The 71,809-nt window shown below is 48.1% G+C and overlaps 2 protein-coding genes, 1 long non-coding RNA gene and 1 other non-coding gene across 4 annotated transcripts; 2 read left to right on the forward strand and 2 right to left on the reverse strand.

Moving 5' to 3' along the window:
• Positions 1-19,200: 19,200 nt before the first annotated feature.
• Positions 19,201-19,273, forward strand: TRNAK-UUU (transfer RNA lysine (anticodon UUU)). Its single transcript has one exon. It is a non-coding gene; the product is annotated as a tRNA-Lys (tRNA).
• A 277-nt stretch (positions 19,274-19,550) lies between these two features.
• P4HA3 (prolyl 4-hydroxylase subunit alpha 3) lies at positions 19,551-48,869 on the forward strand. The gene is made up of 13 exons (XM_078601005.1): positions 19,551-20,227; positions 23,735-23,904; positions 28,412-28,620; positions 30,386-30,538; positions 32,890-32,941; positions 34,016-34,179; positions 35,943-36,119; positions 38,792-38,856; positions 40,475-40,634; positions 41,374-41,436; positions 42,073-42,141; positions 43,254-43,350; positions 45,320-48,869. The coding sequence occupies exons 1-13, from the start codon at positions 20,016-20,018 to the stop codon at positions 45,388-45,390; spliced, it is 1,662 nt and encodes a 553-aa protein (XP_078457131.1). The 5' UTR covers positions 19,551-20,015; the 3' UTR covers positions 45,391-48,869.
• LOC144722692 (uncharacterized) lies at positions 45,525-51,783 on the reverse strand. Its single transcript, XR_013586079.1, has 2 exons — positions 51,456-51,783; positions 45,525-46,576 (listed from the first exon to the last, which is right to left on the reverse strand). It is a non-coding gene; the product is annotated as an uncharacterized LOC144722692 (long non-coding RNA).
• Positions 51,784-56,834: 5,051 nt separating this feature from the next.
• FGB (fibrinogen beta chain) lies at positions 56,835-66,293 on the reverse strand. The gene is made up of 9 exons (XM_078601004.1): positions 66,101-66,293; positions 65,320-65,361; positions 64,063-64,251; positions 62,813-62,996; positions 61,425-61,652; positions 60,546-60,659; positions 60,164-60,286; positions 59,074-59,359; positions 56,835-57,868 (listed from the first exon to the last, which is right to left on the reverse strand). The coding sequence occupies exons 1-9, from the start codon at positions 66,194-66,196 to the stop codon at positions 57,643-57,645; spliced, it is 1,488 nt and encodes a 495-aa protein (XP_078457130.1). The 5' UTR covers positions 66,197-66,293; the 3' UTR covers positions 56,835-57,642.
• Positions 66,294-71,809: the final 5,516 nt, after the last annotated feature.

The raw sequence follows: 71,809 nt of genomic DNA on the forward strand, positions 1-71,809 counted from the left end.
GTATATCGATCGTTCGTTTCTCACTCCGCTTGTCCTGGTGAGGGTCGCGGCAGCATGTTGAGTAGGGTGGTCCAGACCTCTCTTTCCCTGGCGACAGACTCTAGGTGTTCCAAGGCCAGCCGTGCGACATAGTCCTGCCCAGTGGGACGTACCCGGTGGAGTTCCAGGGGAAGTCTATCGGGGGGCATCCTTACCAGATGTCCGAACCACCTCAACTGGCTCCTATCGAACTGGAGGAGCAGCGACTCGACTCTGAGGCTCTCCCGGATTACCGAGCTCCTCGCCCAATCACGGAGAGTGATCCTGGGAACCCTGCAGAGGAACCTCATTTCGGCCCCTTATGCTTGCGACCTCATCCTTTCAGTCATTACCCAAAGTACATGACCATAGGTGAGGGTGGGAACATCGATCGACCTGTAAACCGAGAGCTTTATTCGAGAACTCATCTCCTGCTTCAATACCACGGAATGGTACAGCGCCCACATCACTGGATGCAACACCGATCCGCTGGCCGATTTTTCCCGCTCCCACTTACCATCACTCGCAATGGTAAATGTTCCCCTGCTCACCTGGAGAGCACACTCCACTGTCTCCCAGGAGTGAACTATGACCTCAGATTTGGAGGCGCTGATCCTCATCCCCAGCTGCTTCACACTCGGCATCAAACCGGTCAAGTGCACGCTGGAGATCACAGACTGACGAGGCAAAGAGGACAACATCATCTACAAAAAGCAGTGATGCCACCCACCTCCATGCCCCCGTACTGGATACTCTCCATACCTCGGCTGCGCCTTGACAGCCTGTCCATGAAAATCACAAATGGGAGTGGAGACAAGACGCACCCTTGGCAGAGTCCGACACCCACAATGAACCACTTTGATTTAATACCAAGAATACGGATGCAGCTCTCACTCTGGGAATAGAGGGACCGGATCACGCACAAAAGCGGGACCTGTACATCGTATTCCCGCAGCACCTCCCACAAGACATTATGGGGAACACGTTCATATGCTTTCTCCAAGTCTGCAATGCAGAGGTAGGCTGGAGAAGGATTTTTTGCACACTCGAAATGAAGGATGTGGGCAGGTGCTCCAAATCGAGGGCAAACACATTGTGATAATCTGTAAAATGCAACAGCACGTGCGTCACACACAGCAATTCTCAACTGAGTCGCCATTAACCACGTGACTCGTTTACAGGCCAGGTTACTCAATAACCCTGCCAGCCACCTACAGGCCCGACTCGGTATCGCATGCTGGCGTACACGCGTGCATTGATGTACTACTGCACAGCAAATAAGGACCTTCACAAAACCACACTTTACTCCATTGCTGCACGAGGAAATAATTCTAAGAGTGGTCCATTCCTAACGTGCCACACTTACTCCCACGACCCCTCAAATATATATGAGAGGGAAGAGAGCCGATCCATTGTTTCACGACTCTGATGGAATCCGCATGGTTCCTCATGAATCTGAGGCTCGACTATTTCCTTAGTTGAGTTCAATGTTACGCCACCCTTACTGAGAACAGCCTGGGCCACGTCCCGTCGACCTCTCCTAAGGTGCCGAATGGTTTACCATGGCCTCTCCAAACTCCACGCATGCCTGGGCTTTCGATTCAGCGACTGGTACTGCTGCCACCCTTCAGGCGACAGTTTTTCGCAGCTGCATCGAGAATCGAGGTTATGAACATTGTCCACTCAATGTCCATGACCTCCCCTGGAATGTAGGGTACATTTTCCCGGAGGTTGAGGTCGAAATCTTTCTGCACTGGGTCTTCCGCCAGAAGTTCCCAGAAACCTGCACTATTCGTTTGGGCCTTCCACGTCTATGTGGTCAGTGCCCCAAGCGTCGGATCCAACTTACCACCAGGTGGTGATCAGTTGACAGCTCTGCCCCTCTCTTCACCCGAGTGTCCAGAACATACAGCCTTAGGTTCGATGATAAGACTACAAAGTCAAACATTGACCTTCGGCTCAAGGTGCTTGTGTAACCAAGTACACTTATGAACATCCTTGTGTTCGAACACGGTGTTTGTTATTGACATTCCGTGACTAGCGCAGAATTCCAATAACATCTGACCATTCGGGTTCAGATCATGGGGGCCATTCTTCCCAATCGTGCCTCTCCAGGTATCTCTATCGTTTCACACGTGAGCATTGCAGTCGCCCAGTAAGACTATGGAGTCGCTAGGCGGCACTCTATCGAGCACTGCACCCACCATCTCCAAGAAGGCCGAATACTCTGAACTGATCTTTGGTGCATAAGCACAGACAACAGTCAGAGTTTTCCTTTATGAGGTGACCTTCTCATCCACTGGGACACACTCCAACTGAACACAGCACCCAGCCGAGGGCTTTTGAGTATCTCCACACCTGCCCGGGGCCTCTGACCAGGGGTTACTCCGGAATAGGAGAGAGACCACCACCCCCGATTGAGAAGCTTGGTTCCAGTGCCAATGCTGCGTGTGGAGGTGATACCGACTACATCAATAGCTAGCGTCCATCGCCAAGGCCCAGTCCATCTGAGACCATCCCTCTCCCTGCCATACTCCATTCGCACCGCCCCTCACCCTTCGTCCTGCGGATGGTGGGCCCACATGACGGCACCCCGTAGCCATTTTGGGCCGGGCCCATCCGGGTTATGTGGGTCACCCGGCTACCAGGCGCTTGCCGTTGAACACTGCTCCCAGGCTTGGCTCCAAGGTGGGTGTCTCGGTATACCTTGTCCGGGCGAGGTTCTTAAATTTTTTATATTTCAGAACCATTCACGAGGGGCTTTGTTTGGACCGTTATTTGTCTGGAACCTCCCCCCAGACCTGTTCGCCAAGAGAGACCCTACCAGGCGTACAAGACTCCAGGCGACATAGCTCTGATGCTCATTGGAACACACAAACCCCACCACCGCGATAAGGTCACGATTCTTGGTGTGTGTTCGTAAAATGCAATGTTTTTACGGATTCAAACGATCTACGTGAACATATGCACTGCATTTTGGATAGTTCTCCCTTTAAAAACAACCCCTACATATCCCTGCTCAAATGCACATGGGACATGTTCATTTTCTGTTCACAGTCCTGAGCCAGTGACAAATCCATCCAAAGAACAGAAAGTGCAACTCATTTTATGGACTCCAGTGGAATGATTTTTGTTTGTTGAGAACAAGCAACCCAAATCAGTTTTTTCGAGTAATCCTTGTTTCGTTGTATTCGCATAACATGCCTACATTTGTAAAATATTTGCCACTGTAAATGTATAATTTCTACCCAAGCCACGATTGCATTGCTTTGTTTTCTCCGTGGCTGCCCCCGTCAGCTCTCTTGGCAGCTGTCCTGTCTCCGCCGTTCACTTCGCCGGTTCTCACCACTCGGAGGAACCTTGCAAGAAGACAGCCGGAGTTATTTTCACCACTAGATCCTACGCGGTTTCTGAGAAAATGACAAATTAAATGTTTGCTGTTTGAAACTAAACGGAAGTTTATTCAGCAAAGAGACCCTCCACCCCCTGTTGAACGTGAATCTGGCGGGAGGTGGGGGTGAGGAGGAGGTGGGGGGGTGAGGAGGAGGTGGGGGGCGGGGCGTCACAAAAAATATCCCTCTTCGTGATGTGTTGCCGATCGCTATGAAACAGGCAGAAGGCGGCCGGGTCAGCTGCCTGAACTCGCTCTGAACCGCTGACTTATTTTTGAACCCGGCCATAAGGAATGAATTACTCGCCGATGTTGGCAACTACATCGGTGCTCAGGCGAACGTTTGACCGGGTCATTCTGCCAAACGACAGAGCCAGCGTAAACACACGCGCGCACACACACACACGCTTGGAAATATTTCGTACTCCGCGCGCACTGCGTGTGCAGCCCTCCCAACCACAGCGGGGGGCCACTTTGACATTGGCTTTGTTACATTTTAGTCATGAGCATTTGCGGCACGTTCGCTCGCGCGCGCGCGCGTGCACGTACGCTCACGTGCTTTATGGGTATCGAATAAAAAGTAAATATACTCCTTCCAAAACAATTATCGTGGCAGCTCGCCCGCACATAAGGAAAGCGTAATGGACTGGCGATGTTAAGTTGAGCGGAACATTTGTATTTCGATGATTACGACTTTGAAAAGTTTAGTTTTAAAACTGTTAACGCCTTTCGATTATTGACCAAGAAGAGACTCGGTTGACTCTCTATGCTTCGTTTTTGAATGAATAGTCCCGCGTGACGTGTTGAGTTCGGCTCTTATTGAGCAGATTTTTGCGTGTGTCGGAGGGGGAAACTCAAGTGGCGAAGAACAGGCAACACATGCAATGCAATAACGTTCAAGAATCAAATTGGCTAGCGTCCTGTTTGCTGTACTTGCTTCTGCAGAAAACCCGACTGAAAGCCCGACAGGTGGAAGAATAAAAAGAAGTGATTCCGGTTGAGCTATCCGTGTCGTGCCATGGGATGGAAATTTCCATAAAAACTTTCGCGGTTTGCAAATAATGTCCCCTGAAGAAGATGATGCAGAATTACATCTGAATGACGTTCAATAGAACATTTTTGCGCAAGTGGGGTGCACTTTTATATGCTCTGCAATGAACGTCCATCATGTTAGACGTACCTTAAAATTCTCACAGCTATAATAAGTTTCATTTTTTTTAATTACCGATGACCTGACCGAGACTGTTAACGTCACAACACTTGAGAACATGGCTTAATCATGGGTGTCGAAAACCCAGTTTCACACGCATCATCTCAGTGCTGTTGGCTCATTGCTCTGAACTCTGAATCGCTGTCACACCGTGCATTTATGAAGTACTTGAAAAAAGATAAATGCATACTAATGCATCTAAAACTTTTAACATGAACAATTCATCGGGCAGAAAATACTCACTTGAGAGTGTATTCATTTGTTTAGTTTGAGACCAGTGGATTTCTCTCTTGAGTAGATATGTGCTCGTTGGAGGAAACCCAAGTGTCCAGAGGAACAGAAACTCGCGATGAGATAACATTCAAGAATGCACACACACAGGCAGGTCCGCAACCTACTTGCTGTACTGGCTTCTTGAGGCCACATGTGAGTGTCAGGTCGCAGTTTAGCAGTGCACTACGTTATTTAATCATTATTGCAGAGCACAGGCCCAGAGCTTCATAACGCCCAGCAGTCGGCAACTAGCAGTATTTATTGAAGATGTCACAATTGACCCCAATTTCACTCGATCTTTGAAGCCACACAAGAGGCACATTTTAGTTTTTTGCGCTCCCAATGAGTTTCCATTTCACAATTAGTCATACCGACATGTTAAAGTCCCAGAGATGGAATAAGCCCACTGAATAAAAAAAAACTAAAATGTAATATGATGTTTCTGTGTTGCAGCCATTGGTGTGAGCTGGACGAGACCGTCAAATCGCTCCACTTTTGAACCCGTCTTGATAACAAGCGGCTCCAACCTGGGTGCGGCTCAAGCAACCTCCATGGTTGCTGGCTCAATGCTCTGACGGTGGTACCCTTACGACCCACCTGGCCTCCTTCAGAGTTCTGTTATCATTCACGAGTAAAAAAAAAATGTGAAGTACTCCAACGGACATGAGATGAGTGGAAATGAAAACACAAGTTTAGTTTGGATATTATAGTTAGAATGTCATTATGGCCCAAAAAAACAAATGGGTTATTTGTCGTTCCAGTCTAGTTGGGGGGGGGGGGCGGTAAGAAACTCAAGATTCATGGATAGGAGGTCACACCGACTGGATGGAATGTGGGGGCAGTGGCTTTTTCAGAGCTCCCTTGAACCAGAAGGGCACACAAAGTTATCTCGACTTCCTAGGATAAATGGTCCGATGCTCACACTGGTGAATCGTACGCAGTCTGAACATTCCATTTCGCAGTAAATCGCCTGAATGCATTTGCCAGGAAACTTGAGCGCTTGCAACCGCCGCAAAGTTTCTGTTTACTCGTGGCAGCAATAATTATTGTAGTGACGCCACCACCGCCACCTAATGGGTAGGCGCGGGAGTGAAGGAAATGTGGACGTTCATGGCGTACCAAATCCGGAATCGACGAGGCCTGTCTCGTGGCACATTTGAGGCCGAGTGAGAGCACGCACCAACAACGCAAACTCGCCACCAACAAACACAACTCATCGCCACGGCCGCGGAAGGTTTTCGTGGTCAGGGCAGCGAGGGCCGGGCCATATTGCTGTTGGTGGTGAACGAGGTGGTTGTGATCGGGAGACAAAGGAGTGGTGCTGGCCACCGCACCCCATCGTATGCCGTGCTGGCCTTCATAGGCGCTCGTTACCAGCACTTGCTGCTCCTACAGGCTGTTAAGACGATATAGGGAGGGATCTTTGGCGGTGGTTGTGACAGCGGCAACTGTGGAGGTGGTTGTGAGAGTGAATTGACATGTTGATGAAAGTGCGGGTCGTCGTGTTGGCCGTGGTGAATGATGTGGTTGACAGTGGTTGTGATGATGGTGATGAATAACGATTTTGGTTCATGGGTAGTGTTATTTTCTAATTGCTTAATCCTCAAAAGTATAGAAAATGGCTAGTATTCCCCACAAACTTAGCTTTTGTGACCAGGACTTTACGTGAAGGAATGACACAAATGCACACCACGTTTTCTCATTGAAAATAGGTACATTTAAAAATATCACTGTCCTGGCCACAAAATTAAAGTTTGTGGGAAATAATAGCCATTTTCTGTACTTTTGAGGCATAAGCAATTAGAATATAACACTACCCAGGAACAATTTTTGTTACACTAATTATAATTATCGTCGGCAGAGATAAGTTAATGCCTGGAGCTGTGGAGAAAATAGGGGGGTTATTCCGCCCCCTTGTGGTTAATTGAGGGGATGGCAAGTAGCACGTGGAACCCCACAACATGTATCTTATATTCTGGGGTCTTTCGGTAAAGTCACGTAGATAGGTTCAAAGAAAATAACAAAAAATAACGAAAAACCACCGTTATTTTCTTTTAACCTATCTACGTGACTTTACCGAAAGACCCAATAATATGAATTCCTGCAGTCACGAAAGCTTCAAGTCAAGATTGAACACGTACCTTAATCTGAATGTTTTATTTCGACTGGAGGAATCCGATGAGCTCTGACGCTTTTTTTTATTGATGTTTAGTAGGGGCGGGTCAGCAAGTGACAACAACACCAATGTTGCATTGTGAGTGACGTCAGTTTGTGGACATGGTGGGGGGTGGGGGGGGGTATAAGCCAATGTTATTTAATTTCAACAATAACAAGCGCACATTGATTTAATATGTACCCCGTTAAATCGACACGATATTTTAAACGCAATGTAATACAGATTGAGTTAATACATCGATACTCCACATTTAGAAACATGCGTTTGGATAATTTCGATTGTTTTGCTGATATACATGTCCACATAGTAAGCCACTTCGTTGAGCTATTATTTGTGTGCCAGGTCGCTTCTGAAAAATAAACTTAATAGCTCAGCGGGATTTACCTGGTAAGATTGCAATAGTTTCGTTTGTATATATTTTAAGTGATTGGCTTACCTTTTCTACAACTTTCACTCCTATCGTGTTTTTGTATTTTGTTGTTATAACGTTCTGACCTGCCCCTACTCGACATCTGTGAAAAAAGGCTTTATAGTTAATCGGAATTCTCCACTAAAACATTCCTGCGGAGGGAGCTGGTAGGAACGTTGGGTTGCTCGGTCAATGGCCAGGGTCAACGGCGGCGTGGTGTATTCCGCAAATATGGCCGACTGTGAGGGCGGGCACAAGCCGGCGTGAGTAGGTTAAACGTTGAGTTTTATAAGAGCACCACGGCTGACCAGCCCCTCCCCTCCCCACCCAGCTCCACCCCTCCCACCCCCCACCCAGCCCCACCCTCCCCACCCAGCCCAGCCCCACCCTCCCCACCCAGCCCTTCCCCACCCTCCCCACCCAGCCCCTCCCCACCCCACCCTCCCCACCTAGCCCCTCCCCACCCTCCCCTCTCCACCCAGTCCCACCCCTCACATTTTTGGATGCACGACGGACGGACACAATAATCCCCTGTGGGCTGGTGTAACCAGGAGGTACCTACCAGTATAAATGCATTCTGATTCTGAACTCGCTCCGGCGAGAGAGGCTGTAATACACGGGGCGAACCACGAGGGGCCCTTGCTTTAACACGCGACGACACGTTTTGATTTTTCTAACTGTAAAACAACTTCAATTGTCGAATTACTTCAACATTAATTCGCATGAATGAATAAATGTCGTTATTTATGGACAGCTCTCTAAAATGTCATTAATTTAGATGGTCGTGATAGAGTGATCTAAATTCGAATCGTGTTCTAGAAGGTGTTGGCTGAATGACTGAAATGGGACCTTTTTGTAGGTATCAAAGTATGAAAAAATAAGAATAGGTTTTAGTGCATCATATTTGTACGATTCGTCTTTTGGAGTTCTCTGGTCTGACACTGGTGGTGAGACTAGGCCCTAAAGAGGGCTGCCTCTGGTGTAGGCCAATCAGTTTTGGCCCAGGAAGGCCTCACTGAGTCTGAAGACTCTTTTTCAAGTTTTTTGCAGTCGGTGGGAGTAATTTGTCATCATTGGGAAGTTTTGGCCAATCCCAGTTAGTATGGAGTTTTTTCTGTTTAGCTATGGGAAGAAAAACGGAGAACTCGGAGGAAACTCATGGAGCTCAGCGGGGAGAGAAAGCACTGTGCATCCAAAAGTGGGAGGACTGGAAAAATGGGTTTATATACAAACATATAAAAAGCTGGTAAAGCAGCCGCTGCCATAATGGGACCTCCTTTGCCAGTACCAAAATATGAGAATAGGGTTTTCCCCTTTTGTCTGGCAACAAAAGAAAGCTGTCTCTGGTGTGGACCAATCAGTTTCAAAGACAATGCATATATGATCAGAGGATGTTTTTTTGTTTGCATTTTGACCACAAGTACTGTGGTTAATGCAGACATGATTCCTTGCAAAAATGTTTCAGTTTGGTGTTTAAACAACTTAACACCTGTTTCGTTGCCAGATTAAAGGGGAAGAAACCTATTCTCAGCCGCTGCCACTTCAACAGATGTCACGAATCGCCGACTTCACTCGGTGTAATCGTCAGTCGGTGGTCGCTTTTGAAGGGCGAATGTCAGAGATTAGCGCAGGGAATCGACTGGGCTAAAAATAGACTTTTGTGGTCTGCGCAATTCAAAGGGCCCATGAATAAGTGTGTTTTCCCGTAGGGCGACACAATGCCTGTTGTACCACTATAGTCCCACTGATACTGGTAGAACCTCCTGGTTACACCAGCCCACAGGGGATTATTGTGTGCGTCGTGCAGGGATGGGCTGGGTGGGGAAGGAGGGGCTGGGTGGGGAGGGGCTGGGTGGGGAGGGGCTGGGTAGGGAGGGTGGGGCTGGGTGGGGGTGGGAGGGGTGGGGCTGGGTGGGGAGGGGCTGGTCACCCCGTGGTGCCCTTATACAACTCAACGTTTAACCTACTCACGCCGGCTTGTGCCCGCCCTCACAGTCGGCCATATTTGCGGAATACACCACGCCGCCGTTGACCCTGGCCATTGACCGAGCAACCCAACGTTCCTACCAGCTCCCTCCGCAGGACAATGTGTTATCTACGTTACAGCGTTTTATCAATCCACTGCTGCATGACAGACTGCTCTCCACGCCGTGTCGGCCATGGCAGTTGTTTGACCATACCTCAATTTCACCACGCTGGGGATGGTAATGGGAAGGGCCTCACTGATGTTAGTCGTGGCCGGGAATTGAACGACTGTATTATACTGTTGTAGCCAGGTTCATAGCGAAGTGCGCTAACCACTGCATCACCGCTCTACCCCACACACATTAATTTAAACCGGCACAACGTCTGCTGTGTCTATTAGCAGCGAGAGAAACCCCACCACCACCATGGGATGTAAATCCGTTACCCCCTCCCAACCCCCGTCTATAATTACTTGATAGTGGGAGAGGGGGAGGGAGAACCCATGGCCGGGAATCGAACTCAGGTCGGCCGACTTTACCGTGTTTTCAAGTTTCATTTATTAGGTATATAGCCCTGTGAGCCATGCGGCTCTTGAGTCGGGTGCAACCGCAACAAACTAAATATGAACAGAGAACATCTTGACGCGACGACGCGCAACGGAAACGTCCTGGATAAACCAGCAAATGTAAAGTGCGCTTTAACAGGATATGATGAATCCGCGACAGAATGAATGATCAATTATGTTAATGTGCAGCGAGGGCCAATCAGCGTCGATGGGCAAAGCCACGACCGAATGACTCCATAGTTGGGCTTGAAAAAAAATGTAACACCATTTTTTTTGTATTCAGCCTGTCGCGGATTCATTATCGGCTGTTACAGCGCTACCTACAGCGCTATCGCCCCACCAAGTGATTGTCACGTTGCCGTGCGAGTTGACCAGGAGATGGAAATGCGTAGCGAGTTGTCTCCGGACACCTCGGTGCCCTCTCATACGTCTCACTGTAGCGGCCTCCTGAAGACTCGTTGAGGTTTACGTGGGTAATTGGAATTATAATTAGATGCCATTGAGTTCGTATTTGAGCTCGTGAATTTTAGCGCCGACAAGGAGAGGGTTATGCCCAGGCGAATATGTATGTTGAACTTCTTTCACACCGTACGTAGTCAACCATGCTAATCAGAGATGCAGGGGGAAGGATAACACATCATTAGACCTCATTTGCCAGTACCAAAATATAATAATAGGGGTTTTCCCCTTTTTTTTTCTGGCAACAAAACTGAAACCTTTTTTTACAAGGATTCATGCATTAACCACAATACTTGCAGTCAAAATGCAAACAAAAAACAGACTATGATAATATATGCATTGTCCTTGAAACTGATAGGTTCACACCAAGGGACGGCTTTCTATTGGGTCGAGGCTCAAAAGAAAGCCGTCCCTTGGTGTGGACTAATCAGTTTCAAGGACAATGCATATGTTATCATAGTGGGGTTTTGTTTGCATTTTGACTGCAAGTATTGTGGCTAATGCAGACGTGAATCCTTGCAAAAAGGTTTCAGTTTTATTGCCAGAAAAAAAGGGGAAAAACCCTATTAATCTATATTTAAAAGTGCATAGCTCCAGTTGCTTCCTAATATCGGAAGGAAGAGCGTTCCAGACGGCCACAGAAGCGCATCTGAAAGCGCGCGATGCAGTGACGGAATTTGTTCGATGGCCAGCAGCTAAAATTCGCTGCGAGGATGAGCGGAGTTCGCGTGATGCTTCTTGACGAGATCAACAAGGTATTGCGTTTCATTTGTGGCAATCGCTTTGTGTGTAATGAGTACGACCTAATAAAACACAAGGCATACATAATCCGTATTTTTACGATTAAAACTTGAACTTTGGCCACCGTTCATGAGCAGATTTGTTATAATAACACCCCATAGAATTCCTCAATGGTATTCAGAATGTACATATACCGCACACACGCCAAAGTAATTTCTCTAGACACGGGAATGCAAATATAACGCGAGCAGCAAGTGAAAGTGGGGCGAAAATAAAGAGTTTGGCCCAATGTTTTGGACGTCGGAGAATGGAGACAATGTTTTAACTTTTATTTAAGTAAAGCCACAGTCTGCCTTGGACAAATAGGTCACATGTTGCGCGTACGTGAAATATTTACCCTCGGGTATCACGCCCAACCGCCTGGGTCGCTCCCATGTGAAGCCACACAGGAGTGGAAAGAGTCACACGCCTGGCGATACGATTAGACAATCGATTTTGTTTGGTGGGGCAAAATGTCGGTGTGTACTTCCACCTTTATCCACGACGTGTGGCAAGCGTGAAAGAGCAGACGGCCTCGCTCGAGCTCGATCCACAGAAAGAGAGGCGCTGCTGCCGGCGGGGAGGCGTGGGCGAGACTGAAACAAAACCACAATTTGTATTTTTTACCAGGTAAGGTTCACTGAGATATGTAGCTGTGTTTACTGGTAGGAACCTGCTGGTTACACCAGCCCACAGGGGATTATTCTGTCCGTCGTGCATTCCAAATATGGGAGGGGTGGGTGGGGCTGGGTGGAGAGGGGAGGGTGGGGAGGGAGGGGTTGGGTGGGGAGGGGAGGGGCTGGGTGGGGAAGGTGGGGAGGGGCTGGGTGAGGAGGGTGGGGATGGGCTAGTCACCCCGTGGTGCCCTTATACAACTCAACGTTTAACCTACTCACGCCGGCTTGTGCCCGCCCTCACAGTCGGCCATATTTGCGGAATACACCACGCCGCCGTTGACCCTGGCCATTGACCGAGCAACCCAACGTTGCTACCACCTCCCTCCGCAGGAATGTGTTTTCAGAAGCGACCTGGCCACGCGTGATAGCTCAACGAAGTGGCTTATCGTGTGGACATTTATTTCGGACAAATACTCGAAACGCGCGTTTCTAAATGTGGAGGGAAAAACCAGAGGATCGGGAGAAAAATCCACACAACCACAGGGAGAGAGAGAGACAGAGAGAGACACGCAAACTCCAAATATAAAGCTGGCGACAAGGTCGGGGTTGAACCCACGACCTCCTGCATAGCAGGCGAGGTAGCTAACATCTCGCCACCGCGGCGCACCTTTACCTTTTTAATTCTTTAAACCTTTAAGACTTCAGAACTCGACCCCTCTCTTTGTTCCACGAGCTCCAATGTGTCTGCAGCCAAGAACGCCCGGGGGTGAGAGCGTGCAAGCCCGTCTGCATTCCCCACGCGGAAAGTCTTGCGTACATAAAACATCACAAAAGTGTCCACTCGTCGACCGCATGTAATAACCCTCGCAGATGTGGCTTGCGGGAGCAGATTGCAGCGCTTTCGGGAACAAAAAACAACAACTCAATAATGAGAAGCAGGGGTACGTGCCGCTGTGTGTGAACGTTAAGGGTTGGCAATCGGCGTACAGCAAGGGTTAATTTCTCATGAAATGTATATGTTTTAGCGGAGCACCGTAGCCGCCTCCAATCTCCCGTACCTTCGGGCGGGCGTGAGTGAGGAGGAGAGGGGGGATAGGAAAATATTTTCCGGAGCTCATCACCCGGACAGCTTTGGATAAACCCTTAGGCCCTATCTGTATAGAGTACCACCTGCTGTGATGTATTAATCGGAAACGTGGACGTTGATATATAAAACGTGAGAAAAACTGTAAAGTGCACACATAGGTGTGCAGAGGTGCGTGCTTCGAGCTACAATGAGATACCACATTGGGGCACAGGGATTGGAGTACAGTTTCGAGACATTACATAGATCAGTGGTTCTTAACCTGGGAAGCATGCACCCACTGGGGTTCGAGATGTTATTTCCGCGGGTGCGAGACATGCCAGGTTCTTTTAGAAGGTACAGCTACTCCGTTTCATCACACTTATGTTTTAATGAACATACATTTTTTTAACGATTGAAAACCAAAAGGGGTGCAGGGGCTGCAGTAAAGGTGAAGAGCCACTGGCATAGATGATGAAAGTGGTCTTGCGTGGGACACGTCGCTACGAGCGATGATGGCCGCTGGTCGAGACCAACGATGGAGTGGCAGCCAAAACAGGGAACATATCCCGAGAGGACGCCACCGCGGATGGAGATGGAGTGATGAAATCAGCTCATGTATGTGTGTGTAGTGTCAACGATTCGTAGACAGATTTTCTAGGAGGCACTTTCTTTATTAACAACTTTCACGGTCTCGTCCGCACACTCTCCACAGTAGCTCAGCCTAGGGCCTGTACACAACACTGGCCGTCTAGCACTGAAGGCGCTGACTGAGATAGCCAATTACTCTCCTTCGTATCGCGATATCTAGCGGAGACGTTGAGCGACGACGGCAACGAGACGACAGCGACGACGAGACGAGTCCATTCCCAGAACGGGCAGCCCCGAGCCCCCCGCTCTCGGCTCCTTTTATGCTCCGAGCGCGGCCTGGCTCCGCCCTGACCGCACCTCCCCTCTCGAACTCACGAGCAGCTTCCAGGGGCTTCCAGCTGGGGTCCTTGACCCTTGCCCTAGTTTCTCCCTCTGCCCACACCCCGTGCACGCGCTCACCGGCACGTGCGCTGTCTGTCCACCACAGTGGCCGCTGCTGTCCACCAGCCGGCGCTATGACACTACATCTGTGTTGAACGTCTTTCGCACTGTACGTAACCAGCCGTGCTAATTGGAGGTGTGGGAGAAGGATGACAAACTAAACACAAAAAGCAGTTCTAAAGTAATTAGTTTTTTAATCTAGATTGAAAAGTGCATAGTTGCAGTGGATCATGTGATTTTTTGTTGTTGTCCGGGACTGAGCCCTGGACAATATTTTCCCAACCCAACCCAACCCCCCGCTGTAATTATTTTGTATTTACTTGGTTATTTTGTCTTTATTGATTCTGTGAGCAGTGATTACGCTGTTATTATATGCGAGTGCTTGGTCTTGCCAAATGATCAACTCAACAACGCGGTGATTTTTAATTGGCACGGCGATTGTTACATCAGTGAAGTCACCCGCAAATCGGATTATCTCGTCCAACCTCGGAAGCTAAGCGGACGTGAGCCTGGATAGTGCTTGGATGGGCGACCACCACGCATACAGCAGCTGTTGTGGGCTGATGTGACCCGCATTCAGCAAACCCACACTTACCAGCGTGGTGAAGTATGGTCAAATAATCCCCATGGTCTGGGGAGGCCCTCATCCAGCAGTGGATGACGAAAGGGCTGTACATCGTGCAGTTCGCACCACTGCTGATGCCAATTATTTACCCAGGAAAGCCTCAATGAATCTCAACAAATATTTCCAGGCGGCTACGACAAATTTGAATATTTAGCCAATCCCATAAACGTTTAGTATTTCGTGGGAGGAAAACCAGAGAAGCTGAAGAATACCGACCACGAGTAGCGAGGTGGTGACACTCAGCAACTGCCCATTTCCTGGCCACACCTCGCAGCCCCATGCCTGCAGCGCCTGGCAAGAATCAGTGGCGGATTATCCTCATCGCAAAAGTAGCTACATATGTAGCTAGGGGCCCCGCACTTTCACACAAGTAGCTACACGTGTAGTAGCTACGGGCCCCGCACTTTCAAGGGCCCCGCGCTAAATGCTTTCAAGCTATCAATTCCGGTCCAGTGATTCTGCACTTGCTCTATTACTATAGTACTATACCGCCTTCAACTTTTATGAACGACTGGGTGTTTAAGGTTAGCGATGTGAATTATCTGGCTGTATCGCAAATAAAAAAAATACAATAACTTTCCTATGCAAGACAAAGTTTGTGTTTTAATATTTGTGTATTTAGGGCCCCTTTATAACATATGCTACAGGCCCCGCACTAGCTTAATCCGGCACTGGCAAGAATTGTAATCATTGGTCACCCATCCAAGCTTTCACCAGACTTAAAAACATGCGTAGCTTTGCGTGATCGGACGAGCTCATCGCATGTCGGGCGATTTGGTCGCAGGCCAATTTGGCACCAGGAAAAGCTCCACGTTCTTTTTCTGAGTTTGTTTATCCCGTTGCCGTCTTTGTCTCTCTCGGCCGCGCCACATGAGGTCGCCCATGTTTGTGTTTCTTCAGCACATGGGCTCACAGGATGTGCGTGGGGGATGCCACATGGCTGACTCCTCTGTCATTTGAAACGGCGTGCCAACGTTCACGCACACGTCAGACCACTGCCGGATGAGAGCCTCTCCACAAGCCGCGTAAAGATCGTCGGGGTTATTTGGCCTTACTTCACCTCGCCGGTCATCAACGTAACAAAAAAACAATACATCAACACGCAAAGACAAATACATGTCTATAGTCGTACAGACTGTTGGTGGATGTGCTATTAAGGGGCCGTCTATAAATGACGTCACGCGATTTTGGACGATTTTTGACCTCCCCCCCTTCGTCACACGGCGTCACAAAAAGTCAGACCCCCCCCTCAAATATAACGTCACAAAGCTCTGCTCCCCCCCCCCCCAAATAAAACATGCTTCAAATCGCTTTAAACTATTGTTATTGTAGTGTGTATTTAATGCGGCGCTGCACTCTGATGTTGTAGGAGAAAACATTTGTTAAAAAGTCTATTTCATTTAGTAGAACGTGTTGTCTATATTTATTTAAAGTTGCGCATTTTGATGTGACGTCACATCTCTCCCCCCCCCCTCGTCACACATCGTCACAAATGTCGGACTCCCCCCCCCCCCCCTAGGTGCGTGACGTCATTTATGGACGGCCCCTAACGAGCACATATTAATACCGATACCGCAAACAAAGGGGTAGTGTGGCCAGCACCACGGCTGGTCGCCTTTGTCTCCCACGTGTTGATATTCTTTTTTGTTACACACCGTACCAGACACTAACTTAAGGCTGAGCAGACCTAGGAGAGACATGTGCCCGGCTCACATATTCCTCACAGATGTCAATGAGCCTTGTGCCGGGAATCGCACTCAGCCCCTAGGGCTCACAGCGCAGTGCGCACGCAACCACCACCACCACATGGCACGCCGGGCGATCACTCATCCAAGTTCCAACTCGGCTGAAGGCCTGCTTATCTTCCCACTTCAGACGCGATGGGGCACATTCGGGGTGGGGGGCGGAGTGATGTGGTGGTTACTCCCAGCACACAAGTTGCATTCAAAGGCCGCGTTGAAGTTATCGACTTCACGTTGAGCCACAAAAATAGAGACGCCGTTCGTAAATTCCTCATGCGCGGCACATCGCTGGCTCGGGCTCAGCCGGGGAGGAACCGATAATTGATCGTCTGTGGCTTGAAACCATCGTGACTGCAGGAATTCATATTCTTGTTTTTTTTTCGGTAAAGTCACGTAGATATAATTTTTGTAAAAATATTTCTTGAAAATAAAATGTAAGTAATAAAAATAATAATACATAAATAAAATTAAATAATAAAAGCAAAAAACCCACAATAAAATAATAAAATACATTGAAAATAATAAAAGCAAAAAACCCACTGCTTTTATTATTTTCAATGTATTTTTTTTTTATTAAAATGTTTTTAATTGTATTTTATTCTTTTCATTTTATTTAAATTGTTGGGGGTTTTTACGTGACTTTACCGAAAGAACCAAGAATATAATCGTCTGTGGGTCACGCGCTTCTTCATGGACTCGTTCCATCACCATCACGATGATGGCGATCCCTCACGGACTCGTTCCATCATCGTCACCTCACGACCGTGCTGATGCACCGTCGGTACTATCCGCGTGGGTCCAGCGCACGAGCTGATCTCGATCGAGCTTCTTCGCAGCGTTGGGGCGTCCTCTCTGTCGCCTTCCTCTCTCGTTTGGCTGCCACGAACAACGCCGTCGTTCTCCACCACCGCCCAGTACCTCTTCCATTCGGAGTTAAATCCATCCTCCTCGACGCATATCGCAGACACCACCACCATCATCATCATAACCTCCTCCTGCAGCCCCGACCCCCATGGATTGTGGAAACACAGAGTGGTGGGGGGGGGGGGTACGGATGCTGTGCCCGTCCCCGCTTTTTTTCACTGTAAGGATGAACAAGATTGCCTTTATATCCCCCCCCGTGCCGCCACTAAATATACAGCAATACCCCGGTTTACGTTGGGGATGCGTTCCCGAAAGGCGCAACGCATATCGATATCGAAGCAATTGACAGGGTAGATGGAGACGAAGGCTGAGAGGCGACGGATAACGAGAAAGGACGGACGATGTTGTCAGCGACGTAAGTGTGGGGGTCGAGGCGACGCAAACCAGGCAGCGGTGTTAATGAAGTGACGACGTATTTGCGAAACGACGTGAAAGGGGGAGACGTCAATCGGGGTATCGCTGTGCATCAATGCATACTTGTTATTTCACTATTAAATGAAAACGAATTGGACATTCATATGAACTACATTCCAGATTACTTTAACAGTGGCGAGATGTTAACTACCTCGCCTGGTGTACAGGAGGTTCGATCTCGACCCAGACGCCTGCTGTATATTTGGAGTTTGCGGTGTCTCTCTCTCCCCGTGGTCGCGTGGATTTTTCTCCGGTTTTCCCCTCCACATTTAGAATCGACATCACGCGTTTAGAGTATTTGGCTGCGATACATTTCCACGCGATAGGCCACTATAGCTCAGTGGGCCTTACCTGGTGAAATAAAATAAAAATTGTTTAAGTTCAGTAAAACAATGAGCGTTGCACTTTGGAGGGAGAGGCTATAGGTGAGGGCCCTGCTGGCGTGAAACAAAAAAATTGCCCCGAATGATTTGCGTCGGCGTTTCGATCTCAAAGTCTGGTCGCTCCCCGTTGGTGTAGACTCGGCTTGTGGAGGCGGTGGTCGAGGCCAACCAGAGTGGCAGCCAACGGAGGGAAGGAGCTCAAGGCGACGTCCGCCGTAGATAAGTTAAATTAAACTAAAACGATGTTTAAAAAAAAAATGACTAGGTAAGGTCCACTGAGCATTGTGGCTATTTTTAAATCCTTTATATTAAGTTCACTTGCTTGCTTGCTTGTGCGCTTACGACCATGCAAATCTTTTGGTCGTTTTTTAACCCACTTCCCGTGATCCAATCTAGCTGACATTTTGCTCACAGACTCGTTGTGCGTGACAATTACTTTTCGTGAATTTTTTTTTCCAAATTTGTACACTTTTTAGGAACAAAAAATATTATATTTAATTACCAATTGCTTAATGGTGGGAGGAAATCATCTGACCCATAGGTGGCAGCCATCTCAAGCCAGAGGACGAGAGGACTCTAGCCGCCACGCATATAAAGGATTTATAGTGAAAAACTTTGTTTTTACGGGTTAATTTTTCAGTAGTGACCTGGCCACAAATGATAGCTCATCGAAGTGGCTTATCGCGTGGACATTGAGAGCAGTCGAATACTCTAAACGCGTGATTATAAATGTGGCGATAAAAACCTGAGAACCCGGAAAAAAATCCTCGCGACTACGGGGATAGAGAGAGACATGCAAGCTTCAAATATACAGGCTCAAGGTTGGGATCGAACCCACGACCTGCTGTAGACCAGGCGAGATAGTTAACATATCGCCACCGTGGGGCTATAGATGAATTGTTGCATCTAGCAGTTGATAGACCATGGCTGAGAATGAACGTGGTTAAGAATCGTGATTAACGGATATTTAGTGGATATAATTTATTCATGTTATGGATACGTCACTTGTTATGCAAAGACACGCACGTGTTATTTGTGATGTTGTTTTGCATGGATGCACTGTAGTTTACACACAACAAACGCACGTGTTCATCATCACAACGCTTCATTTGAGATGAAGGTTAAAAGATCACAACAAGGCGCTGGAGTTAAGAGCCCGGATAGCTCAGTCGGTAGAGCATCAGACTTTTAATCTGAGGGTCCAGGGTTCAAGTCCCTGTTCGGGCGCTAGTATTTTTTTTTTATATCATCGTGAGAGACGCAACTGTGAGAGACGCACTAGGAATTGGGAAGACATGCATCTAGCAGTGAACAGACCACAGCCCACTGACGATAATAATGACGACGATGATCATCGAGTAAGGCGCCACGCCCTCATCCTCCTCCTCCTCCTCGTGTCACCCCACCCCCCTCCTCCCCCTCCGGCCACGGAGTCATTTATCCAACCCCCACTCTCCCACCCATCCCCCCTGCCACTTGCACCACCGCTGCACGTGCATCAGAAGAGGCTCTGCCGCACAACTGCTGCGCGTGAAACTTTAGGAGAGGTAGTCGGCACGCAGCGCCAGCAAATGCACTGAGCAGCAAGCGGATCGAGGCTAACTCCCACTCCCCTTTGCGAACAGTCGTCCAAGTCCACCGGGAGACTCGAAGATTCTCATCGTCCTCCTCCTTCACCTCTTTCTCCCCGGGATTTCACCTCTTCCGTGCGCTCATCCTCTTTGCGTTCCTTTGCGTCTCGGCTTCATCTTCAGCCACACCAGCGCCCTTCCTTCTGCTCCTCTTTTCTCCCACCTCTCATCCCTCCTTTCTACTAATCCTCCTCCTCCTCGCGACTCTGTGCTCCCACGCTTCATCTCCAGCCACTCCCCCTGCTCCTTTCGGCGAGGCGCGTCCGCAGCTCCCTGCGCCTCCGACCCTGCTGACTGCTGCCTCGACCACCGTCGACTGTGGTGGTGGTGGTGATGATATGGCGGTGGTTGTGACGACGACGATGGCGATGTTGGGGGCGATGGTGATGTGCGGCGCTAGCGTCCGATCGGTTGGGTCATCTGCGCAGGGATCGGATATGTTCACCGCGCTGTCTGACCTCCAAGCGGCCGTGTCCAGCGAGAAGAGACTGGTGCAGAAACTGGGGGAGTACCTGTCCCTGGAGGAGACTCGGCTCGAGCACCTGCGCAGGTGAGTCGCCTCGTCGGGTTCCCCTCGCCCCATCTCGTCAAACCGACTCCCCTCCACCGTCTGCTCTGAATAATTGTTACTACCGAATGCGCGTTCTTTACTCGGGATGCGCGTGTCTCGCTGTTGTCCGCCGGGGATGATGTTACGTTGAGACGCCGTATTATAATATATCCACATTGTACGTGCGGTGTCAATCCACTGCTGAATGAAGGCCCCCTCATTCCACGCCCCTCCCCCCCCCCCGGTGTCCTGTCAGCCAAATCGATTGTTTGACCATACTTCACCACGCTGGTCGGTGACCAAACCGTATATGAATGGCGTAAGACGATAGATTGCCTTCATGTAGTTATGTATTGCTCACGGCTGCTGCTGCTGATGATGATTCTGGTGATGAACTCTAACGCAGAGGTGCATGCTTCTTCCGGATGTGGTGACCGGGCGGTGTGGTGTTGGCCGGTGCCACTGGGAAACGGAGTTCGATTCCCAATCATGGCGAACATCGGCAGAGATTGAGTTAGACCTCAGCCGCTTAACCAACCCGCATTGACCAGCGGGGTGAAGTATATTCGTTGGTTCTTTCGGCAAAGTCACGTAGATAGAAGGAAATAATAAAAATAAAGTGAATAAAAATAATAAAAATAATACTGTAGCCTGGTTCTTAATCGGAGTGAGTGTACTGGCAGTTTATAACGTAGACTGTAGCCTGAAAAAAAAACAAATAAAACAAAAACGCCACCTGTTTCACACAGCCTCTGTGGCCGTCATGGCTTCGGGAATGCCTTCATCCAGCAGTTGATTCACAAATGTCCGTTTCGTTTTGTTCCTCTTTTTCTTCAAATTAATGTGAATTTCAGCGCTCGCAAAGGTCAGGTTAAAAACAATACCGTATATACGAATGATGAATTGTTTTAAGAACTTACCCAGGCAGTGGGAGCAAGGGAGAGAGTGTGTGATTAGAGACGGGCGGGTTGGTACGGGGGTAATGGATTTACACCCCGTGGTAGCAGGGGGCAGAGGATCTCTGGCTGTTAATAGACACAGCAGACGTCGTGCAGGTTTAAATGCATGTGTGGGGGCAGAGCGGTGGTCCAGTGGTTAGCGCACTGCGCTATGAACCCGGCCATATGAGCACCGTACGGTCGTTCAATTCCCGGCCACGACTAACATCAGCGATATGTGAACGGGTCCCGAGGCCCGTCCCTTCTCCAACCCCGCATGGGCCGGCGTGGGGAAGAATGGTCAAACAACCCCCAGCAACGAGGGGGGGGGGGGGGGGTTGCCTTCATCCAGCAGTGGATTGACAAAGGGGTGTAATGCTGTTTACCAGAAAAAATGAAGATGCAATTCAGTGCTCGCAAAGGTCAGGCTGAAGGCAAAAATAAAGTAAATCCAAAATCGATTTTATGAAATTAACGTGGGCCTTAAAAATCGCTACCAGTCCACGAACTGATGCATTGATAATTAGCGTCTGAGAAATTGCCGGGCGACTCAATGAGTCGGAGCACCAAGTGGGCACCACTGCTGAGATCATGAATTCGAATCTGGGTTTCGGCCGGATTCTCAAGATGCGGCGAGTTGATGGGGCTGGTCACGAATGGTTTGTCACGAAGCTCGCGACGACAAGAGAATTGCGTGCTGATATCTAACGAACGCTCTTTGAAAGGCATTTACATAACAGAGGCGAGCTTGTGTATAAAGTGAGCTACTAAATCTTTATTTGAAGCTTTCGTTACTTCAGTAGCCTATACTCTTTGGTTCTTTCGGTTAAGTCACGTGGATAGAAAATTAATAGATCACGACGATTTGATCGCAACGCAAGCAACCGTCATCAGGTGAAGCAAACACTGCTGACGTAGCACCTATTAGTTTTCTATATACGTGACTTCACCGAAAGAACCAAAGCGTTTGGGCGACTGAAGTAACACTCCTCGACACAGGTCGATTCACAGCCGGCTGTGAATTATAAACGGAAACGCAACTGTCTCGTGATGACGTCTGTGGCACCACTTGCATATAATGTGATACACTTTAGCATTTGAGAGACCTGCACGCCTTGATTATGTTGAACAAAAGTTTGTGTCTAAGTTGTTCATGCTTTCTTTACACTTGAGCCACGGTCAAGATATAGCTTTTGGAAATTCCACACTGCCATGGCAGGGGCCAGTCCTGACCTCTCTTGACTTTACGTGCGGTTAAGTGCCCTATTCTGGTCCATATATTGTTAAATACTCACAAAGGAGTAGCAGCCTTTGCGCATAAGCATGTGGCAATCCATCGACAGAAAATTTGATTTATTAACGAACACCTAGATGGAGGTGGCCGGGTTACTTAGAGGTCAGCTTTGAGATGGCACTGCTGATAATTTTGCTTCAAATCCAAGTGACTTGATGGTCAGGCCAGGAGCTTAATGGTGCTAAATTTGAATGGAAAACATTACCCTCCCTGGCTGAGTGAGAGGGACATTGCTGCAGCCTACTGTGTGGACCAGAGTTCACTCGAATTAATTTCAGAGTTTAGCTCGGCGGAATCTGATTCCGTCCGCCATTCTCTCTAACGCGAAGAGCTGCACTGTTCTGTGAGCGATATGGATGGATTCTCTGTCTCATTACGTGATGCATATTTGCAAAATCGGGATAAAATTGTTGAAAAATAAAATAATAAATAGAAAAAGGTGGACCTGGGAAACATGCCATCCATTTCCCGCTGGATTAACATGCCACTTTGGCGAATTTAGTGGTAGCTGCTCGACTTGATGTCAGCAATTTTTTTGTTGTCGTTGTGTGGAAACACTGGGCTGGCTCTACCATATACACATGCACTTTCCTGCCCACCATTGCCCTCGGGTTCGGAGGTCCACGAGTGTGCGAGTCCGGCCACAGTTGCCCAGAGAGCGTGAGAAACGCGTTAAGTGCTTGATACTTAATTATGTCTCTGCAACCACAGGCTGAAAAAGAGGAGTGATCGATGAGCCCCGTGATAAGTGTCCCCAGGAGCCATGAGCACATTCTCCACTCGAGTCGAAGCAAGAGCCACAGCTTCAATTGTAGCCCCAGGCAGGCCTCTGTGCAGCAAGTCAATGGTCTCAGACCTGGTCACTGTACAACCCGCACCCCCACCACCCCCCCCCCCCATAACATCCAATTTGAGTTTTCACTTCATGCCATCAACAGCACATTAGCGGAGTTCCACACTGAGAGTCCGGAAGGTAGGAAAGTCCACGATTGAACGTTGAAAAAAACAACCACACGGGCAATTTCTTCGCGAGAAAAGGGACGATGGCTGGTGGTTGAAACTAACAGCAGAGTGGCAGACAATGGAGGACACCTGCTCGAGAGGACGCCCACCGTGGAGATGGAGGTACGAAATTGGATCGCGTGCTGTAACCTGGACGGATCCTCCAGTTGCGGGACTGGTGGGGGAGGCGGGGAGGGGGGAATGGCGACGGCTTGGGGGGGGGGGGCGGCCTTCATCTAGCAGTGGATCAATGATGGCTTCCTCCTCTCCCAGGTTCCTGAACAAAGTGCAGCGGGCGCACGAGCGGGCTTACAACGCGCGGGTCGCGGGCACGGAGGGCGCGGTGCCCACCAACCCACTCGACGCCTTCGGCCTCATCAAGCGCCTGCACCTGGAGTGGGCACGGGTGGCGCACAGCCCGGCAGCGGACGACAACATGCGCGGTGCGCGCGCGTGCGTGTTCGTGTGCGCATCACAACGGCGTGTGCGCGCGTGTATGTGCGCGTCTGCCTAAGTGGCACAGTAGGGGGGCACAGCTGGTGCATCTGCCAGTCATCTCGGTCAGCCAACCCATGGCATCTGGCTCTGTCCCGAGAGCTCCTGCCAGCGAGCCTTCGACACTTCACGTGGCCTCAAAGTGCACCTGGCCTGGCACAGGCGTCGTGGTGGCGTCACCATCACTTAGTGGCGAATGGTGGGTGTTGGTATTGGCCTAAGTGGTGGGGAGCGGCAGTGTAGCAGTTAGTTCCTTGCGCTATGAACCCACTCATGGCCAATATCAGTTACGATGATCAGAACCGGTCCTGGGCCTCCCCTAGGTTGACTCGGCCTCAAATGAGTACCTGGTGCCGTGTGTAAACATCGCCAGTGGGGAGACAAAGGCGGCCGGGCGTGGTGCTGGCCACCCACCCCCTCGTGCGTCGTGCCTGCCCTCATAGGTCCTCGCTAACAGAACTTGCCCCAACAGTCTGTTACAAGCTTAATGGGGGATCTTTGTCTTTTTTTGTGTGCGCGCGTCTGCATAAGTGGTGCAAGCGCATGGTTACGATTTCGCACGGTGCGAAAGAAGTTCAACATACATATATAAATATCATTGGTAGCTGCACCTGATCTGGGAGGACCAGTGGGTCATGTTTCAATGTTACGCAGCCCTTTGTCAATCCACGGCTTGATGATGGCTTTCCTACACCATGATGGTCATGCCGGTAGTTTGACCATACTTTACCACGGTGGTCTATGTGGGTTGAAGGGGGTTTAGTTCGGGACCAATGCAGATACCACTCCGCCACTGTTAGCCAAAGGCCAGGATTCGAACTGGGACGACAGCATTCAACGTGCGGTGTGATAACCACTGCACCGCCACAGTAAATACAACCTTTTCATTAACACCCGATGCAGTGGTGTGGTGAACATCAGCACGTGGAGAGACAGAGGTGGCTCGGGTGTGTGTGTGATGATAGAAATGGCTCAGAAGGAGCTCCTTGAGTGTCGTGGTCACTTTCATCGCTGCTCGCTAGCTACAGCACATTTGTCACACACGCCTTGTATGGCTCCATGCGGGATCCGCGTTAATTTATTTTGAGACACCTAAACCAGCCAACACATATTCTCGTGTCCCCATATACCGCTCATGCCCATGGGCAGATGAGATTTACCTGTTGTTAACCATAATAATGATGCATTTGATTTATATCGCGCTCTTCCCACGCTCAAAACACTGAACGGTAAAAAGTATTCAAGGTTATATATACTAGAATAGAACTATTACATGACAAAAAAAACACAATGACTTTTGTATAAAACATAACCACATCCAGTCTTGACAACTCAAAGGGCACGCAATCATTGATATAAACCGTATGCAGGTTATAGAATTCTGCTGTTGTGCTCTGAATGTTCGCCATCATTTTAGTTTGAAGAAAACTATAAAACGATATTTATTTATTTTAACAAGGTAAGGCCTCACTTAGCTATACAGACTTTTTATCAGAAGCGACCTGGCTATCACAAATGATCGCTCGACGAAGTTTCTTATCATGCGGAAATGTATAGCAGCCAAATACTCTAAACGCGTGTTTGTAAATGTGGAGGGTCAAACCGGAAGACCTGGAGAAAAATCCGCGCGACCACGGGGAGAGAGAGACACGCAAACTCCAAATATACAGCAGCAGGCGTTAGGGTTCGGATCGAACCCACGACCTCCTGTATACCAAACGAGGTAGTTAATATCTCACCACCGTAACGCCCCTTGTGTTATTACCGTCAACATCTGGGAACCCAGCGGCATTTGTTTAGTGCTCCGAACGCTGAGAAAGCCTGAAGTGATGATGCCTCTTCTCACCCTAATCAAAAGCTGCTGGAAAACACATGCTTATGGACTTGGGGAAGTAGATTATATATATTGTTTTACGTGGACAAACGTTCGTACTATTATGTGCAAATGTGTGGATCTAGTATGCAACGTATCATTGCCGTTTACTAACCGTGCAGAGCATGCGGTGCTTTGTACTTAAACGCGTGCGTGTAAGGTGAGCACGTGTATTCCATGCCGCAATTCCGTTGAAGCGAGCGAAACGCCTCGAGCAGTCAAAATGCGCTCGCGCACATCTCTCAGAGGCGTTTCCAGCTGCGTGCCCACGCGTTTGTTTCGGCGGCGATGTCCGACCTTTTGCTTCGCATGCTTAAGAAGCTACGGGCGCGAAACGTCGGATGCCGTGCCGAACAAAACCCGGTGGCGCACCTGCAAAACGCAACCCGGAGATCCTGTGCGGCACAATCGCGAAATCCCAGTGCGGTAGTATCACACCTATATTTAGAACGCATTTTTTCAGTGACAGTTCAGAATAACGCCCTAAATCAGACGGAGTGCTCGGGAAATGTGAGGGGGTGGGGGGGTCTAATCCACCGGGGGCATTTCGCGGTGCGTGCCATAACCCCCAGTCAAGAAACCCTTAGCGTTCACTGCTTTAGTAAGAAAATAAGCGGCACGTTTGCACTCGCTTCCACAGCACGAGCAAAGCGCCTTCCTTTGACTTGCATTGGCGAGGGAAACGGCCGCCGTTATTTAAAGGCAAATCCGTGAGAAGGGGGAAAAACGCCTCCACCTCGGCCACGGAGCGACGCGATCGGCCCGCACGTGTTGCAGGTGCCAGGTGGATTGACGCCTCGTGGGGCTCTTGAAGGATGGAAATGGCCCTGGGGTGGGGGTGGGGGGAGGGGGGGCTGAGACCTTCACGCAGCAGTGGATTGACTTTCGATGGTAGTGTCAGAAAAACACGTTTAACAAGAAGAACTAAAAGTGTAAATCCTAGCATGGCCATATAAGGCACTTTCCCCCTCTTAACGCAATTCTGGCAGCTTCCCGCGACGCACACGTTTTTTTGATTCTCGGTTGGCCTCCGACGACTTTCCTCTGTGCGCGGGCATTCGGCATCGACCGGGCGGCCCGCTTGGGCACGGCTTGCACAGCCTGGCAGGCGCAGAGCTGTCGCATCCCGAGTTCGGAATTCCACCCACCTGCGTCGTGTTATATCTACATACTGATAGGATATCGAGATAAATCAAGCGGTCTCGCATACGGAACAATCCTGGGCGCAGCTGCTTGCGAGCTTCGAATCGGACGTGGTTTTTGTCCCACGCACTCGAGTTCACGCGAAGCGGTGTGCCTGTTCTCCCACACATCACACATACCTATTCCACACGCGCCTGGATGCCTTCGTTTCCCCAGTGACCACGCAGCATCGGGGACTCATTTTGAGGTTTTAGTTAACCTATGGGGAGCCCAGATCAAGGCCCCAATGCCATTTGGCACTGCCACTCTTTGCCTCGTCCAGAAATCAACCCGGGTCACTGGAATAATAGTGCCGTGTGGAAACCACTACATCATTCGCCTGCGCGCACACACACACACGTATCACACGAAGCATGCACGCACACGCTGGTGTTGTACACCCAGGGCCACATACCAAGTGCGTACAAAAGTCTTTCGGTCGTTCCATTCTACATACAGTGCTAATACAAAAAAATCAACCATTAGATGTTGCCATAGACACCGCGATATACACAGATTGCACGCAGGCGCCCGTCTTTAGTTACACGCACTCACACTTTCACGGCTCGCAGCGGCGGTTAAGCGGCAATGCGGGACCCTTTTTTCAACAGCCCTGTGTAATATCAGGCATGGCCATAACATAATAAACCAACTCCAAATGTGCGTTTCAATTTTAAACACTGGCCCGCGGTTCCCCCATTGCGCTCCACTCCTCGAGTCTTCCCGGGTCTGGCTTCCCCTCGGCTGACCCTACCCCACCGGCTTCTCGGAGATAGAGAACCCCGTGGGGTGGAGGAGGGAGGAGGAAGCCGAGGGGGCGACACACGGGCCTTGCGGCTGCGTCAGATCGACCGTTGCTGTCAAGACTTGGGGGATAGGGAGTGCGCGGGGGAGGAGGGGGGGGGGGAGTGGGGGGTCAGGGGGGGGGTGCATGGAAGACCCCTAGGAGGTGAACTCGTTTGAGGGCTTTGCCCGCAGGGACCTCGAGGGTTGGCGCCGTAGGGAAGATGCTTGCTGCCCGCTGCGCTGGCGACTTAAATCGCCCCTGAGACAACTCTGCAGCGTGGCCCTGCTTAAACGATGGGAGGCATACGAAACCTCATTTTCAAATAAACTTTCATCGAATGTTCAACGCTTAAACAGTGTGATGCATGCATTATGCTCTAGCTCTCACCCCCTATGTATAACAGGAAAATATGCGACACCCAACGCTTAATTGTTCATGAGCAGGGGGTTTGTGCAATCAGCAGGTGAGGAGGCTAAAGCCAACTCAACACAGCAGGGGCTGCATTTTTTCAGTGAACCTTACCCGGTAAAATAAAAATGATTAAGTTTATAATTGAATGGTCCTCTCCCTGGTGCCACCCCCCCCCGACCCACCACGCATCCCGTCTCTCCAGTGCTGGAGGAGGCCTACGCGGAGGGCCCCATGCCAGGCGCGGTGGACCTGGAGGGCGCTGCGCGGGCCCTGATGCGCGCCCAGGACGTGTACGCGCTGGACACGCGGGCCCTCGCCGCCGGGCGCTTCCGCAGCCAGGCTGCGAGCCTGGCGCTCGGGGCCACGGTGGCCGCCAGACTCTCCGCCGACGACTGCTTTCACCTTGGCAAGGTGCGCCGCGAGAGGTCCGCGATGGATCACGGCGGCTGTTAGCCCGCCCGTTGAAGACCTATGGGCTGCCCCCTGAACATTAACAATAATTTGTCATTCATTCTGGTGCAGATTCATTCTTACACGTTGAAACGAATTTTTTTGTTTTTTACCAGGTCAGATCCACTTGAGCTGTGTAGCTCTTTTTCAGAAGCGACCTGGCCACAAATGAGAGCTCAACGAAGTGGCTTATCACGTGGAAATTTACAGCAGCCAAATACTGTCTAAACGCACGTTTTTAAATGTGGAGGGAAAAACCGGAGGACCCGGAGAAAAATCCACGCGACCGCGGGGAGAACATGCACACTCCACATATACAGTCAGGATCATGATCGAACTCACGACCTCCTGTATGCCAGGCGAGGCAGTTAACATCTCGTCACTGCTTTAATAATATGTTCGGATGCAAGGTCAAGTGATTTCCTTTCTCAAATGAGCATTGCAGCAGTGATATTCGCCCGTTTGCAGACCCTGACCCAGTGGTCAAAATTCCACATTCCTATGGCTGGGGAGAGCCTATCCCACAAAAAAACACTATTCTATGGGTCTTTCGGTAAAGCCACGTAGATATAAAAATAATAAAAATATCACGACGTTTCGATCGCAACACAAGCAGTCGTCTTCAGGTGATGACGATTGCCGAAACGTCGTCATAATTTTATTATTTTTCTATCTACGTGGCTTTACCGAAAGACCCAAAGAATATGAAAACCTGCAGTCACGAAAGCTTTAAGTCAAGATTTAACCACCGTTGACTTATCCACAAAGTGGGTATGTACTTATTTTATTGACCCCGGGGGGATGATGTGTCTGAGTCGACCCTCAACCAGGATTTGAACTCTCAACCTTTCGATTGCGAGCCGCTTGCTCAACCGCTGAGCCATTTGGCCCGCGTCACCCCAGCGTGGAAAAACTCACCTGCTCCTCTATCAGAGTGGAGTGAGAAGCCACTGATTTACACATTTATCTGCACAATCCACTGCTGGACGAGTGGCCACTGCTGTATGTATAAGAATTTGATAAATATCACTCGAGTGGGGCTCTCTGGAGCTCCCTCTAGTGGAGGCCTTTCCGCCAGCAGTGCCGTGAGCACGCAATTGCACGACCGCACCTTTAGCTCCACCTTTTATTGCTTTGCATCGCCATTGTGACCCAGGTCTCCCTTTTACTAGAGACTCTTATTCTCATTGTAGCTCTTGGATGCTTTTGAATAATGAACATCTATCTGTCTTTTCACCATTGGAACCTCATTTGCCAGTAAAAAATTATGATAATTGATTTTTTACCCTTCTATCTGGCAACAAAACTGACACATTTTTTTACAAGGAGTCATGTTTGCATAGACCACAATACCTGCAGCCATAATGCAAACAAAAAACAACTCTGATAATATATGCACTGTCCTTGAAGTTGACGTCATCTGGTCCAACCCATGTGAAACTAGGCTCTAAGGAAAGCTGTCTCGGGTGTGGACCAATCAACTTCAAGGACAGTGCATATATTATCAGAGTTATGTTTTTTGTTTGCATTATGGCTGCAGGTATTGTGGTCTATGCAAACATGACTCCTCGTAAAAAAGGTGTTAGTTTTGTTGCCAGATAGAACGGTAAAAAAACAATTATCATCTATCTGTCTTACATGCAACATCGGTTGAAGCGATTCACTTACAGCGATTGTTGAGCCGGTGTTGCCACTCGCCCGCCCGTCTGCCCACGCTCCTTCCCAGGTGGCGTACGAGGAGGGCGACTGGTACCACTCGCTGCCCTGGCTAGAGCTGTCGGCGCTGGGTTTCAGGGCGCGACGCGGCTCGCCCCGGCGCCTGGAGGACCACGCCAGCATGGTGGACGCGCTGGACCACCTGGCGTTCACGCACTTCAAGGCACGCACTTACCCCCCCCCCCCAGCGCCCCCACCCCCCCCGCCCACCACCTCCCGCCCACTACCTCCCCCAACACCCTCCGCCACTCATTTATAAAAAAAAAAATTTACAATTTTTTTTTACCATATCAATCCCATGGCTCTTTGCCTTGCCCGTTGAAAACCTATTGGCTGCCTTGAACATTAGCGTAATTCATCATTCATTATGATTCTAACAATTTTTACAAATTTCGATTTAAAGCTTTCGTGACTGCAGGGATTCATCTTCTTGGTTCTTTTGGTAAAGTCACGTAGAAGGGAAGTAATAAAATAAAAAAAATAAAACATAATAAAAGGTTATTTTATTATTTTATTATTTTATTATGTTTTATTTTTATTATTTTATTACTTCCCTTCTACGTGACTTTACCGAAAGAACCAAGAAGATGAATTTTTACAAATTTTATTTTATCAGGTAAGGGGCCCACTGAGCTAGAAGTGACCTGGCCACAAATGACAGCTCCACAAAGTGGCTCATCACGTGGAAATTTAAAGCAGCCAAATACTCTAAACGCATGATTCTAAATGTGGAGGGAGAAACCGGAGGAACTGCAGAGAAAAATTTATGCGACCACGGGGAGAGAGACATACAAACTCCAGATATAGAGCACCAGGGTCAGGATGGAACTGACGACCTCCTGCATACCTGTGGTGAACATGCAAACGAAAACATGCTCTGGTAATGTATGCATTGTCTTTATGGCCGAGTGTTAGAACGCCAAAGGGCGAACGGCACAAAGACAATGCAGTATCAGGGCATTTATAGCTCGGAGTGAGCACCTACAATATAGTGAAAATTTAATTTATTATTTTATCTTTAGACGTGACTTAACCGAAAGAACCAAATAATAATTCCTGCAGTCACGAAAGTTCTAAAATTAAGATTGAACTATGATAATTGGTTCTTTACCCTTCTATCTGGCAACAAAACTGACACCTTTTGTTGCCAGATAGAAGGGTAAAGAACCAATTATCATATTTTTACTGGCAAATGAGGTTCCCATAGTGAAGATTGAACCACTTCTACGGGGAAGTTTTAAGCGTATCTTTTTTCTCTCTCTCTCTCTGGCGACTTGTTTTCTCTGCCTGTGTCCTCTTTAGAATGTTCACACTCAAATTCTAACTTAGCAATCTTTGAAATACGTAATCAACCAGGCTATGCGTTAATTGTGTGTTGACCGACCCTCTGTGTTGTATTACATTACATTTCGATATTTTGCTAGGTTATTTAATTTTAGTGTGTCTTTCTCCTGATTTTCAGGCTTGCTTGCCGTGTAATCGTTCTTGCAGCACCAATTGATATGCTAATTTTTTCTCTAACCCCCCTCCCTCTCTCTGCCTCCGCCCCCCCCTCTGTCTATTTAAGGCCACCCCACAGAGACGATCACCCCTCTCTGTTACCTGTGTTGCTCTCGCTATGTATCTTGGTAATATCTGTCTGCTAATATGTCTGTCTATAGTTTTCTGGTTATATTTTATGTCGCTATTTCATTATACCTTATGATGATTGCTTGTGTTGCAATCGAAACGTCGTATTCTATTATTTAATTTAATTTATTATTTTATCTTTAGACGTGACTTAACCGAAAGAACCAAATAATTATTCCTGCAGTCACGAAAGTTCTAAAATTAAGATAGTGAAACCTATTATATTATATTTTGATACTGGAAAGAAAGTGCCATGTTGACAGTTTCCTGTTTTCAAAGTGGAGGACTGTTCTATGAAATTATGCAGGCGCCTAACATTGTGACAAAGAGCTTCATCGCTCATCGGATTCGTCCAGTACAAATATTCGGATTCTGGATTTGAAGTTTTCGTGACTGCAAGGATTCATACTCTTTGTTTTTTTCCGGTAAAGTCACGTAGGTAATTTTTTCAATAAATAAAATAAAATAGAATGCTAACGACTAAAATAAAATTAAATCACGACGTTTCGGGCGCAACACAAGCGTCCTTCTTCAGGTGGGGACAACGAAGCGTAAGCACAACAGCTTAAGTGTTGTTTTCATTCTATTTTATGTTATTTATTGAAAATTTTACCTACGTGACTTTACCGAAAAAAAAGTGCTGCGGGATGAAAGCGTGTATTAAATTTGTTTTACCATGAGCGAGCAAAATGCAGCCATACTGAGGTGTTGAAGGACAATTTCCGTACTCCCTGGTTGACCCTAAATGATACGGGTAATATTAAAATGAACACGAGTTTGTGCCTGTGCATTTTACTTAATTCAAGCTCAATTCAAACTCCAATTCCAGTTGGGATTCGCTGTAAACTTTATTTCGCTAACACGGTGATATATATTTTTATGCAGATTGGAAATATCCAGAAAGCCATGAACCTTTCAGCAGAGCTGCTTTCATATGGTAAGCAACTTAGATTCATTTGTACTTAAGTTAACGTTTATTCCATGAATGTATTCCACAAACAAGTATTAAACTAAAATATTACTAAACGAATTAACACAAGATAATGAATTTTCAAATCGAGAAAGTGTCCTGTTCGTAGCCAGCGATTCTTAGCACACCCCCTGCTCTGCTCCTTCATCCTGACCGACGTCAGGGTTTGTGGATCCGTAGTGGATGGGAACTGGGAGCCATGATGTAGGTTATCGTATATGGTGGGGGGAGGGGGTTTGACCATACTTCACCATGCCGGTCAGCGTGGGTTGACGATGGGAGCACATTTTGCCTCGCTTCTCGCCGAGTACCTGACTGGTTTGGGTGCCCCTATCCAGTGATGTTAACTACCTCGCCTGGTATACAGGATGGTCGTGGGTTCGATCCTGACCCTGACGCCTGCTGTATATTTAGAGTTTGCGTGTTCTCCCCGTGGTCACGTGGATTTTTCTCCGGGTCCTCCGGTATTTCCCTTCGCATTTAGAAACACGCGTTTAGAGTATTTGGCTGCTAGAAATGTCCACATGATAAGCCACTTCATTGAGCTGTCATTTATTGGCCAGGTCGCTTCTGAAATAAACTCCGTAAAAAAAAGTTTTTAAAAAACAACGGTTTTATTAACAACTTCGTTTAACTCGCGGTCGAGCAGTAAGTCAATGGCGCCTGAGACACGCGGCGCCTGCTTTTTGCGCGAAACGATTCCACAGTTTAAGGACCACGGCGTTTTTGACCTACACAAATATATATAAATAATACGGTGTCCATACAAAATGTAAATTGCTTAAAAGTAGCGAATCAATTGTTTAATTGATACAGGCATGCAATGTCACCGGATCTGAGTACGTGTGCAAAATGTGGAATTGATTGGACAACGGGAAGTGGACGAAATTTTGATTACAAGATTTGACCCGGACAAACAGAGGAATCAAGTTCAGTAAAATCTATGAAAAAAAACGCTTAAAAAAAGAGTCATTTTGCTCAGTGGGTGCCTTACCTGCTAAATAAAAAACTTGTTTATTTTTTGTGTTCGCTCACCCACAGAGCCGGCACACCAGAGGGTTCTGAAGAACTTGCAGAAGTACGTGAAGATGCTGGGCAGTGCGGGCGAGCAGGAGGTCGCCCCCTCGCCGGTCGGCCGTCCGCGCAGCACTCACCCTCGCACGCGGGATGCCTACGAGTACCTGTGCCGCACGCACGGCAACCAGGTGACAGAGACACACGTGCAGCCAACCTTCGCTCACGCGGGAGGTCGCCCGCTCGCCTCGACTGCCGCCCACACTCTGGAACTCTCTTCCCATAGCCGTCTGCGCTGTAGACCTCCCTGGGCCCTCGTCAAGTCTAGGCCGAAGGCCTTCCTTCCCATGATTTGCTGTCTCCCTTGCCCTATGGATAAACTCTCTCCATAAAATCAATATGCCCCCACCCCACTGGTTTCTATAGATTGTCTTGAGATGCGGTCACATTTAGGTGCTACAGAAATCCGTGTTGTATTTCTCCGTGTGGATTGTCGAGGCAAGTGCTGGGAGTGAGCACTTATGAAGGCCACCACCACCACGACCACCAGCACTCGGCCCCATTTTTTTTTGTTCTCCCCAGTGCTGGCTAGTGTTGGCACCAGGTGCCGATGCAAGGCTGAGTCGACTTGAAGAACTCGTTCAGATTTCACTCGGGCCGCCTGACGTTGGCAGCCGTGGCGTGGAAATCACAACAATGACGTTAGCCGTGGCAGGGCGTGAAATCCACGTGGCCGGCATTGCGGCACAGTGTCGCTAACCGCCGCGCCACTGCGCCCCCTCAATCACACGAGCACACACTCGCACACGGAGGACCCCCTAATTTAGTCTCACAGAGCGTAGGGTCAAGTGGTGTTGAGGAGCACCGATTAAAGCTGGCATATGGCACACAAGTGTGTGGTATAACCAGGACTGCGTCTGGCTGTCTTAACCCCCCCCCCCTCCCCATTGCTTTTCAAATGTCACACTAGGAATTGAGTGAAGAATGGTTTTACCTGGGGGAGGTCCAGGACAGACACTCACACGTCCGTTCACACACACGAGGCAACGACCCCCCCCCCCTGTATGGCCGTACAGCTGCTGGGGCAAGTGCCGTTAACGAGCACCTATTGAAGCTGGAACTGTGCAGGAGGAGGTTATACTCTTAGGTTTTTTCGGTAAAGTCACGTAGGTAAAAAATAAAAATTAATAAAAGTAATAATATAAATAAAATAATAAATCACGACGTTTCGGAGGCAACACAAGTCTCCGTCATCAGGTGGGACCGTCACAGCTAGATTTACTGTATCAAGTGATTATTTTATTTCTATTATTACTTTTATTAATTTTAATTTTATTTTTTACCTACGTGACTTTACCGAAAAAAACCTAAGAGTATGAAAGCTTCTAGAATCAGGAGGAGGTTGTATGGAGAGCAGCACGCTCGTATGCCTCTGTCTGCCACTTGCTCACGCTCATGTTTACACAAAGAACTGGCTATTTGTCGTGCAGTAAACTAACCACTACACCGCCAGTCCCCCTCACACAACAAAGACACAGACACTCTGTGCAGCCATAACAGACTGTTGGGGCAAGTGCTGTTTGGGAAAACCTATGAAGGCCGGCACGGCACACAAAGGGGTGGGTGACGAACACCACGCTAGGCCACCTTTGACCCCCGAGTGGTGATATTTACACATCGCGCTAGGTGCTCGTTTGAGGCTGAGTCGACCTAGGGGAGGCCCAGGACGGGTTCATATACTCGTCACTGGTGTTGGCCATGAGCAGGAATCGAACCCGGGCCACCGGGTTCGTAGCCCAGCGAGCTAACCGCTACACCGCACACAACATACACGCCACCAAAACACAATGGCAAGGGTTCCTTCGTTAGTCTTTTTGTTGTTGTCATATAACACCGCCAGCGGCGTACAATAGGCGCTCGCAAACCGTGCGTTTCTTTTTCCCTCCGCACGCAGCGCTACGCGTACCGCGACCCGCGGCTCGGCTGCTCCTACGAGGACAACGGGAGCCCCCTGCTGCGCCTGCAGCCGGTGAAGCAGGAGCTGCTGAGCCTGCGGCCCCGCGTCCTCCTGTTCCACGACTTCGTGCACGACCACGAGACGGAGCGCATCAAGCAGCTCGCCGCTCCCATGGTGAGCCGCGTCCACCCCACGATGCCCGGGGGTTGGGGGGGCGGGGCGGGTGGCGACAGAGCGGTCGGGGTTCTGCGAGTGCCTCGAGTGTTCCCCGCGTGAAAGTCTGATTAGATGTTTTTATTTTACGGTTTAATCCATCAGCCAATTGGGCCTAAGTGTAATCACGCAGATTACATGGTCACGCCCGTCTTGTGCACGGAGACAGACGTCTGCCCCTTTTTGCTTTAAACTTAAAGTAAACACACACACACGCGCGCGCACTTGAGTTGGCAGTGCAGTAAAGTCCACTGTTCTCACCATGTGTTTTGGGATAGTGCAGTGCGTAGGTTCGCGCAGGATGCCTTGCCAAGCAACACGTGCGCGCAACCCCATAACGCGCCGCAGAGCTAAACACGGCACAGCAACGAAAGCCAACGCAGTAGTCAAAGCCATTGTTTTACTGTACTTCTATGCTTCCATGGCTATGTCCCCGCCTTAATCTAAGTTGTCTTGTGGTTGTTGTTGTTGTTTGACTTGCATCTCACTGGGATTTTTGCACACAGCGTTGGTGTACGGTGTTTTTTCTGCAATATTTTGTTGTCTTTTCTTGGATTTTCTGTTTGCACTTAGTCACATATTCACTTTAAGATGTTTTTTGTTCATATTTTATTTTTTTGTTTGTTACGGTTGCACCCGATTCAAGAGCCGAATGGCTCACAGGGCTATACCTAATAAATGAACTTGAATCAGCAATAGCAAAGTATGGTCAAATATCTCCCATGACCAGCGCAGGCATAGGAAGTGGCCCTTATCCAGCGGTGGATTGAAAACAGGGCCTCTCAATTATTATTATTGTAGTAATAATAATATCTTCTGGCAACTTGCTATGTGCTCACGTCTACATAAGTTTGCCACTCCAGGCTTTTTCAGCTGCCAAATGTTTTTAAAGACAGGAACAGCGAAGAACACGCAGGCCCAAATTTCGATTTAAAGCTTTCGTGACTGCAGGGATTCATCTTCTTGGTTCTTTCGGTAAAGTCACGTAGAAGCGAAATAATAAAATAATAAAATAAACATAATAAAATAATTCTCACGACGTTTCGGCCACAACGCAAGCAGCCATCCTGCTTGCGTTGTGGCCGAAACGTCGTGAGAATTATTTTATTAGCAGCCATCCTGCTAGCGTTGTGGCCGAAACGTCGTGAGAATTATTTTATTATGTTTATTTTATTATTTTATTATTTCCCTTCTACGTGACTTTACCGAAAGAACCAAGAAGATGAACACGCAGGCCCCTTGAGAATGATGGCGATTACGATAAAACTGAGCATTGATATGATTGTTTGTCTCTGGGCTGTGAAATATGGCACCCGATAGCTGTAGCCACGAAGCTTTAGTATCTCGGTGGGCTCTTCATTTGTTTGCATCATAAACTTTGCCTATTGGGAGGATGCGCTCCAGTTGGAAACGCGGATTATTAACGCCGGATTTTATTGCACCGAGAAGCACGGCAATTCGATTTTAAATGTTTTCACCCGAATTACCAACGCTGACTGAGCAATAAAAGAAATGCTAATGTGGAAAAACAGATGCCCAAAGCCAGAGCTGGGACTAACAAAGATGAGCTTTGTTGTCTCTCGTTACTTACAGTTTACGATTTAGAAAATATAATTTCCCATCCCGTCGGGGTGTGTTTGCAAGTGTGGGTGGGTGAGTGGAGAAGTGTCGAGGATTCGACAGTTGGGATGCGTGATAAACAGGGCGTTGTAATTATCCGTGTGTTGTTGGGCATGATGTCCCACGTTTTTCTCCACGTGCTTGAAGAATGTCACAGCACTTGGAGCAAAACGTCGGACTTGGCACCAAACACCGCGCGGTAAAACCCGGAAATGCATCGGGGAGTTGTGCGGCACAACCGTGAAAACTTACGCAGTCAAATTTCAAAATTCTAGATTTGAAGCTTTCGTGACTGCAAGGATTCATATTCTTGGGTTTTTTCGGTAAAGTCACGTAGGTAAAAAGTTAAAACTAAAATTAATAAAAGTAAAATAAAAATCACGACGTTTCGGAGGCAGCACAAGCTCCCGTCTTCAGGTGGAACCGTCACAAGTAATGATACAGCTATCGTGCTGTGACGGTTCCACCTGAAGACGGAAGCTTGTGTTGACTCCGAAACGTCGTGATTTTTATTTTACTTTCATTAATTTGAGTTTTAATTTTTTACCTACGTGACTTGACCGAAAAAACCCAAGAATATACATTTCAAAATATCTCCACTCCAGGTGTGGCCAAATAAGTGTAACTTAAGACGGATTGGCCACGTCTCTAATTGACCACAAATTGAAAAAGCAAGCCTTCTCTCTCCAATTACCCCCCACTGCCTCCACCTGCTTGACACATGGGGCTCACAAACCCCATTAGCAGATAATTCCACTGCAAACCACCGCAGCCATCCCCCACCCATCCCTCCTCGCACCGGACACCAGAAATGCCACTGCCGACACCACATCCGCCCCCTAATTGCTTCATTGTTTCTCCATTTCCTCCTGGAGCGTTTTGAGGTTTGAGTGCAATTACGGAGGCATGGGAACGGCGTGTAACCCAGCGACTTGATGGAACATTTTAAGAGGTGCCGGTAGCCCGTGACGATGCAGGCTTAACGACGTGTTCCCCTAATTAACCTTGTGCAGTTGCAGAGGTCAGTCGTCGCATCCAGCGGACAGCAGACGACAGTGTCGTACAGAATCAGCAAGAGGTAAGGACGTACGAGCAGTGCATTGTGACGAAGATCGGTGCGGCCCCGCTTTGGAAGCCGGAGGTGTCCTCCGAGCGAATGGTTCTGGCCGATTGCTGGTTACGTTTTGGAAAGCATCCTTGAAGTTCACCCTCCACTTCATCGCGGATGTGTATGCACGTATGGGTGTTGAACTTCTTTCGCACCGTACGTAGGCAACCGCGCTAATCGGAGATGCGGGGGAAGGACAACAAACTAAACACAACAAGCGGTTCTAAAGAACGTGCCTAGCTCCGGTGGCTTTATAATATTCGAAGGAAGGAACACTCCAGACGGCCGCAGAAGCGCATCTGAAAGCGGGCGATGCAGTGACTGTCTTTGTTTGATGGATAATGGAGTTCTGCTGCCATATAATTCTGTTAATTCTACACAACTACTGGCTACTGACTCAAGTTTTTGAGCTGCCTGTTTGCGCACTACTCTGCAATTAAAGGTCATCGTAACAGTCAGCATCTTTGTCACCTTGTTAAAGTGGACTCATAAATATTATGAATATTGTGCCAGTCTCTTAGCCGTATCTAAACATGTTAGGGGTGTCCTGATACCCGCGGAACCCACAGCAGTGTGAGTTAGGGAAAATAATGTGGTTTTTATTTTAGGTTCCCATGAAAACTAATTTGAAGAAGTTTGCTTTATTCGTGAGCAGCTGAGTTTGTAAACAAGTGTGATAATAAGTTTGTTTCCAAAGTAACTTTTAAATGAATAAAATCAACACGCCAAGAAAACATTGGACCAAACGTCTTCTTTGCATGCCAGATGGGAAAAAAACATGGCTTCATGAAATTGATTATCAGTCTCAGCTGTGCTGTGAGATGTTTTTTAAAATCTAAAATAGAAATTCACCACGGTATCATTCTTACGAGAAAACTTCATATAAACAATCGTGCATCGTCATCACCAGCAAAACAAAAACAACAAAACCCATGAAATCTGTTTTATCTGCAAAGAAAATCTAACCACATTGAAAGTTAAATGAATGAAACGGCTATGGCCAGCAAAGCAAGTTGGTTTGGCAGTTTTGGTAGAAACGTTTCCCCTGTCCTTGAACATTGCGATGCTCCCTCAAGTCAGCCGCAGATTTCCGCGGTCAACGTGCTCAGCCACTCGGCCATTTTGCCTCGAGTTCAGAGGTCAGTTCCCCTCCCGTAGCCGCCGAGCCATTTCCGCAGGGAATTGCAGGGTATGGCGCCCGCTTCCAGCTGGGTATTAAAGACGAAACATACGTCGATTATGCGTGGCATTGTTGTAAACGTAGATTGAAAACTCGTTTCTTTGGAGTTGCTTTTTGTGTTTAGTTTGTTGTCCTTGCCCCCGCACCTCCGATTAGCACGGTTGTTTACATACGGTGCGAAAGAAGTTCCACATACATGCACGTACACGTACGTATGTATGGCCATCGACTTAACGTCGGACACGAAGCCCGAACAAAACGTGGCGCAAACCCAAAATAACATCGGAGAGCTATTGGGAGAAAAAAAAAGCTAACAAAATAAAAACAAAAATCAACGCCCCGAATCGATGAGACGGTGCATCCAATTCACGCGTGCCGGTTCTCGCGGTGCCGCGCGGCTCGACGCAGCGCGTGGCTCAAGCAGGAGCAAGACGCCGTCATCTGGCATCTCGACCGGAGGGTGGCGGCCATCACGGGGCTGGACACGGGCCCCATGCACGCGGAGCAGCTGCAGGTGTCCAACTACGGCATCGCCGGGCACTACGAGCCGCACTACGACCACGCCACCGTGAGCCAGACCACCGTCCACATTCGTCCACCGGCACGGCTAGCATTGCCCCAACAGGCGCGACCGGAATCGCCGCCGTTCAGCTTTGCTCGCTTGCAAAGTGACTGCAGTAAAAAAAAAACCGTGGCTCACTGTGGGGGGGATTTTAGGGTAATCGCTGCAGTAAATTGTCTACGGCAACGCATTGATTGTGAGCGGCTATGGCAACTTGGTGCAGCAATGGCAAAGGGTTGGGACCGAGTCCTGGCTAGGCACCGTGCAGTGCGCTTACCACGCTACGTTTGCTCACCCCTTTGCTTTAAATGGACAGTACCTGAATGGAGGAGACACTTTATGATGATCTCCTTTGATGGGCCCAGGGCTGGCAGCTTTGCAGATTTTCACTGCCTTGCAACACCCATACACGAGGAGCCTTCCTGTCTACAAATGCTGATGAATATGGATGGACTCCATCTGCGGTTTCGTTTACTGTGCCAACTCCCGCAATGGCTCGCTGCATGAAACAAATTAACGACGAGTCTTAAAAGTTTCTTAACAAAAAATTAACGCACACTTGTGTTGGTCGCCTTGAGCACTTGACATTTTTGTTGAATTCTTGAGATTTTTTTCGCTCAAGATTTTTTTGTCTGGACCAGTTGCGCTGTGAATGACTAGCTGGCACTTTGAAATAATTGACACGTAAAAGCGAGCGCGTGTTCCTTTTTATTCCATTCTCCACGAATGCATTTCTTTTACGCAGTCTGAAAACAGCTCCTTGTATCGCATGCCAGCTGGGAATCGAGTGGCCTCCATCTTAATTTACGTGAGTTACACAACCTTTGTTTCATACTTTAACTTCTCAAGATCACAGGGTTGGCCCTGGTATTTCGTAAAACTCTTTTCACGTAAAAACCATCGTAAAACTAAAAGAGAGAGGCATGCACTTGCATTTTTACGTGGATTATTCGGACTTTTATGAGCAAAGATATTTGGCCAGATTCACTTCGGGAAGGAATTGCCCCAAAAAGCACATTGCATCGTCGGATTTTACGCCGATTTTTGGTGGCAGAGGTGCCTGAGCATTTTCAGCAAAAAAAAAATGCTTACAGAAAGGAACGCAGGGACAACGTCACGAATCCGACTCGCCGGGGACTGACACGCAGGTGGATTATGTGAAAAATGTCTCGGAGTGAACATCGATGGAAAAGTGACGGTTACGTCATTTCCAAAATACCGCACCTGGGCTTAGCCGCTTAATTTGTTCTGGCGGACATGACGTGACGTTCAAATATATACGGAGATGTGACGCTGTGCTGTATTCGCCAGCGCTTGAATCTGACCCATTGTATCGCACAGGAATGACACAATCTGTCGTTTCGGGCACTTCACCATGTTCATGAATCCTCTGTACAATCGATGACAGATCGTTCTACGTCTCCGTTTGCTTCTCGCCACGCAGCTCAGCTCCGTGGAGGTGGGTGGCTCCACTGCATTCATTTACAAAAACTTCAGCGTTCCAGTCATTAAGGTAACATTAAGTGTTATGGAAGGCACGGCACATGAATTCATATATTTTTTTCCCCCCGCTTCTGATGTTCGTTAAAAGTACGACAAGTAATGATTAAACAGCACAGAGAGATGGTAAAGGTGCAGCCCTGCAACTGCTTTCTCACGCCACTCTGGCGAAAGGGGCCCCACGAGAATGGGTTCTATGGAGAGTCGCTCCTGAGGGCATTTTGGTCTACTCTTCCATGCTGATGTCTTGGAATAGTCTTCTTGGTTCTTTCGGTAAAGTCACGTAGAAGGGAAATAATAAAATAATAAAAATTAAACATAATAAACAGCTGTCTTTCCGACAGCCCTGTTCTTCACCTGAGGACGGCTGCTTGCGTTGTGGCCGAAACGTCGTGAGAATTGTATTTAATTATGTTTTATTATTTTATTATTTCCCTTCTACGTGACTTTACCGAAAGAACCAAGAAGATGAATCCCTGCAGTCACGAAAGCTTTAAATCGAAATAAAAAGTCTTGGAATAGGTCGAGGGTACCCACACTTTACCCCACCGCATGATGATTGACTCCTGGGGTGACAGATGCTGGGAGGATTTAAGGCGCCTGCCCCGATTGTTTCATCTGTCGCCGCAGCAGCATAAATATCTTGTCAAAATATACCAACCTACGTATCTAATAATAATAATAAAATGTGTACAAACTGATCCAGCCAACTTCCTCCGAGGCATGCAATGACACATCAATTAAATTCCTCAAGATATCAATAATCAATAATTGGATCGAATCATGACGCTGCATCAATTCATTGAATTGTAAAGAGGACAAATCAATACATGCCCACGATCCCTTTTATTGTCTAACAACGTCCCAACTCTCACGTCGTTTTTTTGTACTTCACACAGACGCTTAGAAGCGGCAGGTGGCAAACCATTGTTTTTCCCGTGCAGTATTTTGATAAGTACCCTTGTGTGAGCGGTCAAATGTAAAACAGCAAGGGCTCCCATTCCGTTTGCCGCATTACTTCTACCCACCCCTTACCCCACCCCCTCCACCCCCACCCCCCTTACCCCCACCCCACCCCCCCAACGGATTCTCCGCATCCATTTCCCCCGGACGTGCTTGGAGCAGAATGCCGCCGTGTTTTGGTGGAACCTGAAGCGCAGCGGGGAGGCAGACGGGGACACGCTGCACGCCGGCTGCCCCGTGCTGGTCGGCAACAAGTGGGGTACGTGCTGGAGGTTGCATTCTCACCAAGCTGCACAGAGCTGCAAATGAAGGGGGGGCACGGCTGCCCCGTGCCATGTGAAGCTCCCGTCGCAGGGAAGTTTAACAGCGCTGAGAGGCGGCTGCCAGGTGACTCACTAATCAGAGTGCTGAGCTGGCACCGCTGAGGCCAGCTCAAAAAGCAGATTTCAGTCACATGTAATGATAGTGGGCTGGTGGTCTCGGTCTGATCACCAATGACTGCAACTAAAAATTGGCGCGTTAACCACTTAATTTGGCTACATTTGAGCTCTGAGAATTAAAACAAAATATTAATTTGACTGTCATGGAAGTGCTGCCCCCTACTGTCTGGATTTCAGAGGTTAGCTCTGTGGTGGCTGCTTCCGTGGGCTGCTCTCGAACACAATGGGTTGCACTGTTCAGCAAGAGACCTGAATGGATCCTTTGCCTCACGGTGAGATGCTCGTTGTGCAAGTGGCACAACATTGGGGACGCATTAAAAGCTTAGCGTTGACCTTTCAACTCCAGCCCCCCCACACCTCCACCATGGGACAAGGCTTCCATTTGTTTTGACTCGTCACCAGATGCACCAAGTGTAGACATGGCATGTGCATGGAGACACGGAGCAGATGTGCAAAGGTAGACCAATGAGGGGTTTGGTAGAACTGGAATTTGGAAAGCCATTTTAGTTTGTTTATCTATAATTATGTTTACGAGGTGGCCGCGTGCCTCGGGGCTGAGGCCATTCCCAGAAAACTGAGCCAGCACTGCCGAGTTTTTGGGCTTAAACCTGGGCAGCTACCCATGTGTGATGAGTTGATAGTGTCAGCCTCCTGACCTACGACTGCAAACCTCCCCGCCCCCCTCCCCTCCATCATATTGAATGTGATTTTGTGCTTATCTCACCATGTGCTCGCAGAATTAAACATGAGATAGATTTGAATGGAACACTCTCGATAGGGGTATGCGAAAAAATGTGTACCCTTGGCGTCAAAAAGGGCCTGGTCTGTGGGACTTCAGAAGGAGCCCCGCTGATGCACTGCTCGCTGCAAAAGTTTCCGAATGAAAATTTCTTACACACATCTCACAATGCCAATAGAAACATTGAAAAAAAAAGCTCATTCTGACTCGTGAGCTTGAACAGTGCTTTGACGTTGGTGTTCAGTCGGATTGCAGTTTGCGAGAGTCGTGTAATTAATCTTGTTCAAAATGTAAAGATGCAGCCTTGCAATTACTCCATTGGAGAGAGAGCTCTACAGAGCCACTGTAGAGGGTATGTTGGCCTACTCATCCACGCTGGCTAAACATATTGTGAAAGAGGTGGGTGTACCTACGTTACACGTGGCCTGCCTATTCACTGACTGTGATGTACCTGTTTAGACCGCTGGGTGGACAGCAGAGGCGGGGGAAATTTATTGAACCCACTCCTTCAATCGCCACGCCGCGTTGATTCCAAGTCCAGTGTGCTAACAATTCCACCACAGCAGCTTAGTCTTGTTTAGAGCGAGTGTGTGTGTGTTTATGGAGGGGGAGCGGTAGCGTAGTGGTTCGCGTGCTGCGCTACGAACTAGGCGACCCGGGATCGATTCCCGCTCGTGGCCAACATCAGTGTCAACTATCTGAACCGGTCCTGGGCCTCCCCTAGGCAGACTCGGCCTCAAATTAGTATCTGGTGCGGTGTGCAAATATCGCCACTGGGACAAAGGCGGCCGAGCTTGGTGCTGGCCACCCACCCCCTCGTGTGCTGTGGCGGCCTCCATAGGTAGTACTCGCTCACAGCACTTGCTCCAACGCTGTTACGGGCCATACGGGGGAACGTTTGTCTTTATATGTATATAGCATGTAGGAAGACACACGTACACACGTACACACGTACACACATACACACGTACACACGTACGTATGTTGAACTTTTTTTCGCACCGCACGTCGCCAACCGTGCTAATCGGAGGTGTCTCGTCTCTCTGCAGTTGCAAACAAGTGGGTGCGCGCCTTTGGGCAGGAGTTCTGTCGCCCGTGCAGTCTCGACCCTCGCGAGTAACGACGGCGCGGCGAGGACGATCGACGCAGCCTCTGCGAAACCTCATGGGCGACATTCCCCCATCCCCCACCCTCCCCCTCCTCACCCCGCTGCCCTCACCCCCACCCCCCAACAACTTCAACCTGACAACGATCCACCGTGCGAAACGCTATTTAATAATTTATTCGACAAATGTTAAAGAGTGTTATTTTATGTGAAGAGCACAAAAGCAGGAGCGCGCGCACGCACGCACGCGCACTCGCTCACTCACGCGCGCACGGATCGACGAGTCTCGCTGTGCGGCAGGACAAGCGGAATCGGCCTCTGGGCGAGCGAGCGCTCGAGTGCAGGCGGCGTTGAAAGACTGCATTTTTTGGCAGCGGAATGAACGCGGGGCTTGGAAAATTTCCGAACACATGCTGGCGAGAACCGCCCGACCCGCTCTCCGGATACTTCCTGCACAGGGAAAAACAACAACAACGTGGACAACAACAATAACAACAACGATACACCAACAACAACACAAAGCATCATCGTCAATCATCATCACAATCAGCCATGATCAAATCCGCTGCTGGATGAAGCCCTCCTCAAGTCGTCGCCATCTCGCAAGCAAGAAGGCCTCCCCACGGTTCTGCGATGCGGCAACTGCACGCGAACCGATTTCATCGCTCCATCTCCCCCGGTGGACGCTCCATCAGAGGCGCCGCGTACCCTTGGCAGCCACCTGCATTGCCGTTCGTTGACCGTCAGCTCCATCTCCCCCGGTGGACGTTCCATCGGAGGCGCCGCGTACCCTTGGCAGCCACCTGCATTGCCGTTCGTTGACCGTCAGCTCCATCTCCCCCGGTGGACGTTCCATCGGAGGCGCCGCGTACCCTTGGCAGCCACCCGCATTGCCGTTCGTTGACCGTCAGCCGTGATCCCTTTCCGGAAACGTGTCGTGCCCGTGCCCCATTTTTTTTTGTTACTGTTTGAAACAAAACAATACAAATAATAAGCAACGAAAGCCGATCGTTAAGATGGTGCAATTAATCGCGCCGTTCACACTCGTGGGGAAATGACTCAGAAAAGTGAACGGCGTAGTGCGTGTGAGATAAAGTTCTCGAGTCTTGAAGGGAAGCGGAGTGTCACTTGCCGGGGCAAGACGTACGAGTCGGCTTTAACGACCTCGCATGACAACGCATTGCACGCTCTCCACTGGGCCCTGTGGAGTAAAGAAAGAAAACACTTTAAAAGTCAACGCTGGCGCCTTGGGTGAAAACAAAAAGGGCAATAATACAGTCCCATTACTACGTCGTGACTGCAAGTCATCCTCAAACGATCACAATGCCTGGTTTTTGAAAGCAAAGCCATTCTGTGGCAGATTAGTCACACAAATTGCACATGTGCTTCCTGTATGTGGGGTTTTATTGCCATGGCTCTTGTCCTCACTTGAAAAAAAGCCCTACTGTATTTGCATGAAGAAATAATATATGTCTCTAGAAAAAAACGAGTGCGATTGTCATTTAGTAATGTTTTTCAACCCCTTTTGCAATCCACTGCTGGATGAAGGCCTCCCCTAATTGCCATATTGGTAATGAATGGGGGTTGTGTTTGACCATATTTACTACATCGATCAGTATGGGTTTTTGAAGGGGGAGCCCAGTACTGATTCTGATATCACTCGCCACTGATATTAGCAGTGGACTGGCTTCGAACTTGGGTCACCTGGTTCATAGCGCAGTGCGTGAACCACTGCACCACCGATCCACTCCCCTGTTGTTTGACCTACCGATACAGGACATCTGTTAAAAAGAGCTTCATAGCTCATCAGATTCCTCCAGTCTAAAAACAAAAAAAAATCTGTTTCTGTTTCATGGGAATAAAACTTAGTGAATGCAGGAAACAGGGCATGCCTGTCTGACACCGGACAGAAATGACAACTCCCGGCCGCTTTTTCTTTTTGCCAAAACGAGTTTGAAAAAGGAAACGAAAAGAATAAAAAGTCAAATTTTCGATTGTAAAAAAAAAACCAAGCACAGAGAGACTGTAAAAGGCTCCGCGTTAGTGCCCAGCGCGAGGAGGGTTATGCCGTACGCGCGTGCGAGCCGGGAAGGTAATCTGACAGCGCAGCTGCGTGGCCCAGGGGAGCGACGCGTCTGTGGGTGAGTGCTTTGTAGGAGCCGGTCGTCTCAGTCCGGTCGACCCGTGGCACCTGCTGGGTCTGCCCCGTGACCTCCTGCCAGCGGGCGTTCGACACTTCACGTGGCCTCAAGGTGCACATGGCCTGGCACGAGCGTCGTGGTGACGTCACCGCCACTTAGTGGCGTATGGCGCTTGTTGTTGTAGGAGGGGAGGGATGGAAACATAAAAATAAGCCACAGAGTGCACACGCGTACTCCCCTTTTGTCAATCCACTGCTGGATGAGGGCCACCCTATTGTGGCGTGGACTTGCGTGGGGGCTTTTGAACCGTACTTCACCGTGCTAAATCAGTGCGGGTCGGTGAAGCTGGGGGTCGTAGTTGTGGGAGCATTGAAGTGCAGCACAACGATGGCTTTTGCTGCACTGACCCTGCCGCACACAACGTAGCAACCTCTCTGCAGACGCCTGTGGCTACCTGCAGCGCGTGGCGGTAGCAAAGCTTTGGAGCTCAGACGATATCGATTGCGCTTTAGATAATGATTTGATTGTTTCTGCTGTAATAGCGGCTATGGATATATCTGCCTTAAAGCAATGCTATTCTAAAGTAAAGAGTACAGCCCTTTATCCACTGTTCCATGAAGGCCTCCCCACAACGATATGGTTGTTATGGGATTGTTCGACCATATTTGATGAACCTTGTTCGGTGTAGGTTGGGTGAATGAAGTGCCCAGGACTGGTTCAGTTCAAGCACAACAATACAATAATAATAATAACGACGACGTAACTGTCCGCGGATATGAATCGAACTCAGGTCTGTGGGTTCATGGGGCAATGCGCCTAACTCTGCGCCGCTCACTCCCACCCCCCCCCGCCACCCCAAGTGACACAAGATCCATCGGAAATGTCAGATGTCCGTTTGCCCTTGAGGCCTCGTTTAATGAGGCTGCGCGGCGCTGTGAAATAAACAGTGTGAACAATGGGCAGCATTCAGCAGCAACGGACCACGGACGGATGCTGAACAGACACCTGTACAGAAACGCCCGTTGTGATTAACCCCAGCCGTGGCAATTCTATGAATTGTCACGATTTTTTTTTTGGGGGGGTCGTGATTTGATTCATGATTTTTTTTTAAATGACCTGAATGATGCAGCGGCCTCTAGTGGCAGCAATAGGGGGAGGGGGGGGGGAGTCGCGTGAGCTCCACTACATACACGAATGAAAAAAATACATTCTTAAGCGCACAAATCGATGCACGCTTCGTGAATGCAACATTCAATTTGAATCGATGACTTGACGCATCGTTACACACTTATTGTACATACACGTTCGATTCCGCCTGTGCTCCCCTTCGTTGTCAATAAAACGAATTAAAATGAACAACCGCTGACTAATGCGTTCTGCTATCACCATCCACTGCTGGACGAAGCAGCTGCCATCTCTCTCACAATTCCCGCGACTCGATAATCCACCGATAACATCACCCGCGCGGGAGCTGATTTCATCGCTACATTGCCCCGTACGGGATGTCCTCTCCAGGCGCGTTCCCTTCCCGAGTTGTGAAATTGGGGTTAAGAAACCTTCAAAGCAGTCGATGAACAACAACCCTGCCGCGTGACGACACCCAGAGATGTCGATACCTTCTTGACCTGAAACCCGCTCAGATGCGTTCTCAAATTGTACCGCGTGTTGTTCGGCAACAATGTCCGACGTTTCGCTCCACGTGCCGGGTGCTTTCTTCGGGTTCACTTCCTCAACGAGCTCCCAGTAACGTGGAGCGAAACGTCGAACAGCACGCGGCAACAAACCAAAAACACAGTGGAGAGCTGTAGAGCACAACCGCAAGAACCTATGGCAGCAGTGTGATCTTAACTGTAGGTATGTTGTATGTCCTGTATGTATCAGTAATAGAGGCTTTTTTGTTTATATCACGTAACTATAAATGCGTCGTTAAACCCGCCACCACCCGACACAGCCAATCAGTAAGGGTTGTCGCGTAAGCAAAACATACAAATTCGTTATTAGTTCAGCACACCGGTCTGTTGGAGAGTAAACCCACAACATTTACAATTCGAGGGCCGTGACGTTTCGCCGGCAATTAAAAACCAGCCTCATCAGGCGGCCGCCAGAGTTGTGGAGTAATCCTCCTGTTTGTATGCGCGTTGAACTTCTCTCGCACCGTACGTAGCCAACCGTTCTCATCGGAGGTGCGTTCCATTTCGATGTGAATCGCACCAGCAAAGCTTGCGAGCCCCGTGTACCATTCCCAGCTGTAAGGAGACCTCTACCCACGGTCAGTGAAAATAAAAAACCCCCTTCGGGAACAACCAAGAGTGTTTTCTTTAGCAAATAGCAGCGCCAGGGATGAGGTTTGCTCCCGGGGTGATCCCTCACGCGTGCCACGCTCGCTCGCAGCAGCTCCTTTGCTGGTGGCTGCCGCTGTCAGCTCGCTCGAGGCGAAGCGATGTTCACCCCCCCATTGTCGGGGCTCAACGAGACGACGGTCTGTGGGGGGGGGGTTATCAGATCCGAGCATTGTTCGTTTTAACCGGCTACCTCGACTGGTATGCAAGGAGGTCGTGGGTTCGATCCCGACCCTGACGCCTGCTGTATATTTGGAGTTTGCGTCTCTTTCTGTTATCATCATCATCACGGTGGCTGCGAGATGTTAACTACCTCGCCCGCTATACAAGAGGTCCTGGGTTTGATCACGACCCTGACGATGCCTGCGTGTCTCTCTCTCCCCGTGGTCGCGTGGATTTTTCTCCGTGTGCTCCGGGTTTTCCCACCACGCGTTTAGATTTTTTGGACGCTGTAAATGTCCACACGATAAGCCACTTCGTTGAGCTATCATTTGCGACCAGGTCGTTTCTGAAGAGCTATGTAGCTTAGTGGACCTTAGCTGGTAAGACAAAAACAGTTTAAATCTTGACTTGAAGCTTTCGTGACTGCAGGAATTAATATTATTTGGGTCTTTCGGTAAAGCCACGTAGATACAAAAATAAGAAAAAATCACGACGTTTCGATCGCAACACCTGATGACGATTGCTTGTGTTGTGATCGAAACGTCGTGATATTTTTTAATTTTTCTATCTACGTGGCTTTACCGAAAGGACCCAAAAAAGTTTAGTTTAGATTCCAAGCGCAACGCTACTTAGCCGTACTCGCGGTCTGATCGTAACTGGCATATGCGTCCTTCGCGTGTGTTTTCTTTGGGGACAGTAGTTTTTTTTAATGAAGTTATGTTTTGACTTGTAATGATTTCAGTGTGTTCGAGAGCCCTTAGGAAAAACATTTCGTCGAGTTATGAGGTATTTATTAAGTGTTGGTTTTGATTTAAGTGGGCTTCGTTATGGCATATAGAATAACACAACATCACATGGATGACATCAATGTTGATCTATCCCATAATGAGGGTTTCTTTCGTGTTATTAATACAGTTCAGTTAATTTTATCTATTTTATTAGGTATAGCCCTGTGACCCCCTATAGTCCATACAACGCCACGCGCGGCAGTCGCGATGGGGGCACCGCGTTATGAACCTGGCGATCTGAGCGTGGTTTCTCACCCACGGCAAACTATCGGTGGCAAGTGACTTCTGAACCGGCGCTGGCCTTCCCCATTCACCAACCAATTACCGACTGGCGTGGTGAAGTTACCGGTTGACCAACCCCCTCGCCAAAACCAACATGGCGTGGGGGAGGCCTACGTGCAGAGGTGAGACAACAAGACGCTTGAAATGTACAGGGTCTCATCTTCTTGGTTCTTTCGGTAAAGTCACGTGACTTTACCGAAAGAACCAAGAAGATGAATCCCTGCAAGTCACGAAAGCTTTAAATCGAAATGTACAGGGTCTTTCAAAAAGATGGACCCAATTTCAAAGCAGTATATTTCACGATGGCAACATGCTACAATTACACAAAAAGTTACAAACGGTTCAATGAGTCATTACGTTTTACTAACCATTGCCCTCCACCTGCTGTACGGACATCGAGACGATAGTTGAATTCGTCCCAAACGCCTCTCTTCTCACGTTTTCCTCTGAGGTGCGTGGTCGCCCTGTGCTCTTCCCCCCTTACATCAACAACCTGTTTCCTCAAATTGTCGGTACCAACGACGAATGCTCTTTGACATTGGCGGATCAATGCCAAAACGCCGTTGAAACGCACGCTGCAGAACGCATAACGCCTTGTGTTGCGGGGTCACCATCTTGCGAATGACTGAGGCTAGTGGCTGTTTGTGCGCTGGGAGAGGCATCGAGCGGTAATCATGCGAAACTCAATGCCCCGCCCTCTCTATGCCCCGCCCTCTATATGCCCCGCCCTCTCTATGCCCCGCCCTCCCTATGCCCCGCCCTCTCTATGCCCCGCCCTCTCAAGCGGTAAGAGTTTCATTCATGGGCGGTTCGTGGTTGCAGAGATATAGCGATTTAAAATCGGGTCCATCGTTTTAAAACACCCTGTATTAAGAAAACTGTGGACTAATCAACTTCAAGCACACGAGAAAAAAGATACCAAACGGTAGACCGGGGGGGATAACTACTTTGAGAGAGGACGCGTGAAGGAAGGTCGGTGATCGACTTCATAACGACTCTGGGAATCCGGAAGAATGAAGCTTGGAGTGATGGCCGTGGCAGTGGCAGTAACAGCATTGGGCTCCGACTCGACTACGGCAATCATAAAAGAGTGTTAACAGATTCAACATGTCCATTAATAGTGTAACACAAACTCCATGTACTCATTACGAGTCAATTTGCTATAAAATCAAAACCTCGGGGTTCTTTGGGCTCGTGTGGGTGACATAGCCCGAGGTGAGACGTGAATTCCAAGTGAACAATTATTTGGAGTTTATTGTGATAAATATCCTGGCAGCCCGAATTGCGAAGAGCATCCACAGTGCAGCCTGGGGGCTTAAAAGCCAAGATGTTGGTGTCAACAGCGATAGAATTGAAACCAGTTCAGAAGCCACAATCGTATTACCTTAACAGACATCCCACCAAAGCTAGCAAAAGCCACAATCCACAACTGTAAAAAGAAAAATGCACGGCATCTGTGACTATACTTCACCATTTTGTGCCATTGCGTAATCGTTGAAACACGCACTTCCTGTGTGAGTCACATTTACAATCGGTTTATTTATTGGAAAAATTCTGGAAAACGGTGCCAGGAGTTCCCGTAACAATTCAGGGAAAGCAACTTGAAAATTATATTTGCTTTGCGTCCAGGCAGGCGCTGATAAACATTAGCCTCGCGCGCTGGGCACCAAGCCAGTGTAATTCGATGAAAAATCACATTTTAACTCGTAGTTTCATTCCGGTATAAATTTACGATTGTCTGGTTTCACCATCTCCATTTGTATTGCTCTTTGCCGATAATTCCTACAATATTTATATGCTAAAAAAAAAACTTAACTGGGAAATATGCATAGCATTTGCAAAAGTCGTCAAATAAAGGTTCATACAGGAACAATTTGAAACAGGTAGCGTGAGCATATGCATGAGTGTTAAGCGACGAATTGATGTATTGTTATCTGTCTCATCAAGTATTTTGGCACATGCCTTCGTGTCGTTCCTTACATAAAATTGTCTATATTTATGTATTTATTTCCCCCCTATTTATTTCAATTTTGCCGTCAGATTCTTGTCATCCGATGCTCTTCAGAAGTCCTTCAACATTTTCACTCCACAGAGTTGTGCATCCCGTGTGTCGGAGAAGGGCGTGTCGGAGAGATCTAAGAGATGTACACAGGACTTATGACAAATATTCAAGCGGCTTTTTAAAAATAATGTACTACAGTAGAGGTCGCACTTCCATAAGTTCTACATACGAGATTGTCACTTGGACAGTCAAGGCGATTATTTACCGTACATATTACAATTTTCTTGTAGCTGGAATTTGGCCAACTCAATTGTAAATCCAACTTTCACATCATGTTTTTTTTGTGCAGCCATTGCTTACTGGGCTAACACCATCGATATGCTACGCTTGGGATCTTGTTTTTTTGTTTGTTTTCAAGGATGGCTGAAATTCGAAATTCAAACCGAGGATCTCAGTCGTGTCAACTCTGCGCTTTGACAATTGAGCCACCTTTTAGTGTCCTAGTAAATGGTGCAGTGGTTCACGTGCTGTGCTCAAGGAAACCGAGCTCGATTCCCGGCCACGGCGAACATCGCTGGGGAGTGATTCTGAACCCGGCCCCGTCCACCTTCCCTTCACCAGCCCGCACTGACCAGCGTGGTGAAGTATGGGGTGGTGAATTATTTTATTATGTTTTATTTTTATTATTTTATTATTTCCCTTCTACGTGACTTTACCGAAAGAACCAAGAAGATGAATCCCTGCAGGGATTCCGTGAGACCAACACAGAGTGTGGAGGCCGTCATCCATTCATGGACACCTTAAGTGGAATGAGAGTGGTTGGGGAATTACTCATTTGATTATTTTATTTTATTCGGAGGCACCGAACGAACGGTGTGCACGTGCCGCTCTCATCGTCGCTCTCGGAATTCACTTTGAAACAAAAACAAAACAGCAGACAGCCTCCTCCTCCCCCTACGGGCGTGCGTGCGCGTGCCGTTGTGGTGTGTGCAGAGGCGAAGGCTGGGAGGCAGCTCTTGCGGATTGTCGTCTGATTGATGTGTTCGCGCTCGCACGCAGGAATGCAATGGGAGCCACACTGCCGTGAAGCTAGCGTGCTCATTGACAGGCCGGCGTTTGTCTAACTTTTTGTAAAAAGGAAATCGTCGAGCGAAATTGCTGTCATCAATCAGGCTATGAAGTTAACATTGAGTAGAAAATAGGGGGGGGGGGGAAATGCGAACGTATTCTGATTATGGAATCAGAATCTGTATTTATCGAGGAGGAATCCGATGAGCTGTGAAGCTATTTCTCATACCGAGTTACAAACAACAAGCGATGCACAAAACGATAGCAGTGTAAAGTGAAGAAAGGGGTGAGAATATCACTAAAATAAATAAAATGACAAGAAGCACAATAACGGTGGTTCACACCTGCCTTGGACAGCCAAGTCATCATCAGCCATGATCTATCCACTGCTGGATGAAGGACAGCAATGGACAGGACATACATGTCTTGCAGTGTGTGTGTGTATGTTGAACTTCTTTCGCACCACGCGTAGCCAACCGTACAGACATAAAGAAAAAGTGCGGAGTACGTGTTATCTTGTGGACGGTGTTTATGATTTTATTAACACCGGGAAATCACGTGTAGGGCGCGTTTTAATGTCTATTTTAATGTTTGTAGCGTCTTACGATCTGGAGTATACGGTAAAGAAGAAACATCCATAAACAGATGTTTCTACCCCTGTTGTGCCAGCCTTAATAGTTGAGTGCTAAGTGAAGTTTATCGACTATAAGTCTACAGACATTCGACAAAGCGACATGTCCAGATAATTGTTCTTACGCGCATATAGGCTTACAGATACGATAGTACATTTGGCAGTGGAGTGAAGTATTTCACATTCATTTTACGGGAAATATTGTTTCGTCCGTAATCATTAACTCTATCTGCAAAAACAGCAACATTTTTATCAGTCGAGATAAACCAGGAATTTTGTTGATGCAAAACTCACGAACACGTGTCCTGCCATTGCTAAGCTGCTAATCTGTCATCGCTGGGTAAATAAGTCAAGGTTGCATCTCGCTACAAAGGCTTGCCAAATATGAACTTAGCGGTCGGCTTGTGATCTCTTGGCATGCTGTGCAGACATAGCCATGCCGGAATTGAGCACACGATGCAGACTTTGTATGCCCCAGGTTTGGGATTACACTAAAAAGGCCTAGTACACCGTCATATGCACCATCAATTATTTTCACCAGAATGTTGATATTGGCGATTAACGTTAATTTAAGGCAAATAGAGTTACGTGGTTATTGATCAATGCTATGTTCCATAATATGCATCGTTTTTCTACAATTGCCCGTCGTCAGCGCAGCTACATAGAGAGGCCAGAGATTGAGTGAACATGTGTTGGAGAAATTTCGATTTGAAGCTTTTTTCGTGACTGCGGGGATTCATCTGCTTGGTTCTTTCGGTAAAGTCGTCACGTAGAATGGAAATAATAAAATAACGTCGTGAGAATTATTTTATTATGTTTTATTTTTATTATTTTATTATTTCCGTTCTACGTGACTCTACCGAAAGAACCAAGAAGATTAGTTGGAGACTTGCACTCAATCTCTCTGGCCTGTAAATCTCTCTGGCCTTGAAGAAGGACCATTGCCCAAAATGTTGCCTGTTATATATTTTTATGGCAGTTTTATTGGCAAAAATGTGATAAGGTTTTGTTATTTGTGCTTGTGCACCACTGCCAACATGGTGTCACGTGTGTGTTGTTGAATTCTTCGTTGGCAGAAGAGAGGACGTGAGTGGGGTATCGTCTTAGAACAGCGTTGATGAGCCTCTTTCGAATTTTGTAAAACACCTTTGAGTCCTAGTGTCTTCTAGTTGAGATGAAGACATTTACATTCAGAACTATCGCAGAAAACAGTGCATCACACCGTGTCAGGGCATGTCGCCTGGAAGTGGATGTCAAAGAACTACCCTTGAGGTCCCTACAATCGCCTATTATCCACACCTAAAAAAAGCTTTTTTTTTTGTCATGCGTTACCAGTGGTGCACGAGCACAAAGAACAACAAAGTCAACAAATGTGTCAATAACACTGCATTACGAGTAATAATAAATATAATGGGTGATGTTTTGGGGAATTCGTCTTCTCATGAAGACTCGGGTGGTGAACTTTCTCATATGCCCTGCTCTAGAGGTTTTTGGCCCATGGCAATTTATTTGAATGCGTTTCATTCCTCAGAGCTGGAATAAGAAAAATAAGTGAAAATCAAAATATTGTTTGATGTTTTTTGTTGTTGTTGTTGCGATCTTTTGGTGACCTTAAGAAGCTGCTTTAATTGGTTAGTTGTTGTGTAGAGTATTTCCAGAACCCGCGGAGCAAGAGCAGTGCTGGCTCAATGCTCTGATGTTGGTATTATCCTTCTGAGCCACCTCTGTTAAAACACATTTTGAATGTGGGTTTTCAGTGTAAGCTGCTGCTGCAGTTTGTAAAAATGTTGATATTTTTCTTTTACATTCCATTTGCGAAGGTTTCTGCACATGCCAAGATCAGTGTTATTGTTTCTTATTATAGGTGTACGCACATTCCATACGAAAATATTACATGCAGGCACCTGTCATATTTTTGTCAGTCATTAGAGAGTGGCATGATTACCCCATGTTGTGCGTGTAACATGGTCCCTTTCTGAGTAAATATTTCATTCTTTTATCTGTAAAACAAAAGCATACTTAATCCATAGATGGCACAAGACGGTGTAAGCTTATGGAGCATAGACAGGTGCTCATTTTTATTGGTGTTTGAAGTCACTCTCATTGATGTCAAACAGCCTCAGTCAATGTATACAGCCATGGAAGAAAAGACCTTCAACTTTTTATATTTTTTATTTTCATTGTTTTTTTGATAAAGTTAAGACATTGTTCTGGGGGGGAGGGGGGGCCCTCCCTTAGAAATAGGTCAAATAGAACAGAAATGCACCGGCTTTCTTTTAACACTTAATTTAAAATGCATTATTTTTCAAGGCGCTGACAGTACAACTCCAAACAAAGCCCTTTTGTATTTCTTTTTTTAACTTTTGTTGTAAGCGTTATTTTTAATCGGAATTCAAAATGCAACAGAGATGGCTCTGTGGGGAACAAGGCATGATTGTTAGTTTTACTCACTGCACTCTTTGTTTTAGCCTTCATCATTGTGGACAGCTTCCTCACTTGTCACATCAAATTGACATACTCAGTATCTCATTGACGGCCACATTTTTCATCACATCCCACAATATAATTCTATGCATTCAGTTTCTACAACTCCAAAACCCTGCTTGAAACCAGGATGGTCGTGTACCCTATCAAAAAACACAATCATTTTGATGGAAGTTCAAACTGATTTTTGAAAATAATCCCATGGAAATGTCGCGGGCCTTATGAAAGTACGCTTCTACGTAGCTTTTCAAGGTTTTGCTGTATGGTTCTCCGATGTTTTTTGGGGTCATGCCGACAAAGACGCGGAACAACCCGTCAATGCATCGAAAGGGCTCGTGAGAGTATATTTTTAAAATTGACAGAAAAACGGCTAGGGCCACTTGGGTCGAAGTTTCATGGCCATCTGGCGCATGGAATACCAGGAGCCCTTCCAGTTCATCCACACGACGCCGTCGTCCGTGCCGTAGTCCGCCTGCTCCTTGGTGTAGATGCCGCCCCAGTAGTAGCGGCCGTTGGGATTGGCCGCATGGCAGCGATTGTACCACCAACCGCCAGCGTCCTCGCGCGAGCAGTGCTTGGTTGGATCGCCGGGGTTCCTGGAGAAGTGAACGTTGTTAGAGAAGAGCCAGTGGCAAATTTACCCGGATCTCTAACTAAACCATAAAACTATTTTTTTATTTTATTTTACCGGGTAAGGCCCACTGAGATATACAGCTCTTTTTCAGAAGCGACCTGCCCACAAATGACAGGTCAACAAAGTGGCTTATCATGTGAAAATGTATCAGAGCCAAATTCTCTGAACGCTTGTTGTTGAGTCTAAATGTGGGGGGAAAAGCTGGAGGACATGGAGAAAATCCATGCAGCCACGGGGAGAACATGCAAACTCCAAATATACAGGCGTCAGGGTCGGGATCGAACCAATTACCTCCTGTATACCAGGCGAGGTAGTTATCGTCTCAACCCTGTGGAACGTCAAATCTCGAAAGTTAAACAGCATACACAATCAGGTTGTCCTGTGGGGTGACTTGGTGGGCAGCAGAGGGCAGTGCAGAAAAATCCTGCGAGGTGCCGATCTTGTTTAATTGCAATCCTGCCCTTGTTTAATTAGTGTAATTAATTCAGTGGGTTCTGAGCCGATTCAAACACGTCCATTCATTCACGCTGTGATAACTGCACTGGCGGAGTTTTAAAACCCTGCTTTTATAACACGCTCTGGATTATTTCAAAAGTTTCCCACAGCTAATATTGACAGAACACAGAGTAGTCCTTTTTTTTGCACGGCGTACTCTAAATGGGCTGCAATGGGAATTGTTAGCCGCTTCTGGTTGCTCACAAAGTGTACTCTCAAACCCATGAAAGACTTCATCCCCGCTGGCACTGGCTTAGCGGCGAGGGGCCCTCAGCGAACAACGTGTTTTGCTTCCCATAAAACAGCACCGTGCGGGAAATAGGGGAGACAACACACGGACACAAAGATCCCCCGTATAACCACACAGACTGTTGGGGCAAGTGCTGTTAATAAGCTCGTCTGGGAGGCTGGCGTGGCGCACGAGAGGGTGGTTAAGGCCAGCACCCGGGCCGGCCCGCTTTGTCTCCCCAGTGTCAATGTTTGGGTACTCGTTTGAAGCGATGAGTCGACCTTGGGAAGGCCCAGGAAAGGTTCGGATATTCACCACCGCCGTTGGCCATGAGAGGGTTATCGAACTCAGGTCGCCGCAGTGCGCCAACCGACCGACTGCCGCACACGCGCGCAAAACTCCACGCGAAGTGCAAGGACGGGGCATTCGCGTGCGACCATTACCAGTTGTCGTTGTCTCGGTCGAAGGTGCTGAACTGCATGCCGTTGTGGATGGTCATGGTGCGGTTGTCGCCCATGAGCTGCGTGGCCCCATCCAGCAGTGCGTTGCCCGCGTTGCCGCTGTAATCCTCCACCCAGAGGCGGTAGCCCTGCGCCTCGTTCTCCAGCCGGAAGCTGGCGTACTGAGCGTACACGCTGCTGCCCTCCCAGTCGCTCATGTCGAACAGCACCTGCTGCGTGTGCTGCTTAGTCAGCTGGTGAACGGTTTCCGTGCCCAGCCAGTACTCGCCTGCACTCGACCGGGGGATTGGGGGGAGACGGGGAAATTGTTGGCGAATGTGCCGGGCGTCCTACGGGCAGCTGTACAGCGTGGGTCATGAGCTCGCTTGTTTCTGGGTTACTATGTGTGTTGTTCATTTGATATGTTCTTGCATTCCATCATTTATGTTTGTACTTTTTTCGTGCATTTTTTTTTACTTGTACTGCGAGCGTTGATTTGAAATGTGCTCACGTGCAGTGCGATGCCGCGTTATTAATTTGCACCAAGAAATTGGAGCACTGCCAGATGGAGAGGCGAATAGTTACGAGAGTCACTAAACGAAGTCTCGCGGAGTCTCAAGACTTTTTAACGAGAGCCTCAAAAATGACCGCAGGAGGAGCTCCGACCGATGATGGCACGAGAGCGTGCGTGACAAGTTAGGTTACCCGTACCAGTCAGTAACACCACGGCGCAGATCAAGTTCTAATCGGCGCAGATTGCCGATTTTACAGAGTCTCCTTGACAGACCTGTTCTACACCTGAGGACGGATACTTGCGTTGTGGCCGAAACGTCGTGAGAATTATTTTATTATGTTTATTTTTATTATTTTATTATTTCAATTCTACGTGACTTTACCGAAAGAACCAAGAAGATGAATCCCTGCAGTCACGAAAGCTTTAAATCGAAATAAAATACAATTCTCACAATTGTATTTTATTTTGTTTTATTTTTGTATTTTATAATGTTTTATTATTTATTACTTTAATATTTCCCTTCTACGTGACTTTACCGAAAGAACCAAGAAGATGAATCCCTGCAGTCACGAAGGTTACCTGGAATGTTGCAGATGGACTTCCCGTTATCGAAGGCAATGTTTCCAAACCCAGCCTTGTAGGTGTTCCAGTCTCTCGCGAAGTTGGAGCTTCCATCCACTCGGTTCTGGACGACGGTCCAGCCTAGAAGTGTAAATTATTAGCGTCAAAGTAAAACAGGGATTTTGTCTCGTGCTCGACAAAAAAACAACAACAATCAAAATAATTCAAAGCCGCTTTGTCAAAATCCATCGCTGGATGAAAGAAAAACCCTCCTCACCTGTCTACTCAGGATCTTTCAGATGGCAATTTTTTTAATATTTTTATTTGACATAGTTATTTGAACTTCAGAGCCGTTCAGTAATTCAAACGGGCAGCAACCACGTCCCGATTGAGATCTCACCTCCTCCGTGGCTGTCCATGTCGCAGAACACCTTGTAGGGCTTTGAGAAGAGGTCCGGCTGGATGTAGTACGCTTCACTTGTGCGGCCACCGTTTCGATAGATGTCCTCACAGTCTGTAAACCACGGGACCACACGCGTCCCCATTAATGTTTACAATGTACCCCCAGCCTCCACCGCCAGCAGTTTGATGGGGAATGTCACAGTTTTGATTCGCTATTCAATTCGAGAATTGATTCTTGTTAAGACATTTTCCGTCTCGTTTGAACAGTTTTGCTCACTCCATTCGCCGAATTGCAATATCGGAATATTTCTAACATAGCTGGTAGATAATTGTCACACGCTTGAGTTTACACACGTACCTTGAGAGTTAAACTCTATTTGACGAAACCCTATTATCACATCCTACCCATCACTTTCTCCCAGTTGATCACAGTTGCTGTGCACAAGTGCAAAGACCCAACATAAAAGAGCACTCCTGAAGGTGTAACAGGTAAGAGTTAATGTGTTTCTTGGATTAAGCAAGGTTAAAAGGACAAGGGGATTGTACGATAGGAAGGAGTTCCAAAGTTAAGCAGTTGCTAGGAAAGAGAAGTGTCTTGTAGAGTCTTGAAATTCAACCGAATTTAGAAGCGTAATAAATCCGAATTGTATCGTTCAATGATTCGTTTTTGACATCTCATCCCATCAACAAATTTTAAAGGGCACCCACTCGTGGCAGCCATCCCTTGCAGGTCCCAAAGTAAACTCACCTGGCCTGCAAACCGGCATTTAGTCTGCCAGGAGCGGGGCCAGAGGGAGGGGAGTGGGGCGACGATTGCCACCTACAATCGCGAGCGAGTGAGTTGCCGTGCTAACGCGTCGCGAGCCCCCCTACGTACGCATTCCGGACACGACGGGCACGTGGCAGCTGACGGTGCAAGGCGCGCTGCACAGCTCCTTCTGCGTCTTGATGGCCTCCTCCATGCGCTGCATCTTGGCTCGCAGGTGCTCCATCACGGACTTCATGGAGCGCAGCGAGCCGGCCACCGTTGACTCGATGCGGATCTTCACCTCCTTGTAGCGGTTCTCTATCTCCTTCTGTGCGTCCACGTGGGTGCTGCTGCGAGCTGCTCCGTCACACAGCGGCCCCGCGCATCTCGGCGTCAGCTACGCGAAGGTGAGGCTTCTGTTTATCGCTTGAGAGAGTGCCAGTGGCGTCGCTATTCAGCGTGCGTGCGGCACAACTGCACCGGGGCACTACGAGCCAGAAGGCTGAGGCTCGGCCAGCTCAATTATATTAAATTGGACAGGGGCCCAACTTAATTTGGTAGATTGAGTCACAGTGGCGTCGCTGTCGAGTGTACAGGCGGTGTGACTGCACCAGGGCTCACGAGTGAGAGTGGATGGGCCCTAGGTGCTTCCAGATTATTAATTTGAAGTTGGACAATGGGGCCCCCATTTCATTTCTTGCACAATGGGCCATTCCCACCAAGCGTCACCAATGGATTGTGCCCCTTTTTTAAATTTAAAACGTTGGGTAAAAATATAAAACTGTGTTTCTAGCCTTAGCACAGTGGAAACCGTCGAATAAAAAGTGGGGCCCATGGCTGGCCTTAATTTCAGCCTGGTTTGTCCGGGTCAATGACAGGGAAAAAAATTCAGTGCCTGGCCCACCACATCAAGTATTCCTCTTGTTATGGGTGTGTTGTAGTGGTTGGAGCCATTAGCGCACTGCGCTATGAACCTGGTTACCTGAGTGATAATCCCAGCCAGGACTGACATCAGTGGTGAGTGATATTGTGACTGGTCTTACCACCCACCCCTCAATGCGCCAGCGTGGTCAATTATGGTCAAACAACTACCCATGGCTGAAGTTGTATAGGGAGAGATTCATCAACTGTTGACAAACGGCTGCAAATTATTTGTAAATGATAACTGTAGCTACTAAGTCACTTGTGTATTCCATCCTACTAGCAACCCCAAAAGTACCCAGTGACATCTTAAGCCCTCGAATCCGGCGACTCAAGTTCGATTTCCACTCACGAACAACATCGATAACGAACATCTGAACTTGTATTTGGCCCTCCCCTAGGTCGACTCAGCTGTAAAATGAGTATCTGGTATGGTGTGTAACCGTCAGCACTGGGGAGACAGAGGACATGGCGCTGCCCATCGACCCCCTTGCGTACCGTGTCGGGCCTTAACAGGTGCTCGCTGACAGCGGGGTCCGTCGCCTTTGCGTGTGCGCGTGTGCGCGTGCGCTGGCGCACGAGCGAGCGCCGCTCACCGTTGAGGCGCCTGCGCAGCGTCTGCACGTTCTGCTTGAGCGTGTTGGAGTCGGCGGCCATGCGGTCGAAGCTGTTGATGAAGTAGGTGAGGTTCTGCTTGAGCATGGAGATCTTGTAGCGCACCGGGTCGCGCTGCTTCAGGAGCTCCTCGCGCAGCTCGCAGCCCGTCGGGCACAGCACGCCCTGATCCCCCCCCACAACACAGGACACCCATGAAGCCCTTTCCGTATGTTCATTCGCTCAAGTCGTTCGGTCATCCGTTTATTTATTTATTTATTCATAGGATCGATCGTTAATTCGCTCGATCAATCACTTGCTCAAGTAATGTATTCAACTCGCTCATTAATTTATCAATGAGCTCGTTAATTAATTAAGTTGTTCGTAAAAAAAAAAGAAAGCTCTGTTGGTGAGGTGGGCCTACGTGGCTCAGGGTAAGATCATTGATCCGGCACCGCTGAGGGCCTGGATCAGAATGTGAGTTTCACACACCCACGGTTACATTCGATTTTCAAGTGCAGCTCGCTGAAGGGCACAGCATCGTCACCGATTACTGCTGCATTAAAACAAAATCACAGTACATTTTATTTGTTCACTGAAAGTGGCTCATTTATTCTCTGAAACGTAAAACATTAGTTTTTTTGCCAAGCAATGAAGATACATATACAAAGATAAAGATAAAATATCCCCCGTATAGCCTTAACAGACTGTAGGGGCAAGTGCTGTTAGCGAGTACCCAGAGGTGTGGACTCGAGTCATGTGACTTGGACTCGAGTCAGACTCGAGTCATGAATTTGATGACTTGCGACTCGACTTGGACTTGCATAACAATGACTTTGTCCCACCTATGAGATGTGGACTCGAGTCATGGGACTTGGACTCGAGTCAGACTCGAGTCATGAATTTGATGACTTGCGACTCGACTTGGACTTGCATAACAATGACTTTGTCCCACCTCTGCGAGTACCTATTAAGGCCGGCACTGTGGCACACGAGAGGCTGGGTGGCCAACACCACGCCCGGCCGCCTGTGTCTCCCCAGTGGCGATGTTTACACATCTCACCAGGCACTCATTTGAAGCTGAGTCGAACTAGTTGAGGCTCAGGAACGGTTCAGATAACCGTCACCGGTGTTGACCGTGAGCGGGAATTTCACCTCGGCTCGCCAGGGTTTGTAACGCAGCGCGCTAACCTCTACACCACCGCTGCGTGTCCACACGCACACACACACGCACACACACACACATACGTACCAGGTCGCTCTCGGGCAGCATGCAGCCCCCCTCATCGCGGATCGCCTTCTGGGCCTCCAGGCCGGCCTTGGGGGCGCTGGTGGGTCGCGCCTCGTAACGGCGCCCGGAGCCAGACGCCGGTGGCGGCAGCGGTGGCCTCCTCACCCTGGTGCCACTCGGCATTGGCCTCATTCCCCTCACGTCCAGCGTCTGCAATGGGAAGACGGGGTGGTGGTGTCAGCAACTGCTGGGGGAAGTCATCGCCGTCGGCGACACGGTTCAGGTGCAGCCCCCCGTTTGCTTGCTCACGTCACTGCCCGAGGATGGGCATCCACTGCAGGCAGGGCCGGATTAAGATTGTGTAGGCCCCGGGGCTACAGGTGATGTGAGGTCCCCCCCACCCAGTAATATTCTCAAGAGGAAAACAAATATTCTTGTGGTTCTTTCGGTAAAGTCGCGTAGATAGAAAATAATAATAAAGTAAAATTGTATCAAGTTTATTTTTAGATGATGATGACCAAAACAAGATTATTATTTTTTATAAAGTTTATTTTTATCATCATTTTTTATATCTACGTGACGTTACCGAAATAACCATAGAATATGAATTCCTGCAGTGACGAAAGTTTTAAGTCAAAATTTAAGGAATAGAAAGTTAGAGAAAAATATAAAAACATTTTTACAAGGCAAACGACAAATACAATTCACCATTCACAAATGAAACAACTTTTCGCTTAACCTCTGGAGGTCCCTCCAGCTGGTGGAGGTCCTCTGGGCTGCAGCCCCTAAAGCCCCCACGCCTTGATCCGGCCCTGCCTGCAGGTAGAGCCAGTGGACGCAGCCTGCCAATCCGGCTACCTTTGGAAGGGTCTCCCCTCGCAGGTCTCTGCTCAGCGTGTGGTCCGAGTAACTTACTCACATTGGTTCACTTGCTCGCACGCGATGGATGGAGCGGTCGTGCAGTGGTTAGTGAATTGCACCGTGAACGTGGAAGCGTCATCTGTGTTTGATTACTGGTCATCATCTGACCTCGGTGGTGAGTGAAATCTGAATTTTGCTGCACCTTCCCCCCCCCCCCCCACTCCAGATTTTGACCAACTTGGTGAAGTATGGTCAAGCAAAACCCCTTAACTAACGCAGCACAGAAGTGTATTGACAAAGGCTTGTAAATTATTATTATTGCTGTATTACTAAATGCGTGTATGTTGAACTTCTTTTGCACCGTGCATAGCCAACCGCCAGTGCTAGTTCGTAGGTGGGTTTGGGAGCGTAACTCACAGCGGCGGTGTTATTGCTGTTGGGGTCAGCGGCCATGTCATCCTGGAAAGAGAAACGCTCGTTAGGGTTAAATGATCCGCGCATCGTCCAGAGTAACAGCCGCTCATGGTGACGAGCAAATTGACGGAGGAGTCAACATTTCACCGCTAGCGGTTGCTGCTGGGCCAGCGAATGCTCACGTTATGTGGTGTTTTGTGATGATATTAACTAAACAGGCTTTAAGGTTGAGAGGCATTGGAACTTAATATTGCCCATCACACAAGTAACAAGAACACGTCTGTAGGAGGTTAACTTTGTATTTTTTTAGGCATCACCCATCAAAATGATGTCAAATCTGTAATTTTAAACGTAAAGCTGTATGTGAAAGAAACGCGTATCCACCAAGAGGTTTCATTGATCAGTAACATAAAAACAACGCCAATACATTTTCTAAGCACTCCGTCGTATTTCTGGTCTGTACCCGTGATGTTGGATATGAGGTTCGACCCTTCGCTCGAAATGTTGGGGAGCTTTCTCAGGAACTGAGCTAAGTCAGTTTCCACAGGAACTCAGCGATAGCCTTCAATTCCCGAAGCTCCCACCAAGTGGAGCGAAACGTCGTACGCCACGCCGAACAGAATAATATTTACATTTGACGAATCCGATGAGCTATGAAGCTCTTTTTCACGCGGTACGACCCGAAAACACATCCGAGAGCTACTACACTCAGCAGCAAAACGGCGAACACACAACGGCGTGATGTTGTTGTGGCACGACATCGCTGACGGGATGGGGCATTCACCTCGGTATCGTAGTCATTTTCTGGTTGGCCGACGAGAGAAAGGTCTTCTGCCGCTATGAGCGGCAACACGAGACACAAGATCCAAAGCCACTTCATTTTACTCGTGGTGGCGCCTCCAACGTCTACACGCACACGTCTGCAGCGCTCGTCCTGACAAGGCCCTGCAGCAAGGGCTCACTTCTTGCTCTGCTGGGAGATCTGTTGTCTACTTTATACAGGAGCCATTGTTTGCCCAATGATTGATGAGTAACAGAAAGGGCACACGGTGACTCCGATGACCATGCCTACTTGTGTGCAAACTTTTCGTTTGTATGCTCTGTCGATAATTATTAATCTTTTTCATCTTTGTTTAGTGATTCAAGCCTCACAGAACGTGCCTGTTTTATTATTATTAAAATATATGTTTGTGGCAAAAAACAAACCACGTAAAAATTCCTTGCAAGGTTAGGCAAAAATAACCTACGAAAGGGGCCCTTCTGTTAGCAGCAGCAGCAGCAGCGTGAGGAATTGTAGGGCTGCTACCTTTGCCTTACACACCACATAAAAGGATAAGGGACAACCCAAGGCCATAGACATGGAGTCAACATTGGGGAGGAACAAATCTTCCCCCAGAAAAAAAAAATCTAAATTTGAAAACTAATATCCTGCCTAAAATATAAAAAAAAATCACAAAGACTTTTTATTTATTTTAAAATAATTTGAATAATGTCTAATAGTGTAATAATGTCTAATAGTATTACATTGCTCTGTTTTCCTTTTTTACCTTTTTTGTTTCGTTGTATGTAACGGCAGAGATTAGGGATTAATGAAGGACAACCATAACCACAATCGTATAAACAGGGGATGTGTCCCCCCCCAAATATATATAATAATTACAGCCTTGGGACAACCAATTTGCTTATTAGTTCACCTTGCCACAAATGAACCGCAATACCTCGCTGATCTCGTTAAGGAGCAGAAGCCACCGTCACGCTAACTCCAGTCTCTGTGTGATGAGTCTATGGGTCTCTGTGTGAAGAGTCTATGGGTCTCTGTGTGATGAATCTATGGGTCTCTGTGTGAAGAGTCTATGGGTCCCTGTGTGATGAGTCTATGGGACTCTGTGTGAAGAGTCTATGGGTCTCTGTGTGAAGAGTCTATGGGTCCCTGTGTGAAGAGTCTATGGGTCTCTGTGTGAAGGGTCTATGGGTCCCTGTGAGATGAGTCGATGGGTCTCTGTGTGAAGAGTCTATGGGTCTCTGTGTGAAGAGTCTATAGGTCTCTGTGTGAAGAGTCTATGGGTCTCTGTGTGAAGAGTTTATGGGTCCCTGTGTGATGAGTCTATGGGTCCCTGTGTAAAGAGTCTATGGGTTCCTGTGTGATGAGTCTATGGGTCCCTGTGTGATGAGTCTATGGGTCTCTGTGTGAAGAGTCTATGGGTCCTTGTGTGACGAGTCTATGGGTCTCTGTGTGAAGAGTCTATGGGTCCCTGTGAGATGAGTCTATGGGTCTCTGTGTGAAGAATATATGGGTCTCTGTGTGAAGAGTCTATGGGTCCTTGTGTGAAGAGTATATGGGTCCCTGTGTGATGAGTCTATGGGCCCCTGTGTGATGAGTCTATGGGTCTCTGTGTGAAGAGTCTATGGGTCCCTGTGTGATGAGTCTATGGGTCTCTGTGTGAAGAGTCTATGGGTCCCTGTGAGATGAGTCTATGGGTCTCTGTGTGAAGAGTCTATGGGTCCCTGTGTGAAGAGTCTATGGGTCTCTGTGTGAAGAGTCTATGGGTCCCTGTGAGATGAGTCGATGGGTCTCTGTGTGAAGAGTCTATGGGTCTCGGTGTGAAGAGTCTATGGGTCTCTGTGTGAAGAGTTTATGGGTCCCTGTGTGATGAGTCTATGGGTCTCTGTGTGATGAGTCTATGGGTCCCTGTGTGATGAGTCTATGGGTCCCTGTGTGATGAGTCTATGGGTCTCTGTGTGAAGAGTCTATGGGTCTCTGTGTGATGAGTCTATGGGTCCCTGTGTGATGAGTCTATGGGTCCCTGTGTGATGAGTCTATGGGTCTCTGTGTGAAGAGTCTATGGGTCCCTGTGTGACGAGTCTATGGGTCTCTGTGTGAAGAGTCTATGGGTACCTGTGAGATGAGTCTATGGGTCTCTGTGTGAAGAATCTATGGGTCTCTGTGTGAAGAGTCTATGGGTCCTTGTGTGAAGGGTCTATAGGTCCCTGTGTGATGAGTCTATGGGCCCCTGTGTGATGAATCTATCGGTCTCTGTGTGAAGAGTCTATGGGTCCCTGTGTGATGAGTCTATGGGTCTCTGTGTGAAGAGTCTATGGGTCCCTGTGAGATGAGTCTATGGGTCTCTGTGTGAAGAGTATATGGGTCTCTGTGTGAAGAGTCTATGGGTCCCTGTGTGAAGAGTCTATGGGTCTCTGTGTGAAGGGTCTATGGGTCCCTGTGAGATGAGTCTATGGGTCTCTGTGTGAAGAGTCTATAGGTCTCTGTGTGAAGAGTATATGGGTCTCTGTGTGAAGAGTTTATGGGTCCCTGTGTGATGAGTCTATGGGTCTCTGTGTGATGAGTCTATGGGTCCCTGTGTGATGAGTCTATGGGTCCCTGTGTGATGAGTCTATGGGTCCCTGTGTGATGAGTCTATGGGTCCCGGTGTGATGAGTCTATGGGTCTCTGTGTGATGAGTCTATGGGTCCCTGTGTGATGAGTCTATGGGTCATCGCAGCAGCAGCAGCGGTTTCTGGCTGCTCGTCATCGAACAAAGGCGGCGGTCACCGCATCACGCGCTTTGAGACGCGTTTCTGCGGCCTTCTGGAACGATCTTCCTTCCGATATTAGGAAGCCCTTGGAGGCTCTGCACTTTAAAATACATGTTGAAAACTCGTTTCTTTAGAAATTATTTTTGTGTTTAGTTTGTTGTCCTTTCCTCCGCACCTCTGATTAGCACGGTCGGCTACGTGCTCGTGCGAAAGAAGTTCAACATACATACATATTATTTAGCTGTCATATTACACAATTAGCCCGACTCATTTTCACTTGCCATTTGGTTAGATTTCTATTCTTTGTAATCGACTGCCCACGCTGACAAGACATTTAAGAAGAGGCGGCTGCACCGCAACACTTTACCCCACCACACGTGACTTGCCGAATGACTGAACTGTGATCTACCCATTCGCTCTGCTGCGTGGACAGATGCGGGCCCATTCGAGACACTTTGCCCACTGGCTACAACTGCAGCCGCTCTGGGAGATTAAAACGACGCGACTTCTGGGTTTTGCAAACCCAGCGTGCAAAGCATTGCACCACGGCAGTCATCTTAAGAAGATAAAACACGGCTAATTTATTTACTCACGCACGAAACTGTTTTCTTATTAATCGTGTAAACTTTTTTTTCCTCTCTGCAATTTGTTGTTTTGCGAGTGTCGTGTGATGTTTTTTTGCGGGGGCGTGGGGCGATGTTCGCTTCATATAATTTTTTTTTATTCTTGAACATTGTAAGCGCCCTGTTATGGCAGGAGTCTTATGATGGTACAATAGGAGGATGTTGCCACGCTCTCCGTGGCATAATCTCCCGGCACACACACATACACACACAAAGACAAAGATCCCCCATATAGCCTTAACAAACTGTTGGGGCAAGTGCTGTTAGCGAGCACCCGATGAAGGCCGGCTCGGCACACGAGGGAGTGGGTGGCCAACACCACGCCCGGCCGCCTTTGTTTCCCGAGTGACGAAGTTCCCGCACCGCACCAGGTACTCATTTGAGGCTGAGTCGACCTAGGGGAGGCCCAATACCGGTTCAGATGATCATCACCGATGATGGCCGTGAGCGGGAATCGAACCCGGTTCGCCAGGTTCGTAACGCAGCGTAGCGCTAACCGCTGCACCACCGCTCCCCACACCACACCACGCACTCTTTTGCCGGATGAAAGCGCCGCGCTCTGCCAACGTTGAGCGTTGCGAAACTTATCCCGCAAACTGTGCGCACGCACGGATCAAGATGTATAAATATTTAACTCGATTACAGAGCACTGATAAGCCTGGCTGCTGTGCGTCGGCGACGTTGGAAGTCGGCGCAAACACAACAAAGGTTTAATCTGGGAAATGGGGGTTGGCTGCTGCTTGCGCGACTTATTTGTTCCGTCCCCCCTTTTGTTTTTGCACCATTTTACGGGAATGCTCAGCTGGGCTGGCCGCTAATGATTGTGACCACCTGCGCACACCCGCCATCCAGTGGCCATGGATCCTTCGGAAGAACAAACAGATATCGACTGAACAGCTATGAATATTAACAAAATGCACCGCAACTCATTTCCGGCTGGTTTTAGTCAAGGGGATTGGTGATTGGTCTCGTCGTGTTTCGGACGCTCAGCAGAGTCTCGGGCTGGATGGAAAATGCTTGGATGGGTGACCGCCACGTCGAAAATAGGTTGTTACAGGTCGCTTTGGGGGCAATAGTGTGGGCTGGCCAAGGGAAGTTCAGCAAAACTCAGTGTTGTATTGTACTATGCTCCCACGCGTACGCTCCCTGCTTTCGCCAAGCCGAATTGACCAGCATGAACTATGGTCAAACCACGCTCACGACCCGCATGGCATGGGGTAACTTCATGCAGCAGTCGACAAAGCGGCTGGCTGTACATGGACAGGTAGTATCGGTGGTGAGATGTTAAGTCCGTCGTCTAGTATGTAGGAGGTCGTGCGTTCGATCCTGACGCCCGTACATTTGGAATTTGCATGGTATCCCCGTGGTTGTGTGCATTTTTCTCTGGGTCATCCGGTTTCACCCTCAACATTTAGAAATATTTTGACTTAAAACTTTCGTGACTGCAAGGAATTCATATTCTTTGGTTCTTTCGGTAAAGTCACGTAGATAGCAAAAGAATAATACAAAATTAAAGTGAATAAAAAGAACTGCCAGTGCGCTCACTCAGGTTAAGAACCAGGCTACAGTCTGCATTATAGACTGCCAGTACGCTCACTCAGTGTAATAACAATTGCTACAGTCTACATTATAGACTGCCAGTACACTCACCGAGGTTAAGAACCAGGATAAAGTCTACATTATAGACTGCCAGTACACTCACCAAACTTAATAACCAGTCTACATTAGTGTTTTTTCTTATTTTTATTCACTTTATTTTTTAATTATTATAGTTTTTCTATCTACGTGACTTTACCGAAAGAACCAAAGAATATTTCTAAATATGCATTTAGAGATTTTATCCCGCTATAATTTTCCACATGATAAGCCACTTCGTTGAGCTATCATTTGTGGCAAGTTCGCTTCTGAAAAAGAGCTACACAGCTCAGTAGGCCTTACCTGGTAAAAAAAAATAGTCTAATCTTTTTCATAGTTGGAATTATTTGTATTGCTTGCAGATAAATCAGGTGCCCAAGTGACCGGGTATTCTTCGGCGGGCTGTAACGATGGCTATCAAATATTAATCGAACAACACATGAATTGAAACGTGTGCAAGACTGGATATTTTTTCTGTATATATCGTATTTCTGTAATGGGTTAAAAGTTAAGCCTGCAGCCACTCGTGGCCGCTCCAAACCCGAGCTCAAACATTCACCAAAACGTGAACGAATAAATCGATACGATTGTATCGGAGGCCTTCAATTGTGACAGTTCTTCCAATCACCGGGGTGGGAATCTCAATATCCGTAGGGTTCAAACTGCACGTGGACACTCGGTTAAGTGCCACTGAATTGAAT

The sequence above is a fragment of the Lampetra planeri genome, chromosome 15 (assembly GCF_965212315.1).
Source record: "Lampetra planeri chromosome 15, kcLamPlan1.2.h2, whole genome shotgun sequence".
Taxonomy (NCBI): Eukaryota; Metazoa; Chordata; class Hyperoartia; order Petromyzontiformes; family Petromyzontidae; genus Lampetra; species Lampetra planeri.

Coding starts and splice junctions, on each gene's coding strand:
- P4HA3 (XM_078601005.1), top strand. CDS start 20,016: ATGGCGGTGGTTGTGACGACGACGATGGCGATGTTGGGGGCGATGGTG. Junction 41,437..42,072: donor TGGCCTCCATCTTAATTTAC/GTGAGTTACACA, acceptor CTCGCCACGCAG/CTCAGCTCCGTGGAGGTGGG. Junction 43,351..45,319: donor GCTGGTCGGCAACAAGTGGG/GTACGTGCTGGA, acceptor GTCTCTCTGCAG/TTGCAAACAAGTGGGTGCGC.
- FGB (XM_078601004.1), bottom strand. CDS start 66,196: ATGAAGTGGCTTTGGATCTTGTGTCTCGTGTTGCCGCTCATAGCGGCA. Junction 64,252..65,319: donor ACAGCAATAACACCGCCGCT/GTGAGTTACGCT, acceptor TTCCCATTGCAG/ACGCTGGACGTGAGGGGAAT. Junction 61,653..62,812: donor GCTGCGCAGGCGCCTCAACG/GTGAGCGGCGCT, acceptor GTGACGGAGCAG/CTCGCAGCAGCACCCACGTG.